At 35.4% G+C, this 72,089-nt stretch overlaps 4 protein-coding genes across 6 annotated transcripts in view; 1 reads left to right on the top strand and 3 right to left on the bottom strand.

Moving 5' to 3' along the window:
• camk1a (calcium/calmodulin-dependent protein kinase Ia) overlaps positions 1 to 10,627 on the top strand; it is a 22,190-nt gene extending 11,563 nt beyond the window's left edge. The window contains exons 3-11 of one of the 2 annotated variants that reach the window (XM_067373647.1): positions 3,825 to 3,899; positions 4,051 to 4,189; positions 5,660 to 5,786; positions 6,059 to 6,134; positions 8,057 to 8,169; positions 8,471 to 8,549; positions 8,651 to 8,738; positions 9,982 to 10,150; positions 10,314 to 10,627. In XM_067373647.1, the coding sequence (XP_067229748.1) occupies positions 3,825 to 3,899; positions 4,051 to 4,189; positions 5,660 to 5,786; positions 6,059 to 6,134; positions 8,057 to 8,169; positions 8,471 to 8,549; positions 8,651 to 8,738; positions 9,982 to 10,150; positions 10,314 to 10,405 (958 nt within the window). In that variant the 3' untranslated portion in view covers positions 10,406 to 10,627. Of the gene's footprint in view, positions 1 to 3,824; positions 3,900 to 4,050; positions 4,190 to 5,659; positions 5,787 to 6,058; positions 6,135 to 8,056; positions 8,170 to 8,470; positions 8,550 to 8,650; positions 8,739 to 9,981; positions 10,155 to 10,313 lie in introns of both variants that reach the window. The other variant, XM_067373648.1, reaches the window with a different exon arrangement.
• A 7,358-nt stretch (positions 10,628 to 17,985) lies between these two features.
• LOC137011504 (protein FAM107B) lies at positions 17,986 to 23,125 on the bottom strand. The gene is made up of 5 exons (XM_067374396.1): positions 23,102 to 23,125; positions 21,062 to 21,119; positions 20,494 to 20,698; positions 18,847 to 18,994; positions 17,986 to 18,102 (listed from the first exon to the last, which is right to left on the bottom strand). Exons 1-5 carry the CDS (start codon positions 23,123 to 23,125, stop codon positions 17,986 to 17,988), a joined length of 552 nt encoding a protein of 183 aa, XP_067230497.1.
• A 608-nt stretch (positions 23,126 to 23,733) lies between these two features.
• Positions 23,734 to 28,130, bottom strand: si:dkeyp-67f1.2 (uncharacterized protein LOC556106 homolog). The gene is given in 6 exon segments (XM_067372626.1): positions 23,734 to 23,811; positions 25,440 to 25,566; positions 25,671 to 25,892; positions 26,639 to 26,711; positions 26,820 to 26,924; positions 28,079 to 28,130. Coding segments are annotated over 6 exon segments (657 nt in total).
• cfap20dc (CFAP20 domain containing) lies at positions 26,419 to 54,617 on the bottom strand. 2 transcript variants are annotated; one of them, XM_067374316.1, is made up of 20 exons: positions 54,597 to 54,617; positions 54,430 to 54,519; positions 53,566 to 53,659; positions 52,587 to 52,659; positions 52,168 to 52,282; positions 51,878 to 52,031; positions 48,852 to 48,989; positions 47,153 to 47,332; positions 46,879 to 46,992; positions 45,919 to 46,050; positions 40,616 to 40,929; positions 34,910 to 35,248; positions 32,979 to 33,143; positions 32,310 to 32,381; positions 31,316 to 31,377; positions 29,756 to 29,847; positions 28,542 to 29,298; positions 28,337 to 28,440; positions 28,083 to 28,164; positions 26,419 to 27,995 (listed from the first exon to the last, which is right to left on the bottom strand). In XM_067374316.1, the coding sequence occupies exons 1-17, from the start codon at positions 54,615 to 54,617 to the stop codon at positions 29,183 to 29,185; spliced, it is 2,271 nt and encodes a 756-aa protein (XP_067230417.1). In that variant the 3' UTR covers positions 26,419 to 27,995; positions 28,083 to 28,164; positions 28,337 to 28,440; positions 28,542 to 29,182. The 2 variants fall into 2 exon arrangements, with proteins under 2 accessions (XP_067230417.1, XP_067230418.1); XM_067374317.1 differs by lacking the exons at positions 26,419 to 27,995; positions 28,083 to 28,164; positions 28,337 to 28,440; ... (6 more) ...; positions 40,616 to 40,929; positions 45,919 to 46,050 and having other exon boundaries at positions 46,712 to 46,992; positions 48,852 to 48,995.
• Positions 54,618 to 72,089: the final 17,472 nt, after the last annotated feature.

The following is a 72,089-nucleotide window of genomic DNA, read 5'->3' as shown; positions in this document are numbered from 1 at the left end:
TAGACTAAAAGATTGATTCTTGGGATTTAAAGGGATAGTTCACCCAAAAATGAGAATTCTCTCATCATTTACTGATTCTCAAGTTGTTCCAAACCTGTATGAATTTGTTTCTTCTGTTGAACACAAAAGAAAATATTTTGAAAAATGTTGGTAACCAAACAATTGATGGGCCCCACTGATTTCAATAGTATTTCTTTTTCCATACTATGGAAGTCAGTGGGGTTCATCAACTGTTTGCTTACCCATATTCTTCAAAATATCTTCTTTTGTGCTCAGCAGAAGAAACAAACTCATATAGGTTTGGAACAACTTGAGGGTGAGTAAATGATGACAATTTAAATTTTTGGGTGAACTATCCCTTTAAAAATCAATATTTTTAATTGATTCTCATTTTGAATCCAAAAGCCCTATGGGATATATTTATCATATGAAGAAAGACAAACAGAGGAAACCTTTAGTCTGTAGCGTACTTTTACAATAGTATTTGGGGCCAATAACAGATGATAGCACTGTTTCAGAGCAAGCGAAACCATGTCATGATTTGTCTGCAGATATAGGACGGATGCTGCCGAGAACTTGACCCTTTGTGAGGTAGCGTTAAGGATAAGTGGCAGTCAAGATGCTGAAAGGTCTCTTCCTTTTCCTCTTAAGAGCCAGATTGCTCTTTGAGAAAAGAAAAGCTCTTGTAAACGCTATATGTGCCATAAAAATGTGCTATAGCTTTAGAAATTGTAGAAGTGTGCACCGGAAATGTCAAGAGTACTGGAGATAGTCCTATTTTTAGTGTCTCTGTTGCCAGGGCAACAGCACACACAGAGGCTGAGATGGTATGGAGGTTCCCCAGCAGCAGTATTGTGAAGGAGAGGGACCAAAGAGGAGGAATACGAATAGAATTAAAAGAGAGAGAGAGAATTCCACCATTGGTGTGAAAAACTGTAATCAAACGGAAGTGGAAGTCAAATAGGGATGGAGCAGAATATTATAAATGTCTGATTAGAGTATGGTCGGTGTAGCTTCATAAAAGAAACTGCAAAAGTGCAATAAAAATAGGGGAGACGGAAGGAAAGCCATCATGAATAGAGCATAAAAAGATCTTTAGAGCAATAAATAATCAGAGTGTCTATTTACATGAAAGGGTTAGTTCATCCAAAAATTTTAATTCTGTCATTAATTACTCACTCTCATGTCGTTCCACACCTGTAAGACCTTCGTTCCTCTTCGGAACACAAATTAAGATATTTTTGATGAAATCCAAGGTTTTTTATCCCCATAGAAAGCAACGTAATTACCGTCATTCAAGGTCCAGAAAGGTATTAAAGACATCGTTAAAATAGTCCACATGACTACAGTGGATCAACCTTAATGTTATGAAGCGCTGAGAATACTATTTGTGCACAAAACCAAAATAACAAAAACAAAAAACTTTATTCAACAATTTCTTCTCTACCCTGTCAGACTCGTACACAGTTGACCAGGTTTCCATGTTTACATCCAAACACCTGCTCATTATTGTCCGGCTCCTGCATCAGCATCACATGCATGCGTCATGCTGCTCACATGAACAGTGTCGGCCAATACTGAGTCAGCGTTCTGACGTAGAACCTGAAAGTGCTGCACAGAAAATAGCATAGGAGAATAGGGGGAGATGAATTTGTTGAATAAAGATATTTTTGTTTGGTTTTTGCATACAAAAAGTATTATCGTCGCTTCATAACATTAAGGTTGAACCACTGTAGTCACGTTGACTATTTTAACGATGTTTTTACTACTTTTCTTGACCTTGAATGTGGTAATTTCGTTGCTTTCTATTGAGGATAAAAAAAAAAAACTCTTGGATTTCATCAAAAATATATCTTATGGGTTTGGAACGATATGAAGGTGAGTACTTAATTACAGAAATTTCATTTTTGGGTGAACAAAGTGCAAATAGCCCACCTTGTTGGTAGAGGCTATTTACACTAACTCCACCCACTGACGTCTGGTCGGGCCAGACAAAAAACCGCTGGATCATCAACAGTATAGCGACCCGAATCTGCCTTTTGCCGAACTCACTCCCTTTTTCCATCACATATTAGATAGGAAAGGCATTTATTTTCAATAAAAATGAAGAAAATATTTTTTAAAAAGTGGAAATTAAGGGTCGAACGTGTGTGTAATAATAAAGTGATAAACGGTTAAGGTTAGGGGTAGGTGTAGGGAGGGCCTTATTGTCCCAATAAGGCGGCATCCATTTAATAATTTTAATAAATATAATCATTTACATTGTATGTTATTATTGCATATCGTTTAATGTATATCAACACTGAGGAGCAAAGAGAATCTGCCACTATTTATAAGTATAAATAGCATCTAACTACTATTTACCCCTATTGCAAAGACAATACTGCTATTTTTACATAGTGTAAATAGCAGCTGTTGCTATTTGTACTTAGTGTAAATACACTATAAAAATAATTGTCGGTTTAACTTAAAAAAGTAAGTTACCTGGTTGCCTTAAAGGTGCCAGTGAAAGTTTTTTTACAAGATGTAATATAAGTCTAAGGTGTCCCCTGAATGTGTCTGTGAAGTTGCAGCTCAAAATACCCTATAGATTTTTTTTTATTAATTTTTTTAACTGCCTATTTTGAGGCATAATAAGAAATGCGTCTATTCATGCTGCGGCCCCTTTAAATCGCGGGTTCTCCACCCCCTCCCGAGGTCTCCACACTATCACTGCATAAACAAAGTTCACACAGCTAATATAACCCTCAAAATGGATCTTTACAAAGTGTTCGTCATGCATGCTGCATGCATACATCAGATTATGTGAGTATTGAATTTATTTGGATGTTTACTTTTGATTCTGAATGAGTTTGATAGTGCTCCGTGGCTAACGGCTAATGCTACACTGTTGAGAGATTTATAAAGAATGAAGTTGTGTTTATGAATTATACAGACTGCAAGTGTTTAAAAAATGAAAATAGCGACGGCTCTCTTGTCTCCGCGAATACAGTAATAAAAACTGTAAAAAATGGTAACTTTAACCACACTTAACAGTACATTAGCAACATGCTAATGAAACATTTAAAAAGACAGTTTACAAATATCACTAAAAATATCATGATATCATGGATCATGTCAGTTATAATTGCTCCATCTGCCATTTTTCGCTGTTGTTCTTGCTTGCTTACCAAGTCTGATGATTCAGCTGTGCACAGATCCAGACGTCCTGCCCTTGTGTAATGCCTCGATCATGAGCTGGCATATGCAAATATTGGGGGCGTACACCCCGACTGTTATGTAACAGTTGGTGTTATGTTGAGATTCGCCTGTTCTTCGGAGGTCTTTTAAACAAATGATATTTATATAAGAAGGAGGAAACAATGGCGTTTGAGACTCACTGTATGTCATTTACATGTACTGAACTCTTGTTATTCAACTATGCCGAGGTAAATTCAATTTTCAATTCGATGGCACCTTTAAAATTTTCAGTTCATTTAAATTAACAATTTGAGTTAATAGAATGAAGGCGATTGGTTTAATCAACAAAAACTCTAAATATTATGTTATTTGAACCACATTAATTATCCAAGTTGATTTGACAAAAGAAAAATAAATCATGAAAATAATTATTTACAGTGTAGCATCTATCACTAAGAAAATATGCTATTTTCACTTAGTGTAAATAGAAGTTGCTTAAACTTAGTCTAAATAGCATTTATTGCTATGCACTTAGTGTAAATAACATCTTTTGCCATTCTCACTTTTAGGATCTTTTTAGGATAATTTTAGGATCTTCAGCCATTTTACTGTCGGCTAATTGCTGTGTTTTTTTTTCTTTTCAGAATAAAACATGAGAATATTGTTTCACTGGAAGACATCTTCGAAAGTCAGTCACATTTGTATCTGGTCATGCAACTGTGAGTTTACAGTCTCCCCACTCAAGATCACACCAACCATAGTGCCATTCTTTACTAAGATACTGGTATTTGTTTAGTTCGCAGTGTCTTGGATGCTTATGTCATTATAGTGGAGGTGCTAATTGTAGTTTGTTTGTGTGGGTCTTCACAGTGTATCAGGGGGAGAGCTTTTTGACAGGATTGTTGAAAAGGGCTTCTACACAGAGAGAGATGCCAGCAAACTCATTCGTCAGATTTTAGATGCGGTGAAGTATCTGCATGATATGGGCATTGTGCACAGAGACCTGAAGGTAGTGCTTACATATTCTTTTCTTATAATCACACTCTGCCTTTCTAACCAGGCGTAATGTGACAAATTATTCAGCATGCAATACTTTTTCTGTCCTCGCTGGAAGCCAAATGCTGCCACAAAGGGACAAAATCACTGCCAATTTGAAAGAATTTAATGTTTAATATTCAGCTGTGTGGAACAGAAGTTCAGACCAATGAGATTTTAACAGTAGGCAATGCTAATGCTAAAGAACTTGACAGAAATAGGCTGTGTTCAGAACGGTATTGTATTTCTTACCACATTTAGTGCCGAATTTTACTAAATAGTATACCAAAACAGTACACATTATGCCAAAATAAGTGTTTTAAACTGTAATACGCTACATTGTTGTGTTCAGTTACCATCTCTTAAATAAAAACTTTTGTATTTTTAATATAGATTTCTTAAACGTTTGCCAGTTAAGAAAAAAATGACAATATTTACACTACCATTCAAAAATTTGGAGTCTGACTGTTAAATAACTGTTTTCCATTTTAATATGTTACATTACTCCAGTATTCAGTGTCACATGATCCTTCAGAAATCATTATAATATGCTTATTTGGTTCTCCAGAACTATTATCAGTGTTGAAAACAGTTGTGCTGCTTAATATTTTAGTGGAAACCATGATACATTTTTTGCAATGTAGTTTTCAAAAATATAGATTTTTCCATACATATCGATTCTGAAATATCTGAAACGCTTCCAAAACTAATTTTCCACAGAATAGATACACGATACCAGCTGTGCTTGAAAAATGAGCTACACACAAACCGGCCTCCCCTCACTCGCTTGTTTCATTTGCTCTGGATGAATATTGTTGGTGTTACAGGGCTTGAATTTCATGATTTGCTTTGTGCGTATCGCATATAATTTTACTCATTCCTGCAGCCAAAGCTGTGCACAAATAAAGCCTCCTCTCAGTACTAAACTGAGTTCTTTTTCGCTGCTTATTGTGTATAAACAGTCAAATACACACACAAAATAGGTCTTAAAGTGACAGCAGCAAATTATGAGATGATAATAAAAATATCTACATGATAGATGTCAAAATTGTGAAAATAGTAACTTTAGAAAACCACTAGCCACAGTGGCTAGAGAGCAAAAAAAGTTAATGTCAAGTCCTGAATAGAAAGCTTAAAAGAAAAGCATGTATTTAAAACAGAATGTTTTGTAACATTATAAAAGTCTTTACTGTCACTTCCTTGCTGAATAAAAGTATTAATTTCTTTTTAAAAATGATTGACCCTTAAACTTTTAAACAGTACTTTTCATTGCACATTTAACATTGAAGATATGCGATTCGTCGCTTGTCATATCTGATTAGGAGCGTTATGAAAAGAAGTTAACCGATGGCTGTGCATTAAATGTAGCAAGATATGACTTGATTGAATATGATTCAAGGGAAATTAAGTTCAGCACAGATGAATTCATTCTCTTTCTGTGCAGCCAGAGAACCTGTTGTACTACAGTATGGAGGAGGACTCCAATATCATGATCAGCGACTTTGGCCTGTCTAAGATCGAGGACTCGGGAAGTGTGATGTCAACTGCCTGTGGGACACCTGGATACGTTGGTATGAATGAGGGCTATTTTTTCTGTCCTTTTCAATCTTATCTTACTATCTTTAGCAAGGTAATATGTCTGTTTTTAGAGGCTCTCAGTCATTTGAAATGCTGCACAGTCAAGTGTTAACATTTTTAAACTGCCTTTTTGATGCTGCCCTCGTTCTGTACAAAACTCAAAAGGAAAGTGAGCGTAACAGACAAAAGGAACACTGAAAGCGTCTCTCTCTCTCTCTCTCTCTCTCTCTCTCTCTCTCTCTCTCTCTCTCTCTCTTTCATTCAGCTCCAGAGGTCTTGGCACAAAAACCATACAGTAAAGCTGTAGACTGTTGGTCCATAGGAGTGATTTCTTATATTCTGTAAGTATTTCTTGAGTATTTTTTTTAAGTGTTTGTTTATTCATATAATTATGTCAATTTTATAATTATTTATTGAATTTTATTTATGTAATTTATTTAATTATTTATTGTCAGTCCTCATTTATTTGTTTATTAATTGATTCCATTTTATAATCAGATATTTGTAACGAATCAACATATTTACAAACCCGATTCCAAAAAAGTTGGGACACTGTACAAATTGTGCATAAAAAAGGAATGCAATAATTTACAAATCTCATAAACTTATATTTTATTCACAATAGAATATCGATAACATATCAAATGTTGAAAGTGAGACATTTTGAAATGTCATACCAAATATTGGCTCATTTTGGATTTCATGAGAGCTACACATTCCAAAAAAGTTGGGACAGGTAGCAATAAGAGGCCAGAAAAGTTAAATGTACATATAAGGAACAGCTGGAGGACCAATTTGCAACTTATTAGGTCAATTGGCAACATGATTGGGTATAAAAAGAGCCTCTCAGAGTGTCAGTGTCTCTCAGAAGTCAAGATGGGCAGAGGATCACCAATTCCCTCAATGCTGTGCGAGAAATAGTGGAGCAATATCAGAAAGGAGTTTCTCAGAGAAAAATTGCAAAGAGTTTGAAGCTATCATCATCTACAGTGCATAATATCATCCAAAGATTCAGAGAATCTGGAACAATCTCTGTGCGTAAGAGATTGATCCAGTAACCATACTGGATGCCCGTGATCTTCGGGCCCTTAGACGTAGAGCTAAAACTCTACAGGTCAAAAAAGAAGCCATATCTAAACCTGATCCAGAAGCACAGGTGTTTTCTCTGGGCCAAGGCTCATTTAAAATGGACTGTGGCAAAGTGGAAAACTGTTCTGTGGTCAGACAAATCAAAATTTGAAGTTCTTTTTGGAAAACTGGGACGCCATGTCATCCGGACTAAAGAGGACAAGGACAACCCAAGTTGTTATCAGCGCTCAGTTCAGAAGCCTGCTTCTCTGATGGTATGGGGTTGCATGAGTGCGTGTGGCATGGGCAGCTTACACATCTGGAAAGGCACCATCAATGCTGAAAGGTATATCCAAGTTCTAGAACAACATATGCTCCCATCCAGACGTCGTCTCTTTCAGGGAAGACCTTGCATTTTCCAACATGACAATGCCAGACCACATACTGCATCAATTACAACATCATGGCTGCATAGAAGAAGGATCCGGGTACTGAAACGGCCAACCTGCAGTCCAGATCTTTCACCCATAGAAAAAAATTAGCGCATCATAAAGAGGAAGATGCAACAAAGAAGACCTAAGACAGTTGAGCAGCTAGAAGCCTGTATTAGACAAGAATGGGACAACATTCCTATTCCTAAACTTGAGCAACTTGTCTCCTCAGTCCCCAGACGTTTACAGACTGTTATAAAAAGAAGAGGGGATGCCACACAGTGGTAAACATGGCCTTGTCCCAACTTTTTAGAGATGTGTTGATGCCATGAAATTTAAAATCAACTTATTTTTCCCTATTTTTTATCCCTATTTTTTTTTTTACATTTTCTCAGTTTAAACATTTGATATGTCATCTATGTTGTATTCTGAATAAAATATTGAAATTTGAAACTTCCACATCATTGCATTCTGATTTTATTCACAATTTATACAACTTTTTTGGAATCGGGTTTGTATTTTATTCATTTATTTATGGTCAATTTTTTTTTTAAATTTATGAATATATTTATTTAATTATTAGTATCATTTGTTAGTCCTCATTTACTTATTTATTTATTTATTCATCCATGCCATTTTGATGTCAGATATGCATAATGAATCAACAAAATTAATATTTAAGTCTAAATCAATATTTATTTATTTATAGCCAAATAATAAGCACATTTTCAGTCAGCTTCATTACAAAGCTTTGTCTTTTGCAGCTTATGTGGCTACCCTCCATTTTACGATGAAAACGATGCCAAGCTGTTTGAGCAGATTCTCAAAGCAGAGTATGAGTTTGACTCTCCATATTGGGACGACATCTCTGACTCAGGTAGTTCTATGTAATTGTAATCATAATTCAGTACCATTATCTTGAGATGCTCTGATGTGAAAGAAAAGTTTAGGTTTTAGGTTTTTAGAAGTAAAAATACCATTAGTGATGCAACAGTGTTGAGCTGAGTTTGTTTTCATGCAATGCGACATGATGCAGCATCTACCAATAGAAGTGCAGACAGTGAAGCTAAAGTGAAGGAACTTCTTGAAACTACTGTTGAGCTCTATTATGGCCATTTTTATTTACTTGATGCTTGAATATTGTTTGACAACATATTGTCGATCACATTCCGTCCCAGCCAAGGATTTCATCAATCACTTGATGGAGAAAGATCCATCTCGGAGATACACATGTGAGCTGGCTTTACAGCACCCATGGTAGGATTGCCTAAAAATAAGTGTTCTGCATGTATTGACTATATCGGTCCTCTTTTGACCAAAATTGCTTTAGTAATCCACACCCATCTCTACTTTTGAAGGATTTCTGGAGACACAGCTCTTGATAGGAACATTCATGAGTCTGTCAGTGCTCAGATCAAGAAAAACTTTGCCAAAAGTAAATGGAAGGTGAGAATCCAACCACATCAGCAGTTTTTCACATTTTACATTTCCAGCCCAACAGATCTGGGTGAATTTCTTCGAATTAGGTTTGTCAGGAATAACTTGCTATAAACCTGGGCTTTTTTACTGGAATATTTTATATATAGAATATATATTAGGCCTGGACATTGACACAATTTCATGATTTGATTTGATTTCGATTCACAAGCTTGCATTTTGATTGAGTTCAATTTGATATCGATTCATTTGGATATATATATATATATATATATATATATATATATATATATATATATATATATATATATATATCAGTTATAGTACATTTTCTAAAGGTAAAAAAAATCTCAACTAATGATGTAAATTATACCCATCAGTCCCATCAGTTGGTGCATAATATTACAGGTTTGTATACAAACATTTAAATTGCACATAAGGCAGTTTTTCTAATAATGTCTTTGTTAGAATGAGGGGTGGGCAATATGACCAAAATCTTAAATATACAAAAACACTGCATAGTCTTCACTGCGTAAATTAAATATACATATATTCTTATTAAAGTTACAAAAGTGATTCAGTCAAGAGCAGTGAGTGATTTTTCTGTCTTTTGTTGTTTGATTAACATCAATGACACAGACAGCAGGCTGCTGTTATTAGGCTGCTGTCACTTTAAAACTGAATGCATGGATCCAATATACTGATACACATGCATTTCAACGGTTTACATTCATTTAAGACTGTGTTTACTAGGATACTAGCAAAGACAGGCATTTTGACACATAAGTGTGTGTATTTGATCATTCAAGACCAATTAGAAGGCAAAAAGAACTCCGTTCAGTACTCACACGCTTTATGAGCAGCAGCTTCATGTGTGTGCGTCTAGTTATAATAATAACTTTTTAATGACATAATAATGTTTCTTTTCCAATTAGTTTTTTGAAATATAAACAATTATATGGTGGATTAAATATTGCTCCCTACTAGAGTTAATTTTTGTAGCTAACTATCGAGCTATGGACATTGAATGGTTTTCCTGAGGTAAATGTAATATTACGTGACATTGTTTACAAGCTGTCTTATTGACATCTTTCTGAGATGGAAACACTGATTAAATGAGACATGATGAATTTTATAGGCTGCTACAAATCATGTTTAGTGAAGTTTTTGTCCTCACATTAATCTCACATAAATGTTCTAAGATTGTAAACATATTTTAGAGGCACATTATTGCTTGTTCTTGTCCCTGTAGCAAGCTTTCAATGCGACAGCAGTGGTTAGACACATGCGGAGACTGCAGCTGAGCACCAGCCTAGAGGGGGCAAGCCAAATCACCAGCACCAGCCCCTACCACAGACACCTGCTCCTCCCTGCCAAAGAGCTCGACCAGGAGGAGGAGGAAGAGGAGGAAGAGCAGAGCAGTAAGTTTGAGATCATTCTCAAATGAAAGTCGCATACAATCCATCCTAAATAACGCAGGACTTATTGCGTCCCAATCGTAGTACAGGGTTCCTGCGGGGCATTAATAAAAGTCTTAAAATCTGCCATTTTTGACTGTCATTTTCACATAACTTTTATGTTTAGGTTCCCCCAGTGCGGACGGCCGTCGAGGCAGTGCCGATCGGGATAGTCTTAGAAGCTGTGCTTACTGCTGCCGACCGACCAGCAGGATCTGAAGCGGAACTCTGAGGAACCCAATGGAACCCACACATGCACGTCTACTGCTCCAGTCTGACCTGGAACACAGAGCTTTCCTGGTAACATGCACTAGTGCTGCTGGTGGGACATGAGAGGAGAGCGTGATTGTTCCAGACATTCAGACTTGGGTATATCATTGACAGATATGTAACTCCTCTATTTTAACCATTATTTAATTTTGACTGATTAATATTTCTGTACCCCAACCAAAGACAAAAAATGTGTTTAAGTTGTATATTTATGTAAGGTTTAATTATTTAAAAAAAATATTTTTTTTTTTTAAAGAAAACATTCAGGTCTGTACCCTGTAGCAATTTGGACTTTCTTGGAAAGCCACTAGTTATACAATGTCTTGATAATTATTAATGTCTTAATAAGCCCCACTTGCTCAGGCTATAAAATCATGAGGAAACCAGATAAAGTCATATCATCACTGATACATTTTCATATGGATGCTTGTTTCCACCACGGAATAAAAAAAAAATACAAAAGGTATTGCAACTTTTTATCTCACAATTTAGACTTTTTTTCTCACAATTGCAAGTTTACATATCATAATTCTGGGGGGAAAATGTGCATAATTGCATGAAAAAAAGTCAGAATTGTGAGATATATACTTAGATTTTATAACTATATATAGTTCTAAAGTCTAATTCTGAAAAAAAAAATGTCAGCTCACAATTCTAACTTTTTTTCTCGCAATTGCGAGTTTACATCTCCCAATTTTGCAAGAAAAAATTTTGCGAAATTTTGCGAGAACATCAGAATTGCGAGATATAAAGTCAGTTGTAAAAAAAAAAGTCAGAATTGGGAGATATAAACTTGCAATTGTGAGTCTTGTGATTTTATATCTTAGAACTGCAACTATTTTTGTTAGAAGTGCGAGTTTATATTTCGCAATTCGGACTTTATAACTTGCATTTGCGAGTTTTTTTTTTATCTCACAATTGTGAGAAAAAAGTCAGAATTGCAAGATATAAACTTGCAATTGCGAGTTATAAAGTCCAAATTGCGAAATATAAACTTGCAAAAAAATAGTCACAAAACTTTTTTTTTCGCAAGTGCGAGTTTATATCTCACAATTGGGATTTGTAAAGTCACAACTGAGAGAAAAAAAGTAAGAATTGTGAGATAAAAAGTTACAGTTACGTTTTTTTATTTATTATTCAGTGGAGGAAACAAGCTTCCATATTTTCACGGCTTAATCCATAGTGGTTTTGTTTTAAAAAGTCTGTTTGGTAGAGATGTCCATGTCATTAATTTTGTGATCTGGTTCAGACTGGCTCTGTTGTGCAAATTGGTGGTACAAAACTGCAGGAGTATCACATGATGTCATTGTGGGTATAAACCTTCAAATTAATCATGTGGACAGAACAGTGGTTAATCGTGATGGGGTTAAAAGATTTGAGCCACAATACAGATGCTTTTTACAGATTTAATTTCCAGTTTTAGACTTTATGGGGCAAAAGTAGTCTGTAGCTCTATTTCAAAACATAGCGAGGATGCATTAGATACACACTCTTGTTACAAAATTATGCTGCCTTTTAAGACACCTCATTTTGGACAAAAAAATCTTTGCAAAGAAGGCAAACTCATAACGCAGTGCAACAAGTTCAGTAAATATATTTAATAAAAACCAAAAAGTATCAATAAAAATATCCATCTAACAGGGCATTCTGGCAAGATTCTTTTAAAGTTATGATGGATTCTTCCAGTAACGTTGATAAAATATTAATTTAAAGTTATCAGTCTTTAATAACATTAGCACAGAAATGTTATTTTATGTCATTCATGGAATATTTTTCTGAAACATTTCAGTTAGACATTAATCTAATGTTTCCTAAACATTATTAATAGTTTTTCAGATGATTCAGAGAACATTTAAAAGTAACGTTCCCATAATACTTGCACAATTATAAAATAGAAAAAAACATTCCCTTAAAGGTGCTAAAGAGGATGTTTTGTTTTATACATTTTTGCAATATTACCTGAAACTGTCTTTACTAACTGATAAAAGACTATTTATTAGGTGCACTGCAAGTAATAATATTAATATACATCATCTGTGCACGAGGTAGGGCCTTAAAAACATCAGCCAGTCGTTTACACGATCATCGCGTAAACGACTGGCTTGTCAATCACTGCCGTGATGTTCCTTGTGAGAGACGAGCGCGGCCGCGCGCTCCAGTAACTTTCCACACTCCACAGGCGCCGCATGCAATGTTTTTGTCCGGAGACAGGAGTAACAACTGCAGATTATGAGTTACCTGTGGTGAGTCCGACATAATGAATCCACTAACACGATACAGTGAATGCCGGTGGTAAACACTCGTTTTCCAATACGAGTGCAAGAGTTTTGGGAGGCATTCCCTCGAAAGGAGGGGGGGTTGTTCTTACTCATGCGCTAATTTCAAAAACTCAGTAACAGTCTTTGGTTTCTCAGTCGACGAAAAGATCCTCTTTATCACCTTTAATATTTTCTCTAACGTTCATATAATCAAGAAAAAAAACGTTTTTAAAAAGACTGAATGCTCTGAGAACACTCAAAATAACGTGTTCATAACTTAATGGGAATATTAGCAAAACATTCTTATATTTCTCTTAGATGGTACTGACTATTTTACCCAATATTGCGAAAACTATCTACATTTATGGCCAAGGACGATAATGATAAAGATTCTAAAAATCACTCTAAATATAAAAGAATAACAGAGTCCACACCACAACTATATCAATAACAGCACAGAGAAACAATATTGGAATCACTTTCAGAATAATTTTTTTTCCAGCTGATGAATGATAAAAATAGCCAATCAGAATCCACAATGCTTTAAAGAGCTTGAGCATTTAAAGAGGCAGATGACAAAACTGCATTGTGCATTTAGAATAAACAGAACAATATTGTCCACTGTGGATGCTAATATAGTTTATCGTTAAAAATATGTTTTTAGTTATTATTCTTGAAGTGAACAGGCATTTATGCTTTTTAAAAAGTATTGCACTGTTAGCTTAGCAACATGCTGGCGTCAAACTTCAATCAATTGCGAGTTGTGTTTTGTATGCGCTTCACAGACTCTATTTGTTGCTTCAAATCAGTGATTTATGAGATTATATTTAAATTAGGATGGTGCCTTGGAAGGTTTTGGAACAGCTGTGGATTAACTACTCTTTTTCGTGACACTGATTAAGTTTGTAACCAAAATGATTTATCTGTCCATGATGATTGGTTTTTCACGGCGCATGTTGTGTGAGCTGATTGGTTAAGGTTCTTTTGTTTGGGTCGCTGGCCATAATCTGCACTGTTCTCGTGTGCAGAAGACGTCTAATGTTTGCATGACCTCGTAAAAATATGTTTACAAGAGCGATGATCAAAATATAAAATATACATATTCATATCTTTTGCTAAATGCAAAATGAGACTATTACTGTCATGTCATTGTGAAATCGGAGGGATGAAGATATTGACACTTGACTTAATCTGTTCTTTTCTTTGTGAAATATATAAATTATCTGTTTTTAAAACAAAAATATTAAGAATTCATCACTTGGCTTACCTTCAAACTGGACTGAAACAAAAACAATGCAAGAACATTTATCCTCTTGTTCATCAGTATATCATATACATGCCAATTTGAGCACATGACTTACTTGAAGCCAACAATAATAAAAAAAACAAAAAAACAATGGGTCCCACTTTATATTAGGTGTCTTTCTTTTACTACTGTGTATTAACATTTAAATAATTTTATACACACGTTTTTACATTGTACTTATATTACAAAAAATACCTGCATGTAATTAATTTATGTAAATACATCTATTATTACACTGTTGACCCATCCCTTACACCTTAACCCACCCTTAAACCTACCCATACCACCAAACTAACCATACGGGAAACCTGTCCTTAACCATACCCATATCCCACCTCAATAGCAGCAAAACTGTTTTGCAATACAATATGAACACAATAAGTATATTGTACTTATTATTTGATGCAGGTACATAGTAGTTAAGGACACCTAATATAAAGTGTGACCAAACTGTAGTTATTTTGCTAATGGACCCTAATATTAGAGACATGTTCTTCTTAAACCTCTGAACAGAACTGCTTAAAACCCAAGTGCTGTAAGTGATTTAATAAGTATAAAAATGCATCAGTCTAATGAGCAGTTCAGCAATCAGTTATAGTAATTATGGTAATTATGCAAACTGCCTCAGAAGGGCTGATTAAATATCATTTAGAAGTCATCTATGAATTACTTTGGCTTTGAAAAGTACTAAAGAAAGCTACACCCTGGGTTTTTGGTAGATAATTCCTACCTTGATCACTTAAGACCTTTTTTTTTTTAAATTATATTTTCACATGAAAGTTCAGGAAGTGTAGAGGAGACACAAATACAGTATGTGTATTATACATGAAGATGATGTATACATATATTGTATATCTTTTTTGTAAAAGCTACAAATGTATAGATGCAATGCATCATGTGTTATCGATGGAGTTATGAAGAGCCAATGATTTGTACCCTTAAAGATATACAGGTAGTAGCACGTTATGAATAAACACTCCTTGTCTATGCATTGTGTGTGTTCAGTAAAATCTTTGTGTACAATGCAAATAAAGTTCACATCAGAGTGCTATGCAAAGGCAGACTGTGGTGGGTACTTTCAGATACTACTCAAATTGTATTAAATGTCAAAATCTCTTTATTTAAAGACTATTATAAAATGTACAAAACATATTTACAAAAAACTATGTTGTGTTGTTAGCCAAAACATAGGCTACACGTGAGATCAAGATCATGTGCTTTATGATGTCATAATCATATGAGTGGAAAGCAGCCGTCATGTTGCGTTCCAGTCGTTTTAACCCAGAGAAGATTATATTTTTCTTGAAATGCTAGTAAAGCTAGGGTAGGCCGTGTTTTTCATTAACTCTTTTTGTTACACTGGTTGAAATATATATATATATATATATATATATATATATATATATATATATATATATATAATGTATATGTGTGCAGAAGAGGAAACTTAGTAGGCCGAACAAAGACTGCCCGATGGCTGACCATTCGGCTTGGTGTGTTCCTGCTTTTAGGACCAAAAAATGTTCATCCAATCATTGCATTCGTTCCGAAACGCACCCTGCTCATGCAGACATGCAGAGTTGTAGACAGACAGTCACCGAGCACCACAAACAAACAGCAGCCAACTTTTACAGTTCCTCCTGAACCAAAACAACAAGCTTATGCTGAGTTCACGCCATGTTGTAACTACAATAATTAAGTGATGGCAACCGAGACTTTCTACTCGAAGCTGTTCACATCCTTAGACTCGGATTTATGTGTTTTTTATGGCAACACTATCAACGCCGAAATGAATCTGCAGCAGTCAGGTGGTCAATAAGAACTCTAAGTTGTTTGCGTTAATTATTATTGTAATGTTAGGCTATGTGGTTTGAGACATGAGGTAATTTAACACCATCTTGTGACGCTTTGCAGACTCTGCTCTGGCTCTGTGCATGTTCATCAAGGAGGCGTGGCTTTTTTGGAGGGCACTCTGAAGGGAGGGTGTGATCTTATGCTTTCAAAGCTAGCTTGCTATTGTTAGCCTCTCTGATACTACCAACCCTAACTTTAATGTAATAGCATTGGATTAAAACTTAATGACTGTACTCGGGCAGAGTATAACAACTTTCCAAAATACTTTTGATATTTTTTGTACTTTTGGGTTTTTTCCCAACTTGCTCCTGGTTAAAAATGACTGGCTTACAAAAATGATAAATTTCTCGTATAAATCTCTCGTTATGCTATGTTATTGCCAAATATTGGATTCAATCTTTTTATCAATTTGTTTTCTTTTACTTAGCACAGGTTTCTTTTTGGAACTGCTCAGATCAATGAGGCCTACAATCAATCAGTTTCAAGAAATACAAAACCTATGCAAACTGAAAGAAGAGAGTACATCCCATATTTGGTGATAATATAGCATATTGAGATATATACCAGTAATACCAAGTTAGGTAAAAGATTTGAAAAATAGTCACTTATAGTCACTTATACAAAAAGTATAATTCAACAAAGGCTTAATTGTAAAGAAATATGCATTATGCAGTGATATTGGCGATAAATTATTTTTGCAAGTTGAATCCAATTTTGTGTAACCTTTTCTTGTCTGATGAAATATTAAGTCAACAAAAAGAGATGTTAAAATTTGCAATTGACAATACCAGTTAATTTGTTATGCTATAAATGGAAAATCAATATTGGATACAGTGTTCTGCTCTGGTTGTATAGTGCCATTGTGTTAAATGTAGTAGAACATCCATGCTATAGCCTAATGTGCACATAAAAAAAACAGGTATACCATATTTGAACATACCAATTTTTTTTAAACGTATTTAAACAACAAAAGACATGTGGAAAAAGTGGACAGGATTGCTCTCTGTTCACATTGCATTGTGTTGGTGGGATTACATGACCCACGATTTGTTAGGAACTCTATTAAAAAGCATAAAAGGATATAATAATTTCTACTAAAACACTAGATACAATTCCAGTATATTTGGAGCTATTCTGTTCTTACGTGTGCAAATGACAACCACTTAATCAGCAATTAAGGTGCAATACATGAAATCTTATAGACCATTGTAAGTGCTTAACATTTTGTAACACTGACATATCATTAAAGGCCCATTCACACACCAAGAACGATAACTATAAAGATAACGACAAAGATAGTTCCAAAAAGTCGTTATAAATATAAGAGAATAGCACTGTCCACACACCAGCTTTAACGATAATGATATAGAGAAACAATATCATTGGGATACATTTTTTAGAACGATTTTTTCCAGCTGTTGATCGATAAAACATTGACAGCCAATCCATTCTAATTCAAGGGCTCGCGCATTTAAAATGGCAGACGACATTGCGGAGAAGTTAATCGTCGAGTTCCAGAAAAAAACAACACTATTTGACACGTCAAACCCTCTTTTCAAGGATACTTTAAAGAAAATGGATGTATGGAAAACAATCGGCCATTCCCTCGGAATAAATGTTGAGAAGTATTAACGAGGAGATCATGTCAGGCTAGCAAACAGTGTTATATCAGGTATCCAGCGCTAGTTTCGACATTATTCCACTTCCTCAGCTAAATTCACTGTTAGATTACATCTATTACACTAGCTATTCACTCGACACATAGCATGCTGCTGGTTAAAGCTGTATAAATGTAACAAGAACAGCAAAAACATGTTGTACACGCTTTGAAACAGCAAACAGCAGCGCGTAAGCTTAGAATAAACAGATCATTATCGTTAGTTGGTGTGGACGCAAATATCATTATCGTCATAGTTATCGTTATAGTTATCATTCTTGGTGTGAACGGGCCTTTAGCCAACATTTTCAACTTTCTTGTCCTCAATATTGTTTTTTCACATTCTTTGATTTCATTCAAAATCCAAACGCAAGTTATAACAAGAACTGTCAAATCAGCAGCTGGAGGAGCATCAACACTCATGTAGATCTATGATGTTGTAGGTGATGTGTGATTACAGCTCTTTCTCCACAGCACTTGCGATCGATGTCCTCTTCAGACTCTCCTTGACCCTAATGAACTCAGGTGCGCACTTTGACCTCTCTCTCTGCTCATCGGCCTCTCGCTCAATCTTAGAAGAATTAGATAAATTCTAAATGAGGTGTTGGTATACAGTAGGGGCCAAAAGTGATGTCCGGCCTAGGAAAATTGACATCTTCACCCTTTATTCAAATATTATTAAAATGTGTTAAAGAAGCATCTTGAGTAGTTGTGCTTGGAGGCAATTGTTTTATCGGTGATAATGCAATGATACCAGATTTTACGGACATAATTTTTTCGCCAGGCTGTCATACAAAGAAATTATGAACAGGCGAAAAAAAAAAAAAGAGAGTTCTAAATAGTTTTATTTTACTTTGCATAGTAAAATAAAACCTGTACCTGTAGTTTGCCTTTTTTTTGTAAAATAATTTTGTTAGATAAATACCTAAACCAAGTTTAGCATTTTGTTCTTATGTCATGTTTAAAATATTTTTATATTTTATAAAAGTATTTTCCTCATATTTTGATGGATAAATTGAACTTGTAGGGTCATTAAACACAATTATTCACCTCCAGACATCACCTTTGGCCACTACTATATATACAGTAGCAAGTTATAGTACATGGTGTATACATTATGATCCATAGTACAACTTTAGGACCAAATATCAATGTGTTCTGGGCAAAATTAGGGCATATTATGTGTCATTTGGATTTCTTCCTAGCATTTAATGGCCTTATTAGCATAAATTAAACAATATTGTCCATTAGACACTGATACTGTATATGAATACTCATATCAGTTTAATTTGAGGGGTGTTATTTCAGGTTTTACCTTCTCTAACCTCATCTGCCTCTTCAGTAACTCCTGCTCCAGGGGTGATTTTTCTTCTTCCTGCTTTCTGTCTTGTTTCAGAGCTTGAGCTCTATTTCTCTTTTCCAGAACTCTCTGTAACTCTGGCTTCTCCTCCATCACTGCTCCTCTGATAGATAGGATAAGTGTTACGATATCTCATTATAGAGTTACTGTATATCTCTTTATAGAAATAGTTAAATCATTGTAATTGTGTGGAAAAGGGAATGATCATCACCCTTAAAGTCACCATGAAAATTGCCAATTTTTTTTTTTTTTTTTTTAAATATTGCATTATTTATTTTAAATTATTTATCCACGCATTTTTTTTATTCAGGTGCCCTTGTGATTTTTAATCGAAGTAACTTCCCCTTTCTCTTGTGGTGACATCTCTTCTTCTTTTTCCCTATAGAGTGCCCCAGGGATGACGCGTTTTTGCAGGCCAACCCGGAAGTTAGTGGCGCACGGGTTCCCTCGGTTGAAAGCCTATGCATTTTTCCCATAGACTTTTGAAAAATCGCAGAAAATAAGCTCTGTGTTTAACAAAGGGTTATTATGACACTTACACGTTTTGTCTATCAAGATAATCTTTACAAGTTAACACAACATTTATAGATTTTGAAGCCTAAATAAAGTCGTCAGATATAAAAGGCTAACAGTAGGCTATAAACGGACTACAGCACACCATGGTCGCGGATCAACGTCGTCACCACCAAGCGTCCTCAAACTGTATCTAAAAAACAACTCTATTTAAAAACATGCTCGCTGATCATGATCTGCGCTGTTATTAATACTTATCCACTTTTTCATGAGAAATGCTGTCCAAATGTCCCGTTTTTAATGATGACGTCTAAAGTCCCCGCCAAAGGAAGTAGTCCCTTTTAGCAATTTGTTAGCAACCGCCGATTTTAAGACACAGTAAAAAATCACAAGTGGGTTATAACTGGTGTGTTTTATGTCATAGATCAAAACGTGAAAGTATTTAGAGGCTTTGTTAACCACAGAACGTATTTCAGGCGATTTAGCAAAAACCCATTCAAAAAACCCATAGACTTGACGGCGTGGAACCGGAAGTCCTAAAATGCTAACTCGCTTCCGGGTTTTGCCTACAAAAATGTGTCATCCCTGAGGCACTCTATTGTGACATATCTGAGTGAAATGGCTTCTCAAACAAGAAAAAAAGTATGGCGGGACTTGATTTTGTCCATCAGGAACTGATTGGATGGTTGTGGTTTGCCATTGCTGTGATGTCATGTGAGTGACAGGTTGCCCCGCCCTCGCAGCAGTAAACATGTCATCAAGAGAAGAGATGGAGGGGAGGTTATTTTGATTAAGGATTATGAGGGCACATGAATTTAAAAATATATATATATGTGCATGGATATATCATTTATAATACTGCAATATTTCATGGTGTCTTTAACTGCAAGCACAACTTTGACTTTACTGCCATCTGTTGGACAGAACATGTACATGCAAAGGAGACATAAACTGCATTCTCTCTGCGGGCACATGTTTGAAGTGAGATTAGAAATTGGGTCAGGTGATAAATTAAGGCTGAAACTAAGCTTTTGTTCATGCTTCAAAATGTGAACATGCTTTCAACTCAAATTCTGGGTCAGTTTGCACCTTTTGTGTGTAATAATCAGCTCTCGCTGGAGCTCCCGATGGCTCTTGGACTCTTTGATGGGATTGTGGAGCTTTTTGGGCCTGATGAGCTCCTCATAGTAACCGCTGTCCGTTTGCTCAGGAAGCAACTTGCTCTGGTCTAAATCCTCTTCTCTGGCCCACGTCTGATCAGGGTCTATCACTGATCCAAGATCAGAGATTAAATCTAATGGAGGGAGAAAAGCAAAAGAGAGCCTTCTATTATAAAACAGCCAATATCATCTAGCAGGTGAAAATCGTAAGCTGATTTGCTTAGGAAAATAATAGGATTCCTCTCGTGACTGTAGCACCAGATTCACCAAAGTTTAATATGTTGTTCAAGAAAGAATGAGCAATATTGATGAAAAGCATCACAGTGTAAAATAAAAAAAAAAAACATAATTCAATTTAGCTGTACAAGTAATTTCAATTTATTTTATGTCTAGTTGGATCACACAACTTAAGTTAAAATTGGTTAAACATGTTGACTTATTGATCACATTTTTTACTATTGCATCAAATAATATAAAAAACAGAAAACCTGATTCACCAGGTCCAATAAGTGGTTGAGCACAGGCAGAATTATGACTCTGATGGTTATGATCTGCCTGTGGGAAGATATGGATATTATATTTAGTCATAATATTTAACCACAAGACAAAATGCAGAAATAAAATCTTTCAATTCTTTTGCAATTTCCTGCTGCTTTTCACAGTGATGTATAGTGTACCATATATACCATATCACTGTGCGACTAACATATTTATATAAGCATTTCAAAGAATACCACAGTATTACCTTCATACTAGTATCCAAAAAACCATGCTATCACTATTACTATGTCCAAGTGGATATTGCACTGTCTCATCCTTGTCTATCCATCTAAATGATCGAAAATAATCTCCAAAGCTGTTGATGAAGAGGACAATAGCCCTGTGTGTTGAGAGAAACTTGCACTAACACAAGGGAGGCATTGTGGGTATGTGTGTGTGCGTGCACATTAACACCATGCTGGGTTGATCATATTGGACTAAAATGGTTTTGGGACCAGCTGGCACTTAGCCACCTCATTACTGGCCCTGCCAAACAAACTCTCCATTTTCCTTCATAATCTGTTTGCTGTCTAGAATGTGATCGTGTCAGGAAAGTCACGAGGAGTCCTTGGACTAAATCACCAAAGGAAAGTAAATCAGTTATTGTTAATGTTATAGACTGCAACCAAATATAGGCCTTTTTTACACTGAAATGTCAAAACACATGAAAGTTATGCAGATTAAGATGTCTGGAGTTGAGAAGAATGCAGGTTTAGTTGCTATAGTGCAGGATTATTATCGCTAATGAAAACTATTAAAGGGTTAAATTCACCCAAAAATGAAATTCTGTCATTTATTACTCACCCTCATGTCGTTCCACAACCGTAAGACCTTCGTTCATCTTTGGAACACAAATTAAGATATTTTTGATGAAATCCGAGAGGTATATGACTACCACTTTCAAAGTCCAGAAAGGTACTAAAGACATTGTTAAAATAGTCCACGTAACTGCAGTGGTTCAATCTTACTTTTATCAAGCGACAAGAATACTTTTTGTGTGCAAAAATGAAACAAAAATAATGAGTTTATTACAGTCATTATTGACATGAGCGCTGGACGTAAAAAGCGTATGAGAATGACACACAATAAAGTCGATATTTTTGTGCACAAAAAAGTATTCTTGTGGCTTCATAAAATTAAGGTTGAACCACTGCAGTCACGTCGACAGTTTTTAACAATGCCTTTAGTACCTTTCTGGACCTTGAAAGTGGTGGTTAAATTGAGTCAAATACCTCTCGGATTTCTTCAAAAATATCTTAATTTGTGTTCCAAAGATGAACGAAGGTCTTACAGTTTTGGAACGACATGAGGGTGAGTAATTAATGACAGAAATTTTCCTTATTGGGTGAAAGATGATCAGATATTTCTTGTAATTTTATTATAAATTTGATAACATCGTTCAAATAGAGCGCTTAGCCATGCAGCTAGAGAAACTGGTAGCCAGGCAACAGACAAGTGACCAATCCTGACTGGCGACATCACTTCATGGATTTTACCAGCACGATTCGACAACCATGCCCAGAATTCTGGGCCGAGAACGGTTTATAATCGTGCCGTGTCATACCAGACTCAAGTTTAAACACAACTGGAACCGTTCTTTACCATTCTAAGAACCGTTCGGCCCGACAGTGGAAAAGTACCTCTTGATTTCACACATAAGAACTGAACTAAATGAACTTAAGGCACACAACTCATACAACGTTCAGTGTATTTAATGTGCGCTTTTAAGTAGCCTATATACATGTATTTTAGGTTAGATTAACTGTCTCATGCTCAAACCTTGTGATTAGAAGTCCCACAAATAGGAAAAATCAAACAAAAGAAACATTCTCAACTTACTGTATACATTTCACAAATTTAAGCCTTAAACATTGTCTACTGTCCATTTGCAGTCAACACTTATTAGAGTTTGAGTCATGTCAGATCTTTAGACGAGATGACATTGTTCTTACACTCATAACAGACCAGTTCTTCAAAATGGGTTAAAATATCCTTACTTTCTTTCCATGGGTCACTCCCATGATTCCAAAGGTGCAGAGCACTCACTGCCTCGGGATTGTTCCAGAAACAATTTCTTCGGGATTCCACCTGCTATCTTCATGCAGAGCAAGAGGAGAAGCAGGAGGGAAAGTACATCCCTCCAAGCAAATCCAAACACACACACGCACGCACACTTTTGCAATCCCAGAGTGCATACAGTGCCCTAACTGGTACTACAATCCAGCAGAGGGAGGGGGAGTGAAAAAGAGGGATTGTGTTAAAACTGATGTCACTTTCCCGTTTTCCACTCATTGTTAATATCAACAGCAACAGTGTTACCTTCATATAAAAGAACCAATGTGAAGGAATTCAGTATGAAAAAAAAAAAAAAGAAAAAAAAGATCATCATGGCAGAAAATGGCTCTTTCAATGTCTGGAAAAAAGCAGTGTGAACATATGCAAAAGTTATCCTTCTGTGTTCCATGGAAGGAAGTCATATGGATTTGGAAAAACATGAGAATAAACTATTCCTTCAGTTTTATTTATTTAGGGAGGGAAGACAGCAAAAAAGCTAGTCCGTTGTTAATGTCCCATTTTCAAATGTCCCAAACGTGTGGTGATCTAAGGTTGGCTAATGTGGCAGACTCATTCAGGGAAAGCAGCCAATGACCTCCCCCATCTCTGGCCAGTCTCCATACATGTTTGTCCTCATATCATTTTGAATCAACTCAACATAACAGAGAAACAAGCTATTTAAATGTTTTGCACAATAGCAGTGGTTATTATTAACAAAAATAATAAAAGTAGAACTATTAAACATTTTCATTTATGGAAATAAAGCTGAAATAAAATATAAATATTAGATGAAAAACTTAATTTAAATGAAATGTTAAAAACTAAAACAGAAATGTTGACTTAGAAACTAACTGAAATAGGTTGAAGTTGAAGTACTAAAATAAAACTAAATAGAAATATAAAAAATGACAAAAGCACATAACAAAATTACAACTTATTAAATATATGTATTAAATACTACAATGGTATAATATAGTATAATATAGCTACTAAAATAATACAATAGACGTTAAAGGATTAGTTCACTTCAGAATTAAAATTTCCTTATAATTTACTCAATCCCCCGTGTCACCGAAGATGTTTATGTCTTTCTTTCTTCAGTTGAAAAGAAATTAAGGATTTTGAGTAAATCATTCCAGGATTTTTCTCCATATAGTGGACTTCAACGGTTACCAATGGGCTGAATGTCCAAATTGCAGTTTCATTGCAGCTCTACACGATCCCAGCTGACGAATAAGGGTCTTGTCTAGGGAAACGATCAGTCATTTTCTAAAAAAAAAAAAAAAAAAAGTATATACTTTTTAACCACAAATGCTTGTGTTGCGCTGCTCTGCGCTATGCATTATATAATTGCAGTAAGGCGAAAAACTAATTTTCTCCTCCAACTTCAAAATCATCCGACATTGTTGTTTCACCTTTTTTGTAATGGACACTGGATCGGTACTTTTCCATCATGATTGCGTAATGTGTGGCGCATCGCAGAGCTAGTACAAGACAAGCATTTGTGGTAAAAAAAAAAAGAATACAATTTTTTTTTTTTGAAAATGACAGATCATTTTGCTAGACAAGACCCTTATTCCCCGGCTGGGATTGTAGATTGTAGAGTCCTTTGAAGCTGCATTGAAACTGCAATCTGGACCTTCAACAAGTTGTACCCCTGAAGTCCACTATATGGAGAAAAATCCTGGAAAAAACGTAATTTCTTTTCGACTGAAGAAAGAAAGACATAAACATCTTGGATCACATGGGGGTGAGTAAATTATCAGGAAATTTTAATTCTGAAGTGAACTAATCCTTTAAGGGGATTCTGGATTCAATACAAATGAATAGTTCAAACTCTGTTTGCATTCTGATTGGTCGTTTCAATGACCAATCGATTTCACCTATCCTTTACTACTTCTCTTTTTAACCATGAGGCATCCGAAAAAAATACACCAACTTTGCGCTCTATGCAAATTCATATTCTAGCCCTCCACCTCCCCAGCACCACCTGCCTAGACCTGCTACGGGGGTCTCCCTCTTTCTAGCAGCAGCAGCATGTTTACATTCATTTTATGTTCTGAGTATTTAGCAGAAGCGAGTCACACCTGCTCTGCAGCAGCAGTGTAGCAGATCTAGTCCGCCATGACCATGTACATTCCATTTACGAGAGTTGTCATGACTGAAATTAAGTTATCACAGAAAATAACTCCTTACCCAGTTTGAGAAAGCAATCAAAATCGCATTAACGGTGATGCACAAAGGAAGACAATTACACTTAAAGGAACAAGACGTTCCAACCTTTTCAAAAGGGCTAGTTTTCTTCATTTCATAGGTGCCGGCGAATACCCAGCTATCTCTGGGCTTCAGGGATTTGACCACGGTGCTGCCCAGTGCAGTGAATATATCTCTAATCTCATCAGTCAGCCTGGAAGAGAAATGGTGGCAGTGGAAGTGAGACATGTATGAATAATTCAACTCAAAACCCAAGTTAATCATGTTGATGGTGTGCGAAGGCTGTCAGATTTTTACTTTGGAGTAGGGTCCATGTGTGAAGCCACAAGCACTATATTTCCTGGCTTTAGTGTCTTTAGATAGGCAAGTAATTCCTTAGGACCAATTTGTTAGATTAAATTTAGATTCAATAGATTAAATTTCTTGCAAAATCCTGCATAATTATTTTTAATAATCGAACCGTTTGCTATCACAATGTTTATCCCTCATCCTGCATTATTCCTGATGCCACCCTTGACTCTGTAGAGAAGAACATTTGTGCTCTTTTAGCATCTATAAGTACTACCTGAATTATTTCATCCTAAAATAAACATTGTGTCATTTACTCACTCTTAATACATCTTAATGTGATGCATATTTGTCAGTCATGGATAAATGAAACAAGTAAAGAAATTTCTGTAATAGTACTAATAAACTGAATGTGCTTTAAATACACAATAACTAGTTTTATATAATTTATCATCAAATCCAGTTTGTTATAATCTCAGACATTTTTAACTATCTGAATCTTGCTGGTTCAACTTGTACTTTTTAACTGATTAAATGTAATTGTTTTCACACTGAACAAAGCAATTGATGAATTAATGTATTCACTGAAACTATTTATATATATGTAAGCTGCTATAACACTGTAAGCTTTCAAAGTAAAGACAAACAGCATGAACATTTTTTAAAATATCTACTTTTGTTTAAGTCATTTGAGTGAGTAACTGATGACAGAATTTTCATTTTTTAATGAAATTATTTTAACTTACATTAACGCTGTTAGTCTATCATGAATAAGCAACATGATGTAACATACTTACACTGTATTGTTAATTGTAATGTGTAATGGGAAGTGGTTGGCAGGGCAGTGTTTCAGAGGACAGCAATCAAAGTGAGACTTAAACAGACCTGCTCAAAGAACTGAAAACAAGTTCCATGGAAGAAAAAAAAAAAACCATATATATGTATACAGTACTGCAATTCTACAAACACCCATGCACCTCTCATCCTCAAATACATACAAATTTATTTTACCTGGATTATCACAGTTTGTCACAAAACCATTAACTTCATCTGGAATATAAAGGCTCAAATTTTAGACCAATTAAAATATAACAGTAATCTATTAGTTATAATAATGTTATGGATTAACAAGCTGTCATGCATGACACAAGCTGTCACCATCTACATTACATGATCGTTTGTCAGCTTCTTTGAGTTTTGACCATTTGATGAAGAAACACCATATTAAGACGATCACCACTGTTATGAGAACATACACACAATCTGTAAATTAATATATCACAATTAATATATCATAATTATACACACAAACAATCACACAAAATAATCCAAAAACGTTTTCTTTACCTTTAAATCTAATTTTTGGTAGCACAAAATTATGTCTCTCTCGATCTCTCCAGTTGTTACCTGTTTGAAAGTACACAGGACTATTGTGTGTGAAACCTGACCCAAGAGAATGTGCCTTAAGGTAAATTTGCAGCCTTAAATTCAAAAGAAACTAGTTCAGTCTTAGGTTAAAAGATGTACAGATATGGAATTCAATCATTAAAAATACTTCAAAATCAAGAACCACACATAACATTGCTTTATCAACACTATCACCTTAACATACAGGTAAAGTCAAACACTGCCATTAGTAAATACCATTACCAGCATAGAAAAGCAGACTATTGTTCAGTCGGATACCACAGTTAAATTGTACAGTAACAGATTTCAGTAAGGCACTGAAATGCTACAGCATCATTACAGTTGATAGTTAAACACTAGAACAGGTGTGCCTCAGGTATTAGTTGCACTGTTCACAGTATCCAGTGGGAACAACCCTGAGATCATGAAGCCGTTTTAAGATCGAGCAAAGATCAGGCACACACATACACAATAAATAAAGAGGAACAATCATTTCAACAGGCTTTTGGTACAAGAAAATACTAAATACATTCTTCAAGGAGTGCATTTAAAAAGTACTGACCAAGTTTTAAACGATGGGCACCATAACCAACAACCGCCACAGCTCTTTACAGAAGTTATTGACCTGAAAATAAATCAGTATTTTTCATCTCGAATGTGCATCTTAATATTTCTGAACCCCTTCCCTCCAGTTCTTTCATGTAGGGGATCTTGGCCTTTAAATCCTGCCAAATTTAACCAGCTAAATTTAACCGGTTGGTGGACGTATCCGTGCTGAAAAATGGTGGAACAGAGATAAATATTTCAGGAACTCCTGGTGGTTTTTAAATGACCCATGTGATGCTTTTGGCCATATAAAGTCACAGTATTAAAAAGGAAGAGAAATGTGAAGAATAAATTGTGCTACATGATTCAGTCCAAAAGGTCCTGTGGAAAGAAAAGCTAGCATAAGAATAAAAAGTGATTAAGTATCATATTTTGAAAGCCTTTATAAACCACTGTTTACATACTAACCTCATCTGAATCATCCTCTACTTCTCTGGCTGCATTTTGCTCTTCCATTTGTTGCAGTTCTGAGTATCTATATGTTGCATTACTAAAGAAAAGAAAAAAAAATCATAATATTATAAATAAATACCAGGTTGCACATTTTGTTTAAATTAAGTTGTCACGTATCTTTCGTGTAAACTATTGCAAAATATTTTGGTGAGAGGATTGAAAGGTTAGGTTGCACTGTCTCATAAAGCACACAGTGTATATCTCTATACCTCTTCAGACAGCAGTATTTCCGTATGATGAAGAAAGCAGCTGCTATTGCAGCGACAATAACGATCACAACAGACGCGATCACTCCTATATGAAGTCTTATAACCTGCGAAACAAGACACCAGCGATAGTAAATATATGTAACGTTAGTAGCCTATGTAAACTGATAGGGAAGTGACTGAAGAAGCAAGAACGTCGATAACGAACCTGTTGATTATTTGGTGCTGAGGTGGATTTCTCCAAACTTTCTGACTGTCTGGATTCGCGATATGACGGAAAAGCGAAGACGAGCTCCCAAAAAACGCTATATAAAATTAAATTCAGTAACATATTTGAGTAGTGGCTTAACTTTAAACACTTTCTCGCCATTATAGTTGTTTACTTCCTAGAGATTCTACCTGTCAAATGACGTAAAGCAGTAACGGGCGTGTGATTGGTCGATCGTGTACCAACGCGATCGACTCGACTTCCGTCAACATTACACAGTAGGATCGCTTTTATGTTGATTTTAATTAAAAAGCGAGATTAATTTAAAACCTGTGAATTGAATTAGACAGAAAATGTACAATTTGAGTTAGTTTTACATTTTGAATAAAAAGTTAGAACTAAAATAAACTGAAATGGATTCATTCATATGGTTTATTTCGTACAGAAACGTTATGTAACTTTTTCAGTTAGGAGCTCAAACATGCTTGAATGTGAATTAATTACTAAAAAACATTTGACATTAGACACAGTTACATAAAAAATGTACACCAATTAAAATCCGTGTTAGGAAGGACAGTATAGTGCTTGAACTAAATCCATACATAGTGGCAGTATTGATCAACATGTTTCTCATCTCGGGATCAGAGCAGTTCATAATATTTCCCAGATTGTGGATCAAAGTAACAGTTGAGGCAAGGATCATACATTAAATTGAGAAACTCTTCCTCTCCACTGTTGTCGTGTACCTTATTAGACCCTGTGGATAGCATAGAGAGAGAGAAAAAAAGAGTTGCATATAGTTACATATAGAGGGGAAAATGACACACAAAAAAAAGACAGGGAAATTATGGAAGTTGTCACCCTTTCCATTTCTCCAATTTTTTTTTGTGTTTCAAAATTGTTTTGCTTTATACATTTCATCAAAAAAACATTCAATAACTTTGTTCTATCAACGACAATTTACCACATGTAGTTAGTGTATGAACTCTAGATGAAATCTCTTCTTCTTCCAATTGCAATTTAAGACCCTGGAGTTTTAGTATTGTCAAAGAAATATCACTGTGGGTTTTAGATGAAGAAGGAAATATCAATCATGAAAGTAATTGTCCCCAAGCACACACTGTATCTTCTCTGTCCAAGTGAAATCTAGATCATGATTTATTTTTAGCAACAAAGAATATGCGCCCAGGATGGGGATTTTTCTGGTGTCATACCTCTGGTTGAGACCTTGCTGTGGTCTTCTTTTTCATCGGCCATCTGTTGATTTGGATGAACTATCGGAGGGCTAAGGACATCCATCCATTCTCTACAAGAGAGTTAAACCATATAAAACAGCTCTTGAAGGTGCATGTGCAGCTATCCTAGTACTAAAACTGAATTATATTATCTATAAATATATACACTATGATATATAGTTTTATTAGACTGAAGCTTTTGGAATCATTGTACGAAGCTACACCAACGCCTATTTTCAAAATTCCTGCTCTTGTCACTAACGGGTTACCTCCTGTGAATGAAAGACCCCCCCTTCTGCATGTCTCTCTCTTTCATATTCTCTCATTTACATGACACTTTTCAAGGCACCATGTGGTGTTGATGGACAGGCTCCCTGGTGAGATGGGAGGGAGGTGGATGATGACCTCCCAGTGAGCTCTGCTGCAGCGGTGACAGCTAGGTGACACATGCAAGCCTCTCAGCACATGCATAACTCCTGGTTATTCATTGTCCCTGACAACCATGCTTAATTAATCACCGAGGCGTGGCAGTGTGGGCAGCTTCCCTTGACAGGAAAAGTTTTGCGTAGGAAACTAGCCATAGTTATGCTGTGGGATTGTAAATAGAGTGTACATAATTTTTTTTTCTTTTTTTTATTCACTTACAAAAAGGTTCTACATTATCTTATTTATTTATTATTTATATATTACTACTACAAAACTATATATATATATATATATATATATATATATATATATATATATATATATATATATATATATATATATTGTTTATTATTTGATACTTTTGTTCATATATATATATAGTTCATAGAATATTATTGATAAAATATAATAATACAAATAGTAATAATAATTATTGTTTTTGTTATTATTAATATTACAATTACACAACAGCAATAAGAATAAATTATGTAAATTTATATACAATTATATAAAATAATATTAATACAATTATTATTATAAACAAAAATAGCTGTAATTAATGTTATTATAAACAAAATAGTTGTAATTTAATAAAACATTTATTATTAAAACATTAAACATTAATAATAATATTTCTCTCCAGAATGAGGAGATTTTTGACAAAAGTTGCAGTGCTCCATTATGTAAATAGTCTGGCAGTTTCATCATGTAATGAATGGCAGCCAAATCTTTTGAAGACTGGCATAAAATTTTGTGGAGCACACCACCTGCTTTCTTTTTTATGCTTTGATGTTCAAAAGTTTTTTTTTAGTACCCTGGAACCACTGGATAAAACTGTCAATGGAAACATCAAAATATTCAGTGCCCCAAAAATCAACCACATTTTTCTATCACATTTTTTTTACCGCTTTTCAGAAGTCCAAAATGTTGAATTTGCATGAGCCTGAGGGCTGACAAGAGTTCTCTTATGAACTTGCACGATAATGTTCTGAAATTACTCATTCACAACTGAGCCTCAACACTTAAGATATTGACAAGCTTAGAATAATGGCTTAGAGTTATACAGTACCTTACAGGCTTAGAGAAGCTAAAAGTACTGTATTTTTCTCTTACCTGGGATTAGAGTGAAGAAGAGGGTTCATTTCTTTCTGATAATGCTGGCCTTGATCCACTGGCTGTGAACCACAGAGAAAATATGTAGTGTGTATTTATAATCTGGTTCAGGTGCCATATCTGGGCACTACTAGCTCCAGTCTAGTAGGAAAATATAATACGTTCTGGATAACTGCATTCCTTGCTGTAAAATAATGATTTAAGCCTCTATATTTTGGAGCAGTGGTTCTCAACCGGTGGGTCCTAAATCAAAATAGGGTTGCAGGTTCCATGTGTTAGGCTGGGGGATCACACTTCTGCTATTGTTTATGCATTTACAAAACTGTCAGTTGTCTATTCAGCATCTCACCTTACTAATTTTGCATATTGTTGGGCCTATGCAGTTCATAGTGGTTCATTTTGGTGTTTGATTTTAAGAACATTTTCATTTACTTCTGCAAGATAAATTATGTTACAATGTTGTTTCGCCACTTGATGTCTAATGTAAAATCTGGGTCCTGCAGCAAAACCAGTTGAGAAGCACTTGAGTGTTGTGCATGTACTTCTAGCCTGATGGTGGCAGTATTGCTATGTTTTCAAAATCTTACAGTCTTACTAATTTGCCATTTTTCAATACCAGGCACACCAGGCATGATTAGCAGTTGCAGCATATCTTTCTAATCAAGACAACATCAGCAACTGATGGATGGGGTCTGATATTGCAATGCCATGGGAGTTTATTTCACTCTAATTAGTGTTTTTTTTAGCCTATATACATGTAAACTGTTTGATTGCCCTTCTTTATAGAAAACCAGTTTTTAATATTCACCCTGTTATTTGCCCGCTAGCTACAGTTCATCCATACAGAGCACTCTGTATAACTGAGGAGCCTAATGATGAAGGGTAATTTAAACTTTCCCACACTGTACTCAAGTGTGGCAATGCGTTTGGCTTCTGTAATTATAACTGCTGTAAATGTCAGTATAGTGTATGTGTGTGTGGTTTGTAAGCCCACCAAAGGAATACACTGAGTCCAAGTTGAGGTGTCATCGCTGCTTGCACTCAGACTTATGTTGCAGTGGTGAACCTAGCAGAACATAAAATGGTGTTTATTTATTGGTATTGTGTTTTTAATATATGATTTGATTCTCACAAAACCTGGAAACTTGATGTGTCATATCGGTAAAGTCAGAAGAAAGTATTTTTTAGGACCATTAAGACAGGGGTCTATATTGTGAGTAATAAAATAATAATAATAATAGTTATTTAAATTATATTCACAAAAAGTTCTCATCTAAAATGCTGATTTTGTGCTCAAGAAATATTTCTTCTTATTATCTATGTTGAAAACAGTTGTGCTGCTCAATATTTTTGTGACATTTTGTTCTAGGATTTTTTGATAAAGTTCAAAAGAAAAATATTTTATAACATTATAAATGTTTTTACTGTCACCTTTGATCAATGTAATGCATCCTTACTGAATAAAAGCATTAATTTTTGTTTTTTAACTTTTGAATAGTGTGTATATTAATATTAAAATGTTGGTAATGTGTATATTAAAATATTTTATATATATTTTAAATATTTAAAAATACAAAAATAGATCAAATATGTATAATATATATATATAAAATTATATTTATAATATTCATTTTAGGGTGATATATGAATATGACTATCCTACCTGTGATGCACTAAGGCCTGGGCTGCCCATGTCTCCATCTCCTTCTTCCTCCTGCTCTCTCTTCAAACTGGCCAACATTCGTAGCTCATCTTCCTCATCCTCTTCATCTCGACTCAGATCAGACCTGCTGGAGCCCAAAGGTTGAACTCTCCCATCGACACTCACCTGTAAAGCCCAAAAATCTCATTACTTCATCAGTGCCACTTTGCAAGGAGACAAATCGTTACTGGGTATAGCTAATTAGCAAGCAATCAATCATAGCTTGCAAGCTAATTGGCACCCCCATTAAGGCCAAGACATCAGCAGGGATGGCTGCCTGCTGCTTAGAAATCCACTTATATGAAGTCCTACCTGCATCTATGAGCGACCTTCCAGAGAAGCTTAGCAAACTTCAGCAGCATCAAAGATATGTGCCATGTTTAAATGGGGGGGGAAGTAGTGTTATTGGGCACCCGTAATGATCTTCAGTAATTCCAAACTCCATTTAAAACATTTCGTTAATCACCATTTCAGACCTGCGGTGAGAGTCTAGTAGTTGTGCTAAATGTTTGGACCAGTTTTAGTTTCTTTTTAACAAACATCTTCCAACCTCTAAGAGAGGTAAGAACACTAATGAGTTCTCTTTGATTTCCTGGTTGTTTCACCTAGGCAACAATCAGATGAAATGGAGAGCAAATGGAGGTTTTCTCAGGATTATCGTCATTTTGAAATTCTGACATTTTGAAGAATGTACACTGTTTTTGTCCATACAGAGGAAGTCAAAAACAACATTATACCCCTTTGACTTTCATTGTATGGACAGACATTTTTACAAAATATCATCTTTTTGTGTTATTTTTCTGTGTCATACAGGTTTGGAATGACATATAGGGTGAGTAAATTTTTACAAAACACTTTTTAGGTGAATTGTCCCTTTAACAGAAAATTAAAATGCAATGTATTAATCGATTGTATATATACAGTACATGAAGCTTAATTTTATTGGGTTTGCAATTAGTTACATTAGTGCATAAATACGTCAATATTGTTGGAGACCCACTGATCAAGACCAAAGTTTTGAGTCTGTGTGAACAATTGTCTCATTTCTGTATATGACAAATACCTGATTCAAAATCATTTTATTGTAACCTAACCCCTGAGCTAAAAAAAAAAAAAAGCGACCTCAGAGCAAAAAAAAAAAAAAAAAAAAAATCCTCAGAGAGTTCAAAACCCCTGAAAATATACTTCAAAAATCAGACAAAAGAACACTATGTCCAAGCCATTTGCAATACAATTTCCAAATGCATCAGAGATGCAAGGGCACAACCCACTCCCCTCAATCTGAATGGATTCAGATTAAAATATCCAGCCTCTGGGGAAGATAAGAACCACACCAGTTCTGAAATTACAATAAGAACAGAGGCCCTCATAAACACGCCACTCTGCTGGAGTGCACCAATTCAGCTGAAGTATATGCTTGATTTGATCCCCTCTAACCCTGCATGCTTGCTACGGTTAAAAAACATTTCATCCACATGAACAGGCCATGTGATTTGTGTGGGTTCACTCCACAAAACCCATGTGGTTGCTTTATTTTGGGGCCCATTTCTCTACCTTACCTAAATTATGCTTGCAACTTTTTGTCAGTTCCTCGCCGAACAATGAATGTCGTTCCAAATTTGTATGAATTTCTTTCTTCTACAGAGCACAAAAGATGATATTTTGAAGAATGTTGGAGTCTAAACAACATTGGACCCCACTGACTTTCATTGTATAGACAAAAAATGTCGTCTTTTGTGTAGATATACGCTTGTGTAGATTTTTATCAGACCCTGCTGACTTTTGTGTGGGGAAAGCACTAAGACCATTAAAAAAAAAAAAAAAAAAAAAGACATTAAATGTAATGAAATGATAATAGAATTTTTTCATCCTTTCAAAGTGAAGAGGCTCACCTTTTGAAGCCCAGAATTGTTTGTTGAGATCTCTCGCACTGATGCTCTGGTGATAGATATACTAGTATGTCCATCAGGCAGTGCTCTGCCAGCCTGGGACTGGTCCAGTCTGCTCCCTTGTCTGGAGGTACTCGGTGAGAGGCAGCGCGTTGGTGCTATTCGCATGGGTTCATGCTTCTTTGGTCCTTCAGAGACATGCCGGACTGTGGAGGCCTGAGTCTTAATTGGCTCAGAAGAGAACTTGGATAAGACTGTGTGTTTCTGTATTGAAGGAGGTGGTGAGGGAGCAGTAATGGAATGGACTGCACTTCTATGGAGGAACTCGGTATGCATTTCATCCTGTGAAAGAAAAAAAGAAGCGATTGTTATAAGAAATAGTTGGCATGAAATAACTACATTTCTAGATTTTCAGAAGAAAAGAAAGCGTCAAGGCTGATGCTAGATGTATGGGTGCTTGCCAGTTCATCGCTACAAGGTTGCTAAGGTATTATTTGGCTATGCGGTTGATTGGGTGGTTACTAGGTTGCTTTTTGGCTCTAAAGGCCCGTCCACACAAAGAACGATAACTATAAAGAGAACCATAACATTGACTATATTAGTGTCCGTCCACACCAATGGCCGATAATGCTCTGCTTTTTCTACGCTGATTCTGATTGGCTGTCAATGTTTTTATCGTTCATCAGCTGGAAAAATATCTTCTGAAAGTGATTCCAACTAAATCGTTTCTCTGTGCCGTTATCGTTACAGTTGTGGTGTGGACTCTACTATTCTTTTATTTTAGGAACTAAATCTTTATCATTATTGTTAAAGTTATCATCCTTGGTGTGAAAGGTCCTTAAAGGGATAGTTCACCCAAAAATGAAAATTCTGTCATCATTTACTCACCCTCAAGTTGTTTCAAACCTGTATGAATTTCTTTTATTGTGCTGAATGCAAAAGAAGATATTTTGAATAAAGTAATAATAATAATAATAATAATGTATGTTATACAAACCCAATTCCAAAAAAGTTGGGACACTGTACAAATTGTGAATAAAAACAGAATGCAATGATGTGGAAGTTTCAAATTTCAAAAGTTTCAAGTTGCTCAAGTTTAGGAACAGGAATGTTGTCCCATTATTGTCTAATACAGGCTTCTAGTTGCTCAACTGTCTTAGGTCTTCTTTGTCGCATCTTCCTCTTTATGATGCGCCAAATGTTTTCTATGGGTGAAAGCAGGGGCGGCGCCAGCCGATTTTGCCGGGGCTTCAGCCCCGAATGTTTTGAGTCAAGCCCCGAATGTAATGACTGTCACTGAGAAAATATGAAACTGGACAATAGCCTATGTAAACCCCCGAAATCATAAGTTGCTTTATTTCATTGCGCTTTGGCTTTGCATATACTGCATACAGCCTGTAAAAATAGACCTTAAAAATAATCTAGCCTATAGAATACATTTCTTTGCTGTCGGTAGCCTATGGGCTACTCCGTTTCTTCCTCTCTGTTGAATATGCAGCAGGTAGGGGAGGAGCTAGCACAGTCAACCGCAAGAGTGCGAGACAGTCAGCAAGCAGGAATTTCAGGTTAGAGGTTTCTTAACAGTGCTCTCAAAATATAATTTTTCTTAACACATCTCTCTATTAAAATACGTTAAGCTGTTCAATACCGCTTTTCTACAGTATCCGACCATACACCGGCCGCGCTTTCTCTCTCTCGCACATTTGCGCACACGATCAGCTGGTGATGATCAAAATAAAAGCTCAAGGATTTATCTTTTAAAAAGAAATGAGTACAAAAGTATTGTAAAAAAAGATGTTTGAACCCTTTTTAATGTCCAGGTACAAGTCAATGCTGTTTCTTTGTTCAATTTGCACACTGTACATGGGTTGAAGCTCTTAATTTTGAGTTTCCAGAGTGCACCAGATTGATGCATTTAACCTTAAAATGTACAAAATGTTCTCACAAAAGCTCCTTTCATGTCAGTAAAGCTGTTAATAGAAAGTTAAAATGTCTTTGGACAAACATAGATTTGGGCTAAGCCCCGAATGTTTACAATGTTTGGCTCCGCCCCTGGGTGAAAGATCTGGACTGCAGGTTAGCCATTTCAGTACCATGAACCTTCTTCTACGCAGCCATGATGTTGTAATTGATGCAGTATGTGGTCTGGCATTGTCATGTTGGAAAATGCAAGGTCTTCCCTGAAAGAGACGATGTCTGGATGGGAGATTATGTTGTTCTAGAACTTGGATATACCTTTCAGCATTGATGGTGCCTTTCCAGATGTGTAAGCTGCCCATGCCACACGCACTCATGCAACCCCATACCATCAGAGAAGCAGGCTGATAACAACTTGTCCTTGTCCTCTTTAGTCCGGATGACATGGCGTCCCAGTTTTCCAAAAAGAACTTCAAATTTTGATTAGTCTGACCACAGAACAGTTTTCCACTTTGCCACAGTCCATTTTAAATGAGCCTTGGCCCAGAGTAAACGCCTGCGCTTCTGGATCATGTTTAGATATGGCTTCTTTTTTGACCTATAGAGTTTTAGCCGGCAACGGCGAATGGCACGGTGGATTGTGTTCACCGACAATGTTTTCTGGAAGTATTCCTGAGCCCATGTTGTGATTTCCATTACAGTATCATACCTGTATGTGATGCAGTGCCGTCTAAGGGCCCGAAGATCACAGGCATTCAGTATGGTTTTCCGGCCTTGACCCTTACACACAGAGATTGTTCCAGATTCTCTGAATCTTTGGATGATATTATGCACTGTAGAAAATGATAACTTCAAACTCTTTGCAGTTTTTCTCTGAGAAACTCCTTTCTGATATTGCTCCACTATTTTTCGCCGCAGCATTGGGGGAATTGGTGATCCTCTGCCCATCTTGACTTCTGAGAGACACTGCCACTCTGAGAGGCTCTTTTTATACCCAATCATGTTGCCAATTGACATAATAAGTTGCAAATTGTCCTCCAGCTGTTCCTTATATGTACATTTAACTTTTCCGGCCTCTTATTGCTACCTGTCCCAACTTTTTTGGAATGTGTAGCTCTCATGAAATCCAAAATGAGCCAATATTTGGCATGACATTTCAAAATGTCTCCCTTTCAACATTTGTTGAAGTTTATGATATTTATAAATTATTGCATTCCTTTTTTTATTCACAATTTGTACCGTGTCCCAACTTTTTTGGAATCGGGTTTGTATATAATTTTTTTTTTTTTCTCCATACTATGGAAGTCAATAGGGCCCTTCTGCTGTTTGGTTACCCATATTCTTCAAAATATCTTCTTTTGTGTTCAGCAGAAGAAAGAAACTCATACAGGTTTGGAACAAGTTGATTTTCTGCTGGTTTTATCATCCCCCAATTAAAAATCATGTAATAGCAAACCTGTCCTCAACAAACCACACAATTTAAGGTATTAATCATATATGCAGCATAAAGTTATGCACTGAATTTTGATACTTAAGGCTTAATTTAAAATTAAGCATCACCCTTAGCAAGCATCACTAATTATGACATTGAGATTAATAACGCAAATCCGCTCGGTTATCTTCTTGCAGCCTGGGATATTAACACAAGGAAGGAAAGGCATTAATAAATCAAATTTCTCTCTAAAACTACAAATATTAAATTTAACAACAAACTTGTGATGGAGTCATAAAGAGAATGATGAAATCTCTTGCAAGGATCTCAGAGCCACGAACGCCAACGCTGTCACAGATGAAACGCATTAATAGCCACAACGCGAGACAGTCTGGCGCGGGCGGAGTAACATCAGAGTTACCTGTAATTAATCAGAGCGACACTGTGCCCAGAAAGTTGTCTGTCTCTGCTCTGTTTTGGAACAGATAAGGTCTTTAAACTAGTGAGGCTTTGATCTACACTAATGGTCTTAAACAGCAAGCTTCACACTAATGATGACAACCTCACTAAAAGGGCACGGCCAGCCGAGCCATGAGATCAACCAGAGTTTTTGTCTTCTTTCTTTCCATCTTCCTATCCCCTGGAGGGACCGGTTTTAATATTTCAGCAATTTAATTTTTTATTTTTTTTTGGATTAAAAATAAAAAAAGTGTCATCTCCTCACGCTGTGAGAAGTGCTGACATTCGGTAAACACACATCAGTCTGGTGCGGCCCTATATCTATTTGCAGTGAATTTATTTAAGCTGGGCAGGTTATCTAAGAAAGTGAATGTTCTCAGGGTGTTTAGTGGTTATTAAGATCTGTTGCAGATGAATTTCAATATGTTACCGCTTCATCTATCATCTTATGACAACTCTGTGGCATTAATGGAAGTCATTAGGCGAATATAATCACCTCTGCTTCCAGTGAAAATGATTTAATATCACACAGGTGCAAGTTATAGAGGTATAACATAAACATAATGTTCAGAATATTCAACCAAGTCATTATTTGTTTTTTCAACTCCCATTAGTAACAAGAAGACAAATGCAGACATCTGCTTTTTGCAGATGAAAAACAAAGAAACGGCAAAAAAAAAAAAAAAAAATCAGACGATAAGGAAATGTATCAAGGGTGAGGACAGAAGGGGAAATAAACAACAAATAAATCTGTCAGCAGTATCAATCAAAAATCTCTAATTAAGTGCAGCAGAACATATGTATGCCAAAGATGAGACTGATTTCCCAAGAGGAGACGAAACAGACTGTAAATAAATGAATGATGTTCCTCTCAATAGACGCAGAACCCAGGAGCACCTTGTCAGAAGTGAACTGAACTGAAGAAAACTGATGGTTTTCTTCATGGACTTAACTGAGTGGCAGGGACCCTGGGGGGAACAATTAAGTTGTGTGTGTATCATTAACAGATGACTCCACTAGATTTTACGTCCTTGAGATTATCTTGGAAAGAAAACAATGCAGGCAACATGTGTTAAGGAGTTGGGGAATTGTTTCTGATGTTGTTGTTGCATATGTCTACACACTACATGCATCTGTAGCATTAAAGGAAGAATTTATTATTTCTTTGGGTGTCTCAGAAAAAGTGTACAGGATTGACAAAATTAAAATGATCTTATACACACACTTAAAAAGGATTTTAATTGTAAGGACATTTTCAAATATCTTCTTTTATGTTCCATAAATTGCAGGTTTGGAACAACATGAGGGTGAGTAACAATAACAAAATTTAATTTAATTTTATTTTATTTTATTTTGATGGAAATATTCAACATCCTCCATTAAATAAATAAAATAATAATGTATTGAATTAAAATGTATAATTGGGACTGGCTATATGTCCAAGGTGTTTTTCTGCCAATTGCCCGTAACGCTGGTCTGTCTGTCTTTCTCTGTCTGTCTATCTATCTGTCTAATAATAAATTAAATGGCTGCAAAAAATCTCAACTTATATTCCTCATGAAATAGTAATACCATCTGACCAAATCTGACAAACTATTTATTTTTTCTTAGTGATTTCATATGCAGAATATTCTAAAGTAGGACAAGACCAAGAGCTTACTTTATTTTATACTTATTTTGTACACAATTTAGCTCTAATTATCTGTTTTGCAGCTCTGCTAGCCACTTGATAAACCAATACAGTGAATGCTCAAATTCTTTTAGCAAATTTCTGAATGTCATGAACCCTGTTAATTGTATGTCAGAAGCAAGCCTCGAGTCCTGTTAAATCAATTAATTTCAAAGCCATAAATGTATTGTCTCTGCATTTTAAATTGTGTATGCTGTCTATGTGTCCATACCTCTTCACTTTCACTACAGACAAAATCATCCTCCAGACGTGCATCTTTGCGCTCTCCTTCTGTTACCAGCTTGTGACCTTTAAGGCCAAAGGTCAAATCCTCAACTGGGTTGCTGCTAGCCTGATTTCGTCTGGCTGAGTGAGGGCATGAGGAGAAAGTGAAGACTTCTTCTTCGTTTTCGTCATCGCAGAGAGAGAGCTCGGTTTCTGTGTCACAAAGGTCAGCATCATCTGTAGTCAGCACATGCTCTGGAGGTGAAGCAGCACATGGAGGCTTGAAGGCTGACCCAGATGTATCTGCACTAGAAGCACAGTCTGCAGAAATATGACAGGAAGATTTACAGGTAACATCACCATTTGCTGCAATTTTAAATGTGCTGTACTTTGTATATATTGGTATTTTGTCTTGTTCTGACATTCTGTCTGGCTTTATTTGACTTATTTACAGGTCTTAGGCCACATGTACAAATGTATGAATGTCTGTTCAAGTGACAACTTTAATGCACTGAAATTCATATATTTGTGTGACTTAAGCATCCAAAATTGTCCCAATACTTTTTGAACAACTGCATACAATACCTTTCAAAAATTTTACTCAGCAAGGACACATTAAATTGATTAGAAGTGACAGAAAAGTCATAAAAACATCAAATGCTGTTCTTTAGCTTGCTAAATTTTTCAATTGTAGCCTTTTAAAAAGGCATCTGAAATAAACTAAGTGCAGAGTAGTGTTGTAAAAGAATATTGATTTTTCGATACATATCAATATAGAAATATCTGAAACGCTTCCAATACTCATTTTCTACAGAATAGATGATAATTTTACTAATTCCTGCAGATTTTGCGCTCACACCCAAAGTGTGTGCACATAAAGCCAACTCTCAGTACTAAATTGAGTTCTTTTTCGCTGTTTATTGGGCTCAACAGTCAAATACAAATAAAATAATGGCGAGTATTCACGTAAACACAGTCAGTTATGTTTTAAGTGAACGTAAACAGTTGAGAAAAAAAGGCATGTGTAACAGTATAATGGATCTGTGCATCAGGTCTTTAAGTGACAGCAGACCTAATATACCTGCTGCCAAATTATGAGATAGCATTAAAAATATCTATATGGCAGTTTTCCCCCATGGTATCGATGTCAAATTTGTGGCCAGTGAAAGTGCTGAGTGTCTATTAACTTTGGAAAACCACTAGCCAAAGTGGCTGGTGAGCAAAAAATGTCAAGCCCTGATAAGAATTGTTTCTTGAGCATTAAATCAGCATATTAGAATGATTTCTGAAGGATTAATGGCTGCTGAAGGATATTTTTAAAAAGCTTACTGACCCCAAACTTGAAAATGAGTGTTTATATAATTTCTAGATTTTTTTTTTTCCTCTCCACTTTCTATTGCAATAAAAGTAGAGAGGAAAGAGAGAGGAGAGAGATTTTGCTTGTTTATTATTTAAGTGCACCCTTTCTATAAAAAAGGCCAATTGAAAACATGGCCTGATGGTAATAATATTGAGAAAACAATTACTACTTGTTCCTCTTTCTTCCCACTGACTTACTGTCTCTATAAAGATCAATAATGGAGATCTAATTACTAAACATAATGTTTCATCTTTCATTTTTTATACCGGCACTCATGTTCCTCGTCTGCGTTCATTTTAATGAGCATATGCAAATAAGTGCAGAACCAGAAACCTTGAAGATTGAGATGAATTCTACTACGCTTGCCAACTGCAAGCGAGTAGGAATTTATAGGATACGTCCAACCTCTTTCATTTGTGCTGAATTCGATAACTGCAGCATTATGCTTTAATTATGCCTTAAAATATACGTAAATGGGGGAGATGCTTTAAAACAATATTTTAAAGATGCGGATGGCAGGAATTTACATGTTCAGTCCTAAGAGAATAAAGAGAAAATAGCATTAACTTGCCAGTGTGTGTGTGTTCAGGAATAGGGAGGAGTGGGGGAGGGGGACTTTCTGGCTTTCCCACTGACAAAAAACAGCATCATTAGTAGATAGGGAGCAATGGTACAGTAAGATCATAATTCAGCCGGGGCAATGTGCGCCTGTGGGGTCTGCATGCCCTCATACTAAAGAGAAGACACCCAGAGAGCAGGGAGCAAAAGACACCGCAGAGACCAAGTGATGAATTTGCCGAGTGAGTGTACAGAGCTTTGATCTACTTCAGCAAAATGCACAGCAGCAAAAAGTCTGACTAAACCACTGTGAAGTTGTGAACTGTGAACCTGAGCTGTACTTTCTTCTACCTAGAGACAAGGACAAAGAAAGGGCATTGGAAAGCCGAACAAATTGTTTTACGCTTGAAATTACCCCATCTAATGACTATCATCATCCAACAAAAATACAAAGGTCATACTGATGACTACATTTCTCATAATGTTGTGTGGACAATTAGATGAATGCAATGTCATAATATCACAGCAAATAAATGTTTTTATTGCTCAGTCGTTTCTCTTTTGTAGCTCATAAGAATTCTCAGCTGTTTCATTTTTCAAAGCCTTGGTTTTCATGCTTGATTTTTCAAAAAACATATTAGGGCTTTTCACACTTGAATTAGTTAACCCTGGGTCATTCTAAACCCTGCGAAAACAGAATCCTGGGTTATCTTGCTTCACGTTTCACACTTCCCATAATTTACCCGGGGGTTAACAATTAATCTTGGGTATTCATAACCTGATGCTCCACACTGCACATTCCTAAACCCTGGGTTAACGTTCTTATTTGCATATTTGCAGTGTCAATGTCATTGATTGGATAAACAGCACGCGACCTGTTTACATAGCTGTTTACTGTTTACTTTAGCATTGCGTGTCCTCGTATTGTAGACTGAACTATCGAGTTTATACTGAATGGATATTTCGACAAGATGAGAATACGTCTTGTGCAGCAAAAAAAAAACCAAAATAACGACTTTATTCAACAATATCTAGTGATAGGTGATTTCAAAACACTGCTTCATGAAGCTTTGAAGCTTTACAAATCTTTTGTGTCGAATCAGTGTTTTGGAGTGCGTATCAAACTGCCAAAGTCACGGCCCCCAGTGGTGAACCATTGAAATTTAAAAACGCTTATAATGCAATGAAGCCATGTTTACTGAAATCACATGGCTCCGAACCACTGATTCGAAACAAAAGATTTGTAAAGCTTCGAAGCTTCAAGAAGCAGTGTTTTGTAATCGCCCATCACTAGATATTGTTGAATAAAGTTATTTTGTTATTTTGTATTTTTGGCACACAAAAAGTATTCTCGTCGCTTCATAACATTAAGGTTGAACCACTGTGGTCACATGAACTGTTTTAAATACATGTTCAATAGCTTTCTGGGCATCTGAAAGTGTTAATTATCTTGCTGGCAATGCAGGCCTCACTAAGCCATTTCTGTTCCGACGATGAACAAAGGTCTTACAGGTGTGGAATGACATGATGGTAATTAATGAAAGAATTTTCCTTTTGGGGTGAACTAACCCTTTAAGACACTTTTGAAGGTCTAGCAAAGACTTATTACTTACAACTAGGTCTTTTTCTCAGCTAAAGCTGGATACTTTAGCCATTTCCATTTTTATCTCCATTTATTTTCATTGCTGTCTAAGAGAAACAACTGAGATACAGAGATCTCATTTGTCATTTCCTCTCCAATGGGTTGTTTTGAGTGGCCTGTGTTTTGTTCTGTTTGTTTTGCTCACATGCACGGATCATAAAGACGTTGTCAGCTAAACAACTCATTACATATTAAGATGAAATACGAAAACGGCTACATAATGGCCATGTCAAATAAAGTGATGTAAAGGCTCTATTAAGTTCTTCACAGAGTATCATTTCATCTAATTAAAGCATGCACGCTCACAGAGCACCTCTCAAGAGTTGCCTTCACTCCTGCCATTCCGAGGGGTTTTGCATATTTCGATTCCTGGCACGTTTTTGAACAGGCTTATATTGTAATCACCTTTTCTAATTGCCCACGGTGCAAGCTTGCCTGAACCCCAGAGACTTCTTTCTGACCTACACAGTGTACTTAATGTCCCATTACCACTAATGAACTCTCTTTCCTCTGCTAAAGGGAAGTTCGAGTTAGACCTACTCCGCAGGAATGGATTGTTAACGTGGAACAACTGCTTGTGTTCTCAGTGTTGGCATCAAGACGGCTTCCAGAATCGCTCATTTGGTATGTTTAGTTTGATAGGACTTTGGTACTCCAAGACAAGAGCTGAACTCTGTTGTGAGAGATTAGGATGTGCGTACAAATCTAGATTCAGAAACATATTGTAGTTGTATACATGTTTTATTTACATTAAGATTGATGAAAATTGCTCACAAACTATTCTATAATTAAAACTGTATTATTGTAAAACTACAATTATCTGTACATTAACGCTATGTTTTTCATTAACACTTTTTGTTATACTGTTTGAAACTTTCTCTTCACGTCCTGATAGCAATTAACAACAGAAGTGTTCTCATGTGTTTTGGAGGAGGCGTGGCTTTGGAGAGCGCTCTGAAGGGAGGGTGGGATCTTATGCTTTTAAAGCTAGCTTGCTATTGCTAGCCTCTCTGAAATTGCCTACCCTAACTTTAAGAAGTTGTTAATGATGCCTTCCTGTGCAAAAATCGCAGTCACAATATTAGGGTGTTATGGGTGGGTGCCAGGGCATCACAATGTGGTATCTAGGGTTTTCTGGATGGTTGTTAGGGTGTTGCTAATTGGTTGCTATGGTTTTCTGGGTGGTTAATTGCTATGTGGATGTTTACAGGCTCCTAGCCTGTGGGATTTTATTTGACCCATTTTATCACCCATCAGGTGAAAATCATTGATCATGATTTGATCATGAAAATCATAATTTTTCACATTATTTTTCTCATATTTTACATTGTTGCAGCACCTCTTTTCCCAGTCTGTCAGTAACCCTCCGTTTAGATCCTGTCTCTATGAAGCACCTCCTTCCGAAAAAGCAGTGTTCTCTGATTGGTCGGCTGGACCACTGTGTTTTGATTGGTCAACAACTTTGAACGTGTACCAGAAAAGTTTCAACACATTTCTAACTAACTCAACCAGGCCTCACCCCCCTTTTTTATGTGTACATTTCCACAAGAAAACTTAAGACTACAATCGCAGCATTTCAGGGAGTTCAGAAACAGCGCTTACTGATATAGAGAATAACTGATCACTTAAACAATTAAATTAATAATTTAAAAAGCAGAGCACCTCTCCTAAAATGAGGTATCATTTTATGTTATGAGTTACTTCAGATTAAGCATCCCCACTATAACGTGTAAGGAACATAATTACTCACCTTGTAGAATTGGATCGGTTAATTTATCTTCGACTGTTAAGTCAGGGCCCAGAGTTTGAAGTGAGGATAATGCAATTTTTCCTTGAAGCTCAGGTCCCTCTGGGTTCAGGCTAATTTTGCCACCTTCTTTATCTTAGGGAGTACATATGAGACTAAAATAAAATCCAATGACTTTGTAGTAGCAGCAGACTTCAAAAGTCAACAAGGAATTAATTTCAAGAGAACTCTTGGCATGAATCTCTAGGGGCAAAATCATCTGTCTGATTAACATTTTCTAAAAAACAAGTGCTGATTTTGATTGCCAAATGCAAAATATCAGTACTGAAAGTGCTCTTTTAAACAACATTTTTAAAGTCCCCAAAAATGTATTTAATGTATATACAAAATCAACCTACTTAAAGCTGAGTGACGTACCATATTACCAATTACATATAACAATACTGTTCAAAAGTTTGGGGTCAGTACGATTTTTGTAAAGAAATTCATACTTTTATTCAGCAAGGACACATTATAATGTTAAAAACATTTATAATGTTACAAAAATTTCTATATCAAATAAATGCTGTTATTTTGAACTTTCTATTCATCAAAGGAATCCTGAAAAAAATGTATCATGGTTTTCAAGATTGATAATAATAAGAAATGTTTCTTGAGAATTAAATCAGCTTATTAAAAAATATATCTGAAGGATCATGTGACACTGAAAACTGGAGTAATGATGCTGAAAATTCAGCTTTGCCATCTCAGAAATAAATTACATTTTAAAAAATATTTTAAAATACAAAACAGTTACTTTAAATTGAAATAAAATGTCACAATATTACAGTTTTTATTTTATATTTGATCAGCCTTGGTGCAGCATAAGAGACTTCTTTCAAACACATTTTTTAAAAAAATAAAAAAATCACAACAACCCCAAACATTTGAATGGTGGTATATAATATACTTTAATAAAGTCACCCGTGTTTGATTTTTCTCTCCTTGCATTCTGGATTCGCTGTGGTCTCCTTGAGCCCATTCTCTCAACAGAAGGCCTTTCAAGTGGTGGTCGTGGCTGTACATTTTCAGCTCGGCCTGTATTTGGAAACATAATACAGTACAAAAATGATTGCTTTCCCCAGACTACATCAGCTCATGTATCAGTACTAAAATCTAATCTTTGAACTAAAATTTTCATTCACTGCACTAGATACAAGACATTAAGTGTCAAGAAAATAAAAGAATGTGTATTTGCCTGATGGTATGTTGAGGCTCAATTCAGACTTAGATCTTTCTTCTTTCCTGTTTACAGATGTGCTGCTCTTCCTGGCGGTGAGCGGAGGAGGTCCGATAACTTTTGACCCAAAAGCAATATGGGAGGAGTCCCGGGGTGTAGGACCCCTTGTGATGGATGCCTTGATGCCACCTGTCTCTTCTAGTAAAGAGACATGCACAAAACATTTACCAAATCCTAGCTGATATACTTATAGCCAAGGCAAATTTCTAAGGCTTCTAAATTGCATCAAGTGCATCATTTGTATTGCATTGCATTACATGTTTTGCTCCCAAAATAAAAACTACACAGCTATGATCATAAATCTAAGCAATTAAATATCATCTTACTAAGACATATTATTGAGAGATATAGAATGACAACTGATATTAATATGCATTTTATGTTAAGTAGTCTTCTATACTGTAAGAAGAATCATATAAGAACTCATATAAATATCAATAACTGCACCAAATTGAATATTAAATTGCATATAAAATTGAGGTGTTTTTTTTTTGTCCTCCTGAATTATGTGCTCCATATTCTCACTTTATCATATTATGTAGGCCATAAAAGCCTGATGTAAATATAATATTTTGTCTAAAGGTTCAATAAACTTTTCCATTTCTGACTATTACCCCATATGTCAGGCTTTACCCCTTATATGTTTTCTAGAAATCAACCATAAAACCATAATAAAATAAAATACATGTCTATGGTTCTTGTTTATCTAAAGTTCTTGCATAGCTTTCAATAAATAAAGCAAAATTTCTATAAAAGTTGATTGTTTCAACCCAGATTAAGTATTCTAACATCTGCTATGTGACAATGTATTAAAACAGTTTGTAAATAAATGTAATATTGTTTGTATTTAGACTAACAATATCACAACATTTTCTATGACAATACTTTTGCTTTCATATTCATAATCCTTGTAATTGTGAGGCCCTTGCCATCTGTTGGTTTGGAATTGGCATATTTTCAATTGTTATTTAGTGCAATGCTGCAAAAAAGAAGCAGTGTTAAGGTCATGGCAACCTGGCAACAAAACACAAAATACTGCCATTTGTCATTTCGGCATAACAGCCAGCTCAGGATCCAAAGCTGTAAGCTACGACTACACGATTTCATACACAAGGCCCACAGTGTTTTGATATGTTGTTGCTAGGTGATGAAACAGGGAAAAATGATTAATGTAGAACTAGAGACTGTCTTTTAATGCAATATGTGTATATGTAGAAACATTTTATATGATCTCATTACAGTACAACACCTCTTGTGAGAGACTGACCTTTTGTTATATTAATGTCTTGCTAAGGTATTATTTGAGTCTTTTTCTAGAATCTAAGGGTGAGATGACAGCAGTCTGGCACTGTGATGTGAGGCTAACAGATGTCTGGATAAATAAAAACCGTAAGAACAGCTATGAAGGTCTCACTGGGCTGGCAGACTGGACAGGTATGTGACTAAAGAGAGATGATTAGAGCTCTCTTGGCAAGAGGTGTCTCTTGTCAGCAAACTAACAGACAGCAAATAGCAGGAGAGTTCTGCAGAGGGGACTGACCTTCTGTTTAGCCACGAAAAGGAGAAAAGCACAAAACTTTATGAAAAAGAAATGCATAGCAACTAAGCAAAGACAGGAATTACATTGAACGATGAAGTATTTGCGTGTGGAACTGACCAGTATCTGAATTTGCAGGTCCACCCTTTAAATCAGTCTGTCCCAGCGTCTTCATATTCACCAGCTGGATAACATGCTGAACTTCACTAGGAAACTGGCAGTTTCTGGGAATCTCTTCTTTTGGACCATTTCTTATTTCTAAACCTTGAGTATAATGCAAAAAGTAAAATGTTTTTAGGCAATGAGAAAGCAATGTTGCAAAGATGCTGCTTAAGTAAAGAAAAAAAATAAGGCTGAGCATTTGGCATGTTACATGAATTGTTTATGGGTCAGTGAAAAGAGGTGCTAACTTTCAGACTTTTAACCAAGGTCAAACAATATATTATTTAAGATTTTGTATTTTCTGTGATGTTTGCAGTTTTTGCAGTGATTTTTGTGAATATGAATACAGTTCAACTGTTTGTTTGTTTGTTTGTTTGTTTTGGTGTGAAAACTAAATATGAATGAATATTTTAACATTATTAACATTGATTGTATAATTAATATTAAATATTAATATAACAAAAAATGTGTGTGTATATTATATATATAATTATATATAGCCTACATTAAGCCATTATTTACTAGTGACTAACTAGTTTGGGATTAGTTTGCCTTTTTTTAATGCTAAACGTACAGTACAGTCCAAAAGTTTGGAACCACTAAGATTTTTAATGTTTTTAAAAAAAGTTTCGTCTGCTCACCAAGGCTACATTTATTTAATTTAAAATACAGTAAAAACAGTAGTATTGTGAAATATTATTACAATTTAAAATAACTGTTTTCTATTTGAATATATTTGACAAAGTAATTTATTCCTGTGATGGCAAAGCTTAATTTTCAGCATCATTACTCCAGTCTTCAGTGTCACATGATCCTTCAGAAATCATTCTAATATGCTGATCTGCTGCTCAAGAAACATTTAATGTGTACAATTGTACAAAATATTTGTGTACAATATTTTTTTTCAGGATTATTTGATGAATAGAAAGTTCAAAAGAACAGTGTTTATCTGAAATCTAATCTTTTGTAACATTATAAATGTCTTTACTGCCACTTTTGATTGATTTAATGCATCCTTGCTGAATAAAAGTATTAATTTCTTTAATTTCTTTTCAAAAAAATAAAAATAAAAATTCTTACTGACCCCAAACTTTTGAACGGTAGTGTATAATGCTACAGAAGCTTTGTATTTCAGATAAATGCTGTTCTTTTGAACTTTCTATTCATCAAGGAATCCTGAAAAAAAAAGTACACAACTGTTTTAAACATTGAAAATAATCATAAATGTTTATTGAGCAGCAGATCAGCATATTAGAATGATTTCTGAAGGATCATGTGACACTGAAGACTGGAGTAACGATGCTGAAAATTCAGCTTTGCATCACAGGAATAAATTACTTTGTCAAATATATTTAAATAGTACACAGTTATTTTAAATTGTGATAATATTTCACAATATTACTGTTTTTTACTGTATTTTTAAATAAATAAATGTAGCCTTGGTGAGCAGACGAAACTTCTTTTAAAAACATTAAAAATCTTAGTGGTTCCAAACTTTTGGACTGTACTGTATTTCTCATAAATTCCAGAAAAATGTTTGTCATACTTTTTTTTTATTAATGTCACAAATATGATATTTTCCTCACTGTAACTACAGATTTGAATGGCTACCCTTGACAAATGCAGTCAATAATATAATCTTTGAGAAAATGGAATGAGATTTTTTTTATTTTATATATATATATTTTTTTTTTTTTTTTGACATGCTGGAGAAACTGATTTTATTTCAGTTTCTGAAGGCACAATTTTATGGATTTTTTTTAACAGTTATCAGGTTTGCAATCAAAATGTGGGACACAGCTAAAAATTACATTTAACATTAGATTTTGTGTCTCTGATGCTCTAATTAAAGTAATGGGACACCAATGTATATCCTATTCATGGAAAGTGCCACTTGCACAATATATTTTAAAGGGGACCTATTATGCCCTTTTTCAGCGTCTTGATTTTATTTAGGATCTACTAGAATAGGTTTGATTATGATATGTTTGATTTTTCAAACATATCATAATCTTGATTTTGATATGTTTGATTCTTTTTTAAAAAAACAACAACATTATTTTTCACATATTTTACATTATTGCAGCACCTCTCTTCCCAGTCTGTCAGTAACACTCTGTTTAGGTCTGTCAGGACCACTATTGTCAAAGATGACTGACAATTAGCATAGCACTTGGATTGGAGGTATATGGCTCTTTTTTTTGGGCAACAACTCTCCACCCATCCGTGCAACCCAGCATGGATAAGAGTGCAGCGATAACCCCCTTAGGATAAATAGAACAGAACCAACATAAATGTATTATATCATTAATGATCTTAATGACAATAATTTAATGTAGCAAATAAATAAAGATAAATGAGTCTGATTAGCTTCTGAGCAATGCGATAAAGCTGCTAATAACACTAAATGGACAATATATAGGGATGTTGGGATAGGCGTCATATTCCTACAGGTAGACGTGAATCAGCTGAGAGTCAGCTGATGCGAGCTTGACTGACGTGAACTGATGCTACGCTTGATTTCCTGTCTCTATGAAGCCCCTCCTTCCGAAAAGCGTAATGCGCTCTGATTGGTCAGCTGGACCAGTGTGTTGTGATTGGTCAACCGCTTCGAGTGCGTTTTGGAAATGTCACGCCCCTTACCATAACTGTGAGTTTCAACACACTACTAACGCAACTCAAACTGGGCCTCAACACTTTTTTGCAGATACCTTAGGCGGGAATTATTTAAATAAGGAATGCTGTGACGTGTACGTTTCTGAAAGAAAACTCAAGGCTACAATTGAGGTGCTTTCAGTGCTTACTTATCAAGAATAGCTCCCTTTGGAGTGGACTTTGTGCTTTTCAGACCTTTTTCATGCTCAAACAGCAACACTTCACGCTAAAAATGTTGAAAGTGTAAAAAAGCGTAATAGGACCCCTTTAAAAAGCAGGCTACAAAATGGTATACATCAAGTAAAGTGCAGAATGCATTTTTCCCTAACCTCCATCCATGCAGTCTGCTGGTTCATTCTTCATCGTGAAGATGCGGCGGAGCTTACAGCAGGCGGAGATGATGATGCCATCCAGAGACAGGAAGCGCTTCCCTCTGAAAATCTCAGTGGTGAGGGAGTCCAGATCGATACACAGATTACACCACTGCACACAGACAGTAGTACCTTATCATACTAGCTCCAGAACATTTATCAGGTCATTTTTGTGGTCTGTGATCTAACTACTCATTTGCAGACAGTCGTGAAGAATGCAGCAGTGCATAATGTTGTTCAGGACTTACAGTATTGCGTATGAGGGACGCTAGAGGTATTCTCGCATGTAAAGGGGTTGCTGACAGCTCTTTATGAACGGTCGACAAGTAGAGTCTCCTCTTTAGGTGCTCTTCATCAGTCACTCTAGAAGACAGCGTTGAAAAGTTAACTAAATAGATTGCTCTGTAAAGCAGATGGAAAGATCTTTAATCATTTTCTCGTGTGTTTGAACAAGATGTGTAGGAGTGGTATCTGCATGCGTGAAAGTGTGAATTAATTCACTCTCCATAGTAATAAACCCTCTACACTTTCTCTGAATTTCAATTATAAATTATATCAGTGCAACAACAAGATTGTTTTCAGTAGCTTGAAGATAGATGTTGGATGAATCTGTTAACTATGACACTAAATTTTAAATGAATTTTAAAAAAGCAACACTTGCACTTACAGAAACTCAGTGGAAAAGTCTTTTCCCAGAGGAACGTTGACCTGTAGAATCAGAAACTTCTGAATCAGACCAACTATAGGAACAAGAAACATGAGATTTTAAGATATGATAGATATACGCACAAAGAGACATATATAATTGGTGATTCAACAAGATAATCAATCCTATTTAACAATACTGTAACACCGCATTATTAAACTGATCTTTTCGTGGCAAAGAGAAAGCAATGTTGCCAAGATGCTTAAAGGTGCTTTAAGTGATGTCATGCATTTTTAGGCCAAAACATTTTTTGTCACATACAGCAAACATCTCCTCACTATCCACTAGCTGCCTGTCCCCTGAACACACTGTAAAAAAACGCGGTCTCTGTAGTCGCCACAAGCTCTGAAAACGGCAATAAAAACAAAATGGTGCAGCCTGGACCACTTAACATAATAAACATGCTCCAGCCAATAACTGACAAGAATGATTTTAAATGCACGTTCATGACTGTTTCGGGAAGCACGGAAGGGAGGGGGAGGAGTAGGGAGGGTCTAGCTAGCCTCTGTTTTGTTTGACAACACTTCGAACGTCAACAGGAAGTTACTCCACCCAGGATCGCTTAGAGCACCTTTAAGTGAAGAAACAGATCTAGGCTGAAATGTCCAAAAAAAAAAAGTGTCAGTGAAAGAAGAAGCTTAATTTTCAGACTTTCAACCAAGGTCAAACAATATTATTTAAGCATTTGTATTTTCAGCGAGGTTTGTAGTTTTTCAACTCTTTTGTCTGTTTTTTTTTTATTTTTATGAATGTTTGAATACAGTTTAACTCTGATTAATCTGGCTTTGTAGACATAAAAAAAATGCCTTACTATAATAGAATACTAAAGTCATCTTTAAAATTAATCTAAGCCCTAAAGCTAGCCATTCGTTAGCTATAAATGTAAAACGTGAAATATAAGTGCTCTGACTCTGATTTATTCAGATTTAACAGCACTTACGTGCCATCTTGCTATCCTTAGGTAACTGCATCTTGTGTGTTTGACTGCTGCCTTCGAGACTGTATACAAAGCCCTTCACTTCTTTATCAAACACCTGTTAAAAAAAGAGAAGATAACATCAATAATAAGACAGATATTTCAAATAATCCTCCTCTGTATTATTTGTTAGTATATGTACCCACAATATCTCAGTATATATATACCATTAAAGCAATACATGGACTGATACTGTTGTTTTAAAGTAAGCGATTGTGATGGATTCTCTAGTGGTATGGTATTGGTTTAGTTCTTCTTTTTGCTGCTACTTGTGGTATGTTTCAGTTTGATGAGAATGTAAAATAATAACTATCATCCAATTCAGGAGACCCATCATTCCAATTCAAAAGATTATTTACAGGGCAGATTCTGCAATGCAAGCTGTGTCTCTATGAATGTATGTCCTTTTTTACTCCAGTGAATACTGTTTTTCTGAGTTTTTTTTGTTATTATTCCAAGGTTTTTCTTTTCTTTTTTTGAAGGCCATTTTCTTTACAGAGACATGCCTTAGAGAGTAAAAAAGCAATAAAATATTTTCACCATTATTCCCCAGGAAAGAAAGATATATTTTATTGAACTCATGCTGTCTTTGTGACAACATGCCCCCATTACTATATGAGGTAAGTTGCAAAATGGGAGGCCTTCATTAAATGGCCTATTATAGGCTTTTAAGCTAAATTTACAATAAAACTATTATGAAGAAACAGCAAAATATGATGATGGTGAAGTTTATATTGAAATATATGTATATAGTTTCTATGACCAGTTAAAAATTAAATTTCCCCTTTTTTACTATGGCAAAATCTGTCATTACTGAAACATACATACTTTAGTTATTGAAGGTTTCCTGCCATATAGTTTCCATTTTGCCACAGGATCTTTTCCATGTGCACTGAAGATGTCAACAGTGAGACCACCCTACACACACACACACAATGAAAAGTATTGCAGAATACAGCACAGAATTACAGTTCCGCGTTCAGTGCACACAGTACCTGATAATCGTTCCTGAACATGCTTCTAAATGATTCAAAGATTGAAATGTGAAGGTTGCTTTATTCTGTCTTCTTCGAGACGAACAAAAGATGATTCATAACCACTGCAGCACAACGACGGTTATATATCAGCTAATAACCTGTAGCAGTCGCCTTCATACTGGTAACTCAGACTAGCGCAAAACATATTTTAACCACATTCACCCAGGAGAACGAAAAACAGTGTAAAAAATTCTCGGTTCATTTAGTCATTTAGCCAGTTCGTTGTTAGAGCGCCTTATTAATTACAACCCCTACGTTCGTTAGCTGATTAGCTAATACACACACAAGTGCAGCTGCAGGTCGTTTCTATGGCAACGGGACGCTATAACAGTGACAGAGGCATTCTGAACTGATTAGAGAATGCATTTAAATTCCAATTCATTACGCAAAATTGTAATGCGAATTTGAATAATACGGAAATAGAATGAATAGAAATAGAATATAATTGCTATACGTGTAGTTTTATTAATACATTTAATTGTTTTAATATGAATTGTCCATATTATATTATTTTGATGGCAGTGGTGATTGTACAATATTGAACTTTAAAGAAATATGACAGAATAAACAAAGCACAATTAGTCAAATGAACGATTAATAATTATACTACTATATATATATATATATATATATATATATATATATATATATATATATATATATATATATATATTTTTTTTTTTTTTTTTTTTTTTTTTTTTTTTTTTTTGCTTAAAGGTGATACAGAGGATTTTTTCGTCGACTGAGAAACCAAAGACTGTTACTGAGTTTTTGAAATGAGCGCATGCGTAAGAACGACACCCCTCCTTCAAAGGAACGCCTCCCAAAACTCGTAAACACTCGTATTGGAACACGAGTGTTTACCACCGGCATTCGCTGTGTTGTGTTCGTGGATTAATTATGTCGGACTCACCGCAGGTAACTCATAATCTGCAGCTGTTACTCCTGTCTACGAACAAAAACATTGCATGCAGCACCTGTGGATTGTGGAAAGTTACTGGAGCACGCAGCCGCGCACGTCTCTCACAAGGAACGTCACGGCAGTGATTGACAAGCCAGAGAGCCAATCGTTTACGCGATGATCGCATAAACGATTGGCTGATGTTTTTAAGGCCCTACCTCGTGCACGGATGATGTATATTAATATTATTCCTTTCAGTGCACCTAATAAATAGTCTTTTATCAGTTAGTAAAGACAGTTTCAAGTAATATTGCAAAAATGTATAAAACAAAACATCCTCTTTAGCACCTTTAACTTCTGGTGGACTAATGAAAATCCTCTGATGTGTGACTTGAATGTCTTTTAAGTGCGCTTAAATTTTCTCTTCCTGGCATTCCAGGAACACAGCAAAACAGAGTTTATATAGTCTACACCATATAGTGTTTGCATTCTTAATTAACTTGATTTTATCTGAACCGTCTCTATGTCATGGCCAATATGCCTCTCTTCACTCATGGAGAATGTCTTAATATTGTAGACACAGGAAGTGGACTAGTGAATTTTGAATGACAGTGCAATTGCATGTGTTAGAAATAACATCTTCCCCAAAGTCTTGCAACACCTTAGACCCACTGCTTTTAGTGCACTGTGAATCATTCATCATTGTTGAATGGTGAATGTCAAATGCATACGTTTTTGTAAGTCAGAGATTAAACTTTCAGCATTTTACCCTGTGACTATGGAGACTGAAACCAACAGAGAATTAGTATTCATTGTGCAATGTGCAAAAAAAAGAAAGAAAGAAATATTATCTGTTAGGTTCCTATCCATGATAATTTGGAGAGAGAAGCGTGTCTTACATTTGTGTGTGACAAAGGTTTAACTACTTTGAGCAGATGGTGGGTCTTTACATGCATTTCAATACTAATGATGCAGCAACTGCAAACTGCTTCCCAAATTGGATTTTGGAAGGTTTTTAATAAGTCTATTACTAAGCAATGTAAATTAAGGCCATTGTCACTGAAGGTCAAATATGTAATTTGATGGCAGCTTGGAACATACCTGAATAGACACATTACAATCAATAAGCTAACAACACTATTCGAAACCACAAAGGGTGCCACTTCATTATGAATGTAGGCATCTGTTGAATACTGAAAATTATTAGCCCATTTTTCTGCAATTCCCTTGGTGATAGGTGACCACTGAGCTGTCATTTCATATCTAATAGTAATGCCTTATTTAGGCCTGTGGATGCAAACAGACTTTTACATAATTTTTCTCTCTTAATAAATGTGCAGAGTTCATATAGTGCCTAATAAACTATGCACTTATAATTATTGTTGTTGCTGATGTTAATTTATTTCAGCATATAAATTAAACATTGCATGGTGACTGAATTATCAGTTTGTTTTGGTGTGGATGTGTTTAAATGATGTGTATTCTGTAATGCATTTTTGCATATTGATTAGAAAGCAAATTTTTTTTAATTATTTTTTTATAATCTCAAATATTACTCAAATAATTCCTTAATAATAACTTGACCTTTTAAACAAATGCATGCCTTTAGCATTTAATGATGCTTTTTTATATATATATAAGCAGTTATAAGAGAAACTGTCTGCTATGCAGACGTCTTTTATTATCACTATATATTAATATCTATAGGAATGTAAAGGCCAACCCTCAGAGAGCACTGAGGTTTATAGTTACATTTACTCTATTCAGTGTAACGTTGATTTTTATACTCTGATAAAGCTGAAATGTTTCTATGGTTCTCTGAAGGCCAAAATGTAACAGGGGTTATTATTGGTTGTAATTCATTAATATTTCATTTTAAGTACCACAGAAGGCAAAGATAACAAATGGAATTTTAACAAATGAAGTCCATTTGATTTAGTTAAGCACATAGTCATTTTTTTCATTAGTAAGATACTGAATCTCATTCACTGTATGATTTGTCTATTTGATATTACACTGAAGTGTCTGTTGTTCCAGCTTTGTATCTACTTAAACATGTCTCTTAAAGGTGCCCTAGATTCAAAAATTGAATTTATCTTGGCATAGTTAAATAACAAGAGTTCAGTAAATGGAAATGACATACAGTGAGTCTCAAACTCCATTGTTTCCTCCTTCTTGGAGGCAGATGGAGCAATAATAACTGACATAATTCATGACAACATGATATTTTTAGTGATATTTGTAAACTGTCTTTCTAAATGTTTTGTTAGCATGTTGCTAATGTACTGTTAAATGTGGTTAAAGTTTCCATCGTTTCTTACTGTATTCACGGAGACAAGAGCCGTCACTGTTTTCATTATTAAACACTTGCAGTCTGTATAATTCATAAACAACTTCATTCTTTATAAATCTCTCCAACAGTGTAGCATTAGCCGTTAGCCACGGAGCGTAGCCTCAAACTCATTTAGAATCAAATGTAAACATCAAAATAAACACTGTACTTACGCGATTAGACATGCTGCATGACGAACACTTTGTAAAGATCCATTTTGAGGGTTATATTAGCTGTTTGAACTTTTTTTATGTTGTTTAAAGCAAGCGCGAGCTCTTGGGGCGTGGAGCACCAGATTTAAAGGGCCACACACCCTGAATCGGCTCATTTCTAATTATGCCCCAAAATAGGCAGTTAGAAAAATCTATGGGGTATTTTGAGCTGAAACTTCACAGACACATTCAGGGGACAACTTAGACTTATATTACATCTTTAAAAAAAAGTTCTAGGGCACCTTTAAGGTTCAAGTTGCTGCATGTGATAACTATAAATATACCCTTATTTGACTATACAGTTTTGTCTTTGCAGTGGAGAATGGCCTCAGCAAATATACTTTGTAATCATTTCACTGTCATGGATATGATACAGGAACCTCAAGATTTCTTTGTGTGGCAACAGCTTGACAACTTTTCCAAGTATACATGTGACAGCTTTTTTTTTTTTTTCCAAGTAAACCAATTATAGAGAAAATAATTGTGCTGTAAAACTATTTTAGAATGTCCGTCCCTTGGTGTTATGTAGAGAGTACGTTTTTTTCCGCTCTGTGCAATACAAATGTAAACAAGCTGCTAATAAACTGCAAATTATTCACTGACAGAAAGGCAATAGGAGACTCAAGCCCCTTTGAACAATTAATCACTGTCTCGTTTTTCTGAAGGAGGTGTGAATTTTCCCTTTAATTAAATGATGAAAAACTTATTTCTGGCATCTGTTTCTGATGACCTATACATGGAAAACAACACATTAGTCTTTTACAGTATCTTACATATCTGAAAATGTAGCTATTCAGAATTACATAGTTTCCAATTTCATGTCTTCGCCGGTATGTAGGCTAGCAACACATTACACAAGCAGTGTAACTTATTCACATTTTACGCCATTAGGTGGCAACAAAGGACTGCGTTTTTGAGTTAATCATTAAATAAAACATTGAACCGATTCACTCCCAAACACCAGCCGCCTTTATGAGTGATTTATTGAATCATTTGTTTAACAGATTAGTTCAAAAAACAAGTTAATTCAGGAACAAAACACCACTACTTTGTGTTGCTTGAAGGCGGTTTATTGTGCTTGAACTCTACATTTTCGTTGGAGGGTGTTATTTACAGAATGTTATATTTTAAAGCGATACAGAGGAGAAACAGTGAGAAAAACTCAAAACAGTTTCGGAGACGAAACTGCGGCTGCGTCCGAAAACCTAGGTAGCTGTCTTGCTGCCTCGCTATCTTATAAGAGAATGACTTGTACGGCAGCGTTTGTGCATGAAGGCACCTCACTAAATTGATTTCGGACAGACTTCTGAGGCAGCGTAACAGTTTAATGATCTACAGCAATATAGCGCGAGCTTTGGTGAGAACTAAACAAATATTTAATTACTGCAGCAGTAATTTCTCGATAGAAATGATATCAAAATTGAAATACAGCTATGGAAAAAATTAAGAGACCACTTAACATTGATTTCTGAACTTGGAGTGGTCTCTTAATTTTTTCCATAGCTGTATGTTGATCAAAATCATACATTTATACACAAACTGAGCAGCAAACGCAAGTTTCGGACGCCATCTTTATTTTTCTAGCTCAACTGTCACAGAATGGAAAGCACGGGATTGTGGGATATCAAAGGCAGCTAAGGATACATCTATGCTTCCTTCAAAAATCGGCTGCGTCCGAAAACTGGAAAATGCTGCCTTCTGAGGACACATTTCAAGGTAGGAAGGCATGAAGGCATGTCCGAATCCAATGTTAGCTTCACTTCCTGTCTCATGAGATACCTTCATCTGATCGATTTTTGAAGGAAGCATGTAGCTATCCTTAGCTGCCTTTGATATCCCACAATCCTGTGCTTTCCATTCTGTGACAGCTGAGCTAGAAAAATAAAGATGCCCTCCGAAAGTTGCGTTTGCTGCTCAGTTTGTGTATAGAGAATACGAATCTGACGTCACGCCGCATTGAGTTCTGGGTAACTTCTTTGTTTATCCGCCATCTTGACAGGACAGGATCGCGCAGCCTTTCCGTTATTGAGTTTAGTGCAGTATTTTGTTTTCTGTCATGATTGTGAAAAATGTCACCATTGTATGTCATTAATGCTGCATCGATAATTGTGATAGTAACTCAGATCATCGTTCTGAGAGAAAACAAGACAGTGAAAAAACGTTTTTTCGCCTTTGCTACGTGTAAAAACACCAAGGGAAGCAGGTCGAGGAGCCTTGATGCCTTACTTCCTTGAAATGTGTCCTCAGAAGGCAGCATTTTCCAGTTTTCGGAAGCAGCCCCCGGCTTTACTGAGCTGTGATAAAAAACGATATTGGCTATGGTTATTTTTAAAAAGGGGAGGAGCTGTTTGATATGTCCCGCCCTGTCTTCCTGTTTCAGTGGAAATTACGTCAACACATTCAATAATGCTGTTCTACTGGACAATCAAATCGCCATTAAGTCACAAAAGTGCGGACTCCTAGGAAGACCGTGAGTATTTAGGGTGCCATTTGAGACAGGGCCATAGGAAAGAGAAGGCTATCACAACTTGTTTCATGCTGACTTTAAAAAATGCCCCTCGAGACCAAATGCATTTCTTGTCAAAATCCATTTTCGTGTCAGCGCATCTGTGTCCAACTGAGAAGATAACTATGCTATATACAGTATTTTACTAGGTATTTTACATAGTAGTTCATTGCGTAGACTGTGTGTCTTTGAAGTAAGATTATATTGCTGCTTTTTTTTTTTTTTTTGCCTAATAATAAAAACACAACACGTAAGGTGCGGTCAAATTACCTAATCTTGGGCAAAATTTCATTGGTTAAGTAGGTTGTCAATTTGTCAAAGTAGTGATGTATGAAGCACCACTTGGTTACTTCCAAACTAAGCAGCTTTATATTAGTACTGTAAGCCTGGCGAATTTGCGTGCTAGAAGAAGCTCAACAAACTTGAATCCGATGCGTAGTTGGTGTGGGGTATTTTTCGCCTATGCAAAGGTAAAGGTGACTGCGCCTTTAATATGTTTCTTTAATAAGTGTAGGAGTGCAGTTGGAAACTATGAAAAAGAAAGCCAAGACTCCACTAGTGCTAACTAGTATTAATGAGACGTTCTTCTACATCACATCTCTTCTGATTCCTCAAGCATACATTGTTCTTCTTTATCAAAAATGACCTAGATATGTCTGGATGTGTTAAAGTGGAAAAGATAATTAGGATACTCTGTTTTATATGCCATGTGATTTGCTCATATTGATTTTGCTTTGTTCTGAATTCAGATTTAAAGCATAAGATTAAAGCTCTCTGAAAATGCATCGTGGAATTCCATTAATTTGTAATATCCGTATTCATGGTCCTCTTTATTAAGTAAATATGAGCATGTGTTGGTAGGCCTACTGGTAAGGGAGCTGAGCGGATCTACTTTTCTGCAAATGTCAAAGGTTCAGTCGAGTGGAGTGAAACTCCGAGGCCAAAAATACATTAGAAAGCAATCTGCCTTGACATGCAATGTTAGTGGCCCTGCCATGAATTGTGACACATGTCATGGACATTGTTTCTCACTGAGTGAGTGTGTGATATTTCTTTGTTATGACAATACCATTACAGCATGTCCAAAAACATGAGCTGTGGAGAGGTTATGGAAAAGGATTCTGATATTCCTATAGGATGTACAGTATTTTACACAGCCCGAGTTACTATAATGAATAAATCCAAATTAACAAATTGGAACATGGCATTTATCTGACAGGGCACTGCTATGCAGTTACTAAGGTGTTCTGAGCTCTGTTGCTATGTGGTTTCTAGGGTGTTTTGGAGGTGTAATGAACATTTTTTAATTCCACACATTTAAAACTCCTTAAAATCATCCAAAATCAAATAAACAAATACAGCTAAAATGGCAGTTTTAAAAGTCAAGTGTTTTACCTGGAATCTATTAAGTGAATGTACAGTGCAAGTGCATCAACCAGTGGAGTAAAGTGCTCTGAAATGCCTGTGTTAGCATGGTCTGGCAAGCACAGAAAATCAATAAACACCTTCCACTTCAGTTTACAGACATTTAGTACAGACATTATGTTTGTTTCTTTTCATTAAACGCATTCAAATCTCTTCAGGTTTTAAATATATGTGATGCTGTGGGTGATAATGGAAAACAGAGAATGATCTGGTGGGTTGTACGCAAATACAAGCTTTGAAAACATTATTGGAGAATTATAGTAGCAGGAATGCTCCAATCTACCATGTTATTTATTTATTTTTACAGTTCTGTCGTGTAATTTTAAGGCAGATAAAAGTATTTTATGGGAACCATTTCTTTATTTTAAGTTTCTGTAATTATTTACCCATGTAGCAGTTTGTTTATGCGGATTTATATCTATATTATAAATAGACATACGTGAGAGGTTTCTGTGGTTTGAGAAGGAGTGTAGATGAAAGCTGCCTGACGGATGTCAGAGTCAAGATTATTTTTATACAAGTATAAAATTCAGAATTATAAAGACATTTATATGCAAGGAAAAACACAGTAAATACAAAGGGAGCAGTTTGGAACTGAGATTTCACCTCATGGTAGCATCCTAAAATAGTTTGCGTCCCTCCGAATGGAAAACTAGAACTACAAGAATGTTTCTCCATTTCAGAGGAATTTGATTTATTATTGAACATGGTACATGAAATCCACAGTAGGCACTACGAGACTATTTGAATTGCTCACGCAACACTTCTTGGAAACACAGAAACCTTGGCAAAAATATTTTTTAGACCGATTTATACATACGGGAGGTTAAGCTGCTTTTTAAGTTATTTTCAACTTAAGAATTACAATAACAAGCTTTTTTTTACTATATGTGCAACTCCCACTCTAGACCGGTTGTTTGGTTTGAACAACCTTTGTACAGTTGAGTATCATGAGTAATAACCAGATGTAATGATAGAAATATCTTCTGACTGTTTCATTCCTCTTTCTTTGTCGAAATTTCAGTGCAAATGCATGTTGTTGCACGGTCATGAGCATGAGTAACTTTACAAATGCATATAAATGTTACAAATTATTGTTCTTTATTAATAGGCCACTAAATATAGGATTCATTTTGTAAGTTCCTGAAATAGGACAGGAAAGGTCGCTGAAAAACCAATATGGGGAAGAGGACATTAATCACAGATTTCTCAAGGAGAATTAAACTGACCTTTTGGCAGGCCAGGAACACACTGAAACTCTTGCTCACTCACATGAAATATGCTGCAGTAACAAACACAGCTCTCACTGTTCTCTCAGAGGGGACATAAATGGTGGAATTTACTCAAGGATAGTGTTATACAGTGTTTTAACAATATGATTGACCCCAATTTGCCAGCGCACTCGGGAATAAACTGGAGAGTTATAACCATTTTTCACCTTTTTTTCTTTTGCGATGTAACAAACTAAAAGTAGTTTTTCAGTAGCAATGATTTCAGAACAGTGTTATTTCAGTATTGTATTAAAATTTATTTATTAATATTTTTAAATTTACGGTCTTTTTATTTTTAAGCTTTTATTTTTATATTTTCTGTTTTCATTTTAGTTTTAATATTTTGCTGTGCTATTGTAATTTTTATTAGCTTGTTTTTTATATTTCTATTTACCTTTAATTTATTTTTATTTCAGTTTTAGTTTTAGTCATTTTTAGTGCTGTCAATCGATTAAAAAAATGAAATAATCGCACATTTTTTAATATGTTATATTGTAATAATTTCACAGTTACTCTCCAAATTAATGTAGAAACAACTTAAAGAGAGTATATTTTAAATATTTGTTCAATGGCATCGTTTTATGAATGAAGGCCAGCATCACTGATACTAGTACTACTGATGTCTCTATGAAATTGATTTAAAAAAAACACACACACAAAAAAAAAAACATAAAATTATAGACATTCAACATAACTAAAAGCTATCAATTTAAGCATTTATTAGGCTTTAATTCAAGTGAACTTAAATCAATAAACCCGTTATAATAAATAAATTTACCTGTGGCCTTCCTACCTGTCTAACACAGAAATTGAATAAAGTTATCAAACACTTTACACTCTCCACTGCATAAAATATTAATGAAATATAGATTAATCTTTATTAAAGCTAGAGTTTTCTCTGCAACCTTTGTTCTTTGATTAACATTAAAGGTCCCGTTCTTCGTGATCCCATGTTTCAAACTTTAGTTAGTGTGTAATGTTGTTGTTAGAGTATAAATAAAATCTGTAAAATTTCAAAGCTCAAAGTTCAATGCCAAGCGAGATATTTTATTTAACAGAAGTCGCCTACATCGAACAGCCAGTTTGGACTACATCCCTCTACTTCCTTCTTTAATGACGTCACTAAAACAGTTTTTTGACTAACCTCCGCCCACAGGAATACACAAGAGTTGCGTTTGTAGAGTGTGTTTGTCGCCATGTCGTCGAAACGCTGTTATTTTCATACCGCAGTCCAATCACGGGGACTGATTAGATAAGTAAATGATGTGAAAAATACTGTATTTTTTTACATGCGAAACATGAACACATGTTATATTGCACACTATAAACACAATCAAAGCTTCAAAAACCACGAAAAACGGGACCTTTAAGGACAGACATCACATCAGCTGCTTTATTAGGCTGCTGTGACTTTAAGAGCTGCCGCTGCTGAACATGACGCAGATCTCTTTTTCTCACAACTCTTTAAGTTCAAAATGGGCATTTTGGCATAATTGTGTGTGTTATTGTTTGTTCAAGTGTGAAAGAGAACTCGATACTGGTGCACGTCTTTCTGTGCACACGACTAATGTGTGTGTGTCACACAGACAGACATTCACAGACATTATTTAGACATTTACTGCTTTAAACAAATTAAAAAAACAAAACAAAAACAAATATAACTTAAAGGTGCCGTAGAACGTCTTTTCAAAAGATGTAATATAAGTCTAAGGTGTCCCCTGAATGTGTCTGTGAAGTTTCAGCTCAAAATACCCCATAGATTTTTTTTTATTAATTTTTTTAACTGCCTATTTTGGGGCATAATTAACTATGCACCAATTCAGGCTGCGGCCCCTTTAAATCTCTCGCTCCCTGCCCTCCCGAGCTCTCGACTATAAGTGCAGTTATACAGTGCATAAACAAAGTTCACACAGCTAATATAACCCTCAAATGAATCTTTACAAGATGTTCGTCATTCATGCTGCATGCATGCATCAATTCCTGTGAGTATAGTATTTATTTGGATGTTTACATTTGATTCTGAATGAGTTTGAGGCTATATGCTCTGTGGCTAACGGCTAATGCTACACTGTTGGAGAGATTTACAAAGAATGAAGTGTTTATGAATTATACAGACTGCAAGTATTTAAAAATGAAAATGCGACGCCTCTTGTCTCCTCGAATACAGTAATAAACTATGGTAACTTTAACCACATTTAAAAGTACATTAGCAACATGCTGACGAAACATTTAGAAAGACAATTTACAAATATCACTAAAAATATCATGTTATCATGGATCATGTCAGTTATTATTGCTCCATCTGCCATTTTTCGCTGTTTTTCTTGCTTGCTTACCTAGTCTGTTGATTCAGCTGTGTACAGATCCAGATGTTAATACTAGCTGCCCTTGTCTAATGCCTTGAACATGGCATATGCAAATATTGGGGTCATACATATTAATGACCCCAACTGTTATGTAACAGTCTGTGTTATGTTGAGATTCGCCTGTTTTCTGGAGGTCTTTTAAACAAATGAGATTTATATAAGAAGGAGGAAGCAATGGAGTTTTAAACTCACTGTTATTCAACTATACCGAGGTAAGTTAAATTTTTTGATTCTAGGGCACCTTTAAAAGAATACCTAAATTGCTATGAATGTTGGTTTACAGTATTTCTGTCATGTCAACTCTCAGAGTGTTTTGCATGGTAATAGATATGACAATGTTGATATGTTTGGTCTTGGTGGAATAGATCTGCAGCTCATGGGATACTGATACAGCAGGAACCAATCAGCTGTGTCCAATAGAGATCGATGTGATTGCAGAACCTATCGGACTGCGCCATCGAGAGTTTCATGACAGAACTTTGTATTTTTCCCACCTATGCGGCCTACAGTGTTCAGCGTAAATGAGTACACTCCCTTTGAAAAGTAACATTTTAAACGATATCTCAATGAACACAAAAACAATTTCCAAAATGCTGACAAGGCTAAGTTTCATATAACATCTGATTAACTTATAACATGAAAGTAAGGTTAATAATATAACTTAGAGAACAAAATTGTCGGTTTTACTCAAATTAGGGTGATGCAAAAATGAGTACACCCCACTGAGAGTCTCTGGAGCAAAGCTAAATTTTAGACTACAAATGTCTAATTTAACAAGAATTCAACCACAGGTGAGTCTAATTATTCATTACACAGGTTTCCAGCAGACAGTTGACTATAAAAGGGTGTTAAAACCCCTTCCCATTTCATGCTGTCAGCAATGGCACCACATGAAAGAGAAATGTCACAAGACCTGAGAAAGAAAATAATTTCTTTACTCCAGAAAGGTGAAGGCTACACGAAGGTCAGCAAAGCTTAAGTGCTGCTCATGTCGGGAAGCTGCATTTCATTGATGGCATCATGAATTCACAGATGTACTGCTCTATTTTGAAAGAGAAGATGCTACCATCACTCCGTGCCCTTGGTTGTCGTGCGCTTTTCCAACATGACAATGATCCTAAACACACATCTAAGGTCACTGTTGGATTTTTGAAGAAGAACAGGGTGAAAGTGCTCCTGATCTGAACCCAATCGAACACCTATGGGGAATTATGAAGAGACAAGTTGAGCATCACTCTCCATCCAGCATCCAGTCTCTAAAAGAGGTCATTCTTGAAGAATGGAAAAAGATAAGATGTTGCAAAATGTCGCCAACTTGTTCATTCCATGCCTAGAAGACTTGGTGCTTTCATTAAAAATCATAGAGGCAATACAAAATAGTAGATGTAGTTGTTGGGTGTACTCATTTTTGCATCACCCTAATTTGAGTAAAACTGAAAAATGTATAAACAGATGTTATATTAAACTAAGTCTTGTCAACATTTTGGAAATATTTTTGTGTTCATTGAGATATTGTTTAAAATGTTACTTTTCAAAGGGCGTGTACTTATTTACACTGAACATTGTATATATCAGCCAAAGTGGAAATAGTTTCAGAGGTGGACTATATAAGTTAAAAAAAAATTTAAAGGTTATGAAAACAAACTTTTTTTTTTGTTCTGAATAATGAACCCTGATTAAATGTGCACAATGTGAGCAGGAATATTTAAGACAGTACATTTAATGTACAAAACTCAACCGTGGCCTTTGTTATAGACAGAAAGGTATCTGTCAATAACAGAGTTTTTTTTTTTAAAAGCTCTGTAAAGTACCAGTAAGTGAAGGAAAAAGTGAGCAAAATGTTTTGCAAGTTGTGTGAAATAGGATTTCAGTTTGCTGGAGGCTTGTATAATATCTCTGCACTCGTCCACCTTAATTAAGCAGGCCGGCAAGTCCATCACTCTAATTCTCTTCCATTCTCTGCCTCGCTCTCACTCCTAGCTCCTAGTCTCCAATCCCCCCCACTCATCTCAAACAAGCTGCCGAATCTGTCTCTCTCACTCGCTTTCGCTCTCATATAGCGATGACTAATCCCTCTGTCTGGAGCCTCAGGCTTTGTGACGGCTCCCGCTCACATACTGACCTTTTACCGTTCCCTTGGATTACTGTACACTTTTAGATTACTGTACAAAACAGAGAAGTAAGAGAGTGCCTATACTGCTCATGGACCTTTGGCTTTGCAGTTAATGAGTTCCGTTTGTGTTTTCCCAGTAAGTTGGTGATGGAATATAGAGGTGAAGAAGCAAACAAAACATTTGTGAGATGCAAAAACTTCTATAGAGTTTGGAGTAAAAGGGTAGTGTATTTAATTATTTAAATATCTCAGAAAAAAAAATGGGAAAGACATTAGCTGTGTAATGTCAAGCAGTTAGATTTTAAAGCTTACAATCATTAAAATTAAAAAAAAAATATATATTTAATTTTAACTTTTAATTTCAACGTAAAATGGCATTCATATGCAATTAAAATTTTGCAAAACAATTTATTTATTTTTTTTTTTTTAAACGAAGTCTACGAGTCAATATGTAGTAGAAACTACGAGATTTTTTCATTTACGACATTTCAATGACAGTCAGTTTTGTTTTGTTATTTCAACAACGGTTGGTTTTGTTGCTTTACGAGATTTTAGTGACCATTAGATTTGTTCGGTCATGAGATTTCAGTGACTGTCAGTTTTCAATGACGGTCGATTTTCTTTCTTTCTTTCTTTCTTTTTACGAGATTTCAAAGACAGTTGGTTTTGTTTCTTTTGCGAGATATCAAAGATGGTCAATTTTGTTCCTGTGTGAGATTTTAAAGATGGTCAGTTTTCAGTTTCTAGATGTCAGTGATGGTCGGTTTTGTTTCTTTTGCGAGATTTCAAAGATAGTCAATTTTCAATGACAATCAGTTTTGTTCCTTTACAAGATTTTAGTGATGGTTGGATTTGTTTGGTTACGACCCTCTGGCCTTTCTAACACCTCTTCCAACAGCAACCCAGTCTCCCAGGAGGTCTCCCATACAGATATAGACCGGGCGCAACCCTGCTTAGCTTCAGGCTGACCACTGCAGGTGCTGTTTTCTATGGAAGAGGATTAGGGCCAAGCAATAATAAAAAAATAAAACCATCTCGAGATTAAAGTTGTTAAATTTCGAGAAAAAAGTTGAGATAAAATGTTGAGAATAAACTCGTTAAATTACGAAAAAAAGTTGTTAAATTACAAAAACAAACTTGTTAAATTATGAGAAAATTTGGTTAAATTTCAAGAAAAAAGTCCAGATAAAATTTTAAGAATAAAGTCATTAAATTATGAGAAAAAAGTCGTTAAATTACGAGAACAAATTCGTTAAATTACAAATTTGTTCTCATAATTTAACAACTTTTTTTCTCGTAATTTAATGACTTTATTCTCATAATTTAATGACTTTATTCTCAACATTTTATCTCAACGTTTTTCTCGAAATTTAATGACATTTTTCTCATAATTTAATGAATTTGTTCCTGTAATTTAACGACTTTTTTCTCGTAATTTAATGAGTTTATTCTCATCATTTTATCTCAACTTTTTTCTCAAAATTTAATGACATTTTTCTCATAATTTAACAAATTTGTTCTCGTAATTTAACAACTTTTTTCTCGTTCTTTTTTCTTTATTTCTTTATTTTTCTTTTAACTTTATTCTCAACATTTTATCTAGACTTTTTTCATGAAATTTAACGAGTTTTTTCTCGTAATTTAATGAGTTTATTCTCAACATTTTATTTCGACTTTTTTCTCTAAATTTAACAAGTTTTTTCGCGAAATTTAACAACTTTAATCTCGAGATGGTTTAATTTTTTTTTATTATTGCTTGACCCTAATCCTCTTCTGTAGTTTTCTCTGTCACAGCAGCCAGAGAATACAAAAAAAAAAAACATATTATAAGTGTTAAGAGCCCAACTAATGGAAACACCAGTCACCATTATGGTGACTTCAAATGAAACAAACATGAACGTTAAACTTCTGTTATTTCTCAATAAGAACTTCTGATGAATGAATAAAGTCAATATGGTTAGTAATATGTGAAGCTGTAATGCTGTTTGTGGAGTTGTTTAATCCTCCTCTGCTGAGATCTGGAGAGATTTAATGTATTTTTTTTTATCTTCAGTCGACTTCATCTAAGGCTGTTGCTGAAGTCAGTTGTAGCTCTTGTGTTTCTGTTTGTCTGTTTTTTTCTGTTCTCTTCTTTCCTTCAGTGATTCTGCTTCTCAACTGGCTTGTTAATGCTAAGATAAAAATAAAATAATATATAAAGATTTTGTGGCTCAAATAAGGTCCAGTTCTGGTTTATTTCTTTGCTCTTGGTTGACATGTGACATTGCTGTGGCCTGCTTGTGGCTCAGATCTGGCAAACAGGAGTGGTCCACCCAAGTGCCATCATTCCATGCCACAAAGTTGGCACAAAGTTGCTATCTGGGAAGGGTTCTACCCTTAGTAGTGGGCACTTGTGCAGCATAAGCAATGACGTATGTCTGAGTGCACGAAAGATAGCGAGGGAAGGGTATAAAAAGTGGATATATGAGTGAGTCATTGAATGATTCATTCAACAGATTTGTTCAGAAATGCTTATTTGTACTAGGCTTTTCCTAGGTAAGTGAAGGGACAACTCCCATTAAAAGCAGTCATTAGAGCGTGCCTCTTTCTTAGATCATTTATCTGAGGTGCACACATGATGGATACACCAGCTCTCTTAGCCAGGATGCATGCTTCTGACCTCTAAAGGATTACATTATCAATAAGACTTATCTGCCGCAAGGCAGCCATGTGCGCAGTTCAGCACTGTGAGCTGTAGATCTCATGAATTACTTCTTGGCAACTTTGAGCAATCAGCTGAAACACAAGCTGTGTGAAGTACACACATCTATGCTGCACACCTCTGTCAATTTTTCAAACAGCCATGATTCATGATGGTTTTTTTTTTTTTTTTCAGACAGAATATATAAGATGACCAAATGAATAACAAAAGAAGTGCAAACAGCATTTTGTCACTTGCTCTGTGTGCTAGTTTGACTAAAATGTTAAAACTCACTAATGAATACATCTCTTTATTCTGTATTCTGTTTCGTTCAGAGTTACAGTTATTATATTTATCTAATATTATTTATTTATTTATATACTTGGATTGGTATTGAATCTTCGCCCACGCTGTTATTTGAAGCAGTGGTAAGGTGTAATTACTGTTTATGCACGAAGTAAATAAAAGCCAGCTCTAAATGCCATTTGAAGGCCACAGTTGATTGTTTGTGCAATTGCTGCAAAATTGAGCTGAAGCAAAACATTTAGGCAGAGAAAATGTGCTGATAGCTATTATGTGTTCTTCATTAATTGACAATGGGTTACGAGAATAACAATGTGTCTGAAAGGCATTAATTTATATTCAATGCACTGCTAATATGTAGCAATGTTCTTTGTGTTGCAGATAGATGCAAAACAATCATACTGGTTAGGGAATATATCATCAAACAAAATCCACAGCTTTTCACAAAAGGTTTTAGCAAATGAACTTTTCACTTCCTAATCCATGTATTTCCCTTTTATGTAATATTAACAATCTTCAGTTAAAGAAAAATACTTGTAGCATTTAAATGTCATGTTATTTTCTGAATGAGAATTGAAATATAAGATAGAATGTACATTTACATTGAGTGTTCAGTGTTCAGACACAACACAGTATTTTTTAAAATTAATTAATATAATTGTTTGTATATTTATTATTTTTAAATAACCTTTTTTAGAAAAATGGATGTGTACTACCTACATGTTATACCAACATATAATGCTGCCAGTGTCATGGCTCAATGCTTTAGTGGTGATGATTTTTACCAACTCTCTCTGCAAGTTACATCGTTTTTCCAGTATGTGATGAAAAGTGAATTCAACACATTGGCTGCATCTGAAATCGCATACTTCTCAACTATAAAGTAGGCGAAAAACAGCATGTGACAAGTATGTCCAAATTCACAGTACTCATAAGTACTCAAGAGTAGGCAAAAAGTACCCAGGTGATCTACTACTTCCGGCAAGATTCTGAAGTGTGTATACAATAGACACTTTATTATCCCATGAGGCCAAAATAAGTACCTACTCAAGACAGTATGCGATTTTGGATGCAGCCATTAATTCAACTGATTTGGTAAAAAAAAAATCAGTTCAACCAAATTCGTTTCACCATGATATACCAACATATATTGCCACCAGGTTTTAAATCACTCTACATAAAGTGAATTTATTCTTTGAGGAGCAGTTTTGTTCCATTTTAGTGCAAAAGCCCTTTTGACCTGGATGTGGAGATTTAAGGTCAAACTCACCCTTGAGCATTGAGATGTGTCCCAATAGTAAAGCTTCTGCCTTAATTTGCTAGTTTGTCATAAAATTATTCG

The sequence above is a fragment of the Chanodichthys erythropterus genome, chromosome 21 (assembly GCF_024489055.1).
Source record: "Chanodichthys erythropterus isolate Z2021 chromosome 21, ASM2448905v1, whole genome shotgun sequence".
NCBI classification, from domain to species: domain Eukaryota; kingdom Metazoa; phylum Chordata; class Actinopteri; order Cypriniformes; family Xenocyprididae; genus Chanodichthys; species Chanodichthys erythropterus.
Note: the sequence above shows the minus strand (reverse complement) of the source record. Positions and strands in the feature narration are given on the sequence as shown.

What these genes read in the sequence shown, in the direction of transcription:
- cfap20dc (XM_067374316.1), bottom strand. Translation starts at nt 54,617, where the DNA reads ATGTTCAGGAACGATTATCAG. An exon ending in GACTTTTCCACTGAGTTTCT is followed by an intron (nt 52,283 to 52,586) that starts GTAAGTGCAAGT and finishes GCTGTCTTCTAG; the next exon opens with AGTGACTGATGAAGAGCACC. An exon ending in CTTCTTCACTCTAATCCCAG is followed by an intron (nt 29,848 to 31,315) that starts GTAAGAGAAAAA and finishes ACTCTCTTGTAG; the next exon opens with AGAATGGATGGATGTCCTTA.
- LOC137011504 (XM_067374396.1), bottom strand. Translation starts at nt 23,125, where the DNA reads ATGGGAGTGACCCATGGAAAGAAA. An exon ending in TCAACCACTTATTGGACCTG is followed by an intron (nt 20,699 to 21,061) that starts GTGAATCAGGTT and finishes TCCCTCCATTAG; the next exon opens with ATTTAATCTCTGATCTTGGA. An exon ending in GGCAGATGAGGTTAGAGAAG is followed by an intron (nt 18,103 to 18,846) that starts GTAAAACCTGAA and finishes AATTCTTCTAAG; the next exon opens with ATTGAGCGAGAGGCCGATGA.